General features: G+C 41.2%; 3 protein-coding genes across 3 annotated transcripts; 2 read left to right on the top strand and 1 right to left on the bottom strand.

The window, feature by feature from the left end:
- The first annotated feature begins 1370 nt into the window (after positions 1–1370).
- Positions 1371–3411, top strand: LOC131681986 (COP9 signalosome complex subunit 4). Its single transcript, XM_058963112.1, has 4 exons — positions 1371–1892; positions 2173–2428; positions 2485–3161; positions 3221–3411. The coding sequence occupies exons 1-4, from the start codon at positions 1730–1732 to the stop codon at positions 3352–3354; spliced, it is 1230 nt and encodes a 409-aa protein (XP_058819095.1). The 5' UTR covers positions 1371–1729; the 3' UTR covers positions 3355–3411.
- A 6907-nt stretch (positions 3412–10318) lies between these two features.
- On the bottom strand, positions 10319–25392 carry LOC131681985 (voltage-dependent anion-selective channel-like). Its single transcript, XM_058963110.1, has 5 exons — positions 25233–25392; positions 12146–12465; positions 11837–12064; positions 11203–11411; positions 10319–11136 (listed from the first exon to the last, which is right to left on the bottom strand). The coding sequence occupies exons 2-5, from the start codon at positions 12463–12465 to the stop codon at positions 11045–11047; spliced, it is 849 nt and encodes a 282-aa protein (XP_058819093.1). The 5' UTR covers positions 25233–25392; the 3' UTR covers positions 10319–11044.
- An 8721-nt stretch (positions 25393–34113) lies between these two features.
- Positions 34114–52809, top strand: LOC131681984 (SET domain-containing protein SmydA-8). Its single transcript, XM_058963109.1, has 3 exons — positions 34114–34913; positions 51748–51974; positions 52044–52809. The coding sequence occupies exons 1-3, from the start codon at positions 34234–34236 to the stop codon at positions 52628–52630; spliced, it is 1494 nt and encodes a 497-aa protein (XP_058819092.1). The 5' UTR covers positions 34114–34233; the 3' UTR covers positions 52631–52809.
- The last annotated feature ends 5505 nt before the right edge of the window (positions 52810–58314 follow it).

Raw genomic sequence — 58314 nt, 5'->3', positions numbered from 1 at the left:
TCTGCCAGCATCAATTTCGCTTTGCTCAACTTTTGCTAACTTTCTGCTTGCCACGCTGACCCAGTGAGCAAATTTTCTGGCAGAGACCGCTCTGCTAGATTTCTGTAAGTCTTGGTTTGGCAGCCCTGTCAGATTTCTGCGCGTATCCTGTCGGGTTAGTTGAGCTAGGGCGAACTCGGTTTCGCTCGCGTTTTCTGGCAAATTTTGACAGGAACCGAGCAAAACCCTGGCATAATTTGAACATAAACTGTGCAAAGATCCTGGCAATTCCTACCTGGTAGAATTTAGCACGAATCGAGCAAAACATCTGGCAAAGATGTGGCAGGAAGCGTGCAGATATCTTGGCCGTACATTTCTGGCTGGATTCTGGATAAAAGTGAGCAGCATCGGTTAGTTTAACCGCTTCTGTCAGAAACGGCTGTTGCAATTGAGCGAATTCGTTGCCAGAATTCTCGCACAAATCGCGCAAAATGCTCGCAGAAACTCTGCCAGCATCAATTTCGCTTTGCTCAACTTTTGCTAACTTTCTGCTTGCCACGCTGACCGGGGACCGGGCGGTCAGCAGAAAGCTAGCAAAAGTTGAGCAAAGCGAAATTGATGCTGGCAGAGTTTCTGCGAGCATTTTGCGCGATTTGTGCGAGAATTCTGGCAACAAATTCGCTCAAATGCAACAACCGTTTCTGACAGAAGCGGTTAAACCAACCGATGCTGCTCACTTTTATCCAGAATCCAGCCAGAACTGTACGGCCAAGATCTCTGCACGCTTCCTGCCACATCTTTGTCAGATGTTTTGCTCGATTCGTGCTAAATTCTATCAGGTAGGAATTGCCAGGATCTTTGCACAGTTTATGTCCGAGTGATGCCAGGATTTTGCTCGGTTCCTGTCAAAATTTGCCAGAAAACGCGAGCGAAACCGAGTTCGCCCTCTCAAATAACCCGACAAGATCCCCTCTAAGAACGGTTGGTTTCAAAATCGTCCAATGAAGGACGTTCGTTGGACCAATTTGGACAACGTCCAAATAACCGTTCAACAAACGTCCATAGCTGGACCCGTGTTGAACGATTTTGAAACAATTTTTTGGACGTCTCAGTGGGGATACGCGCAGAAATCTGACAGGGCTGCCAAACCAAGATTTACAGAAATCTAGCAGAGCGGTCTCTGCCAGAAAATAATTATGGGAGCTTCCGTGATGCCAGTTTACATCCATGGTTGCTAGTTCTAATTAGAATCGGTTGTGTCACGAGCTAGAATACTGCCTAGTACCAGCCAGAATTCCGACTGCTGAATTTTACTGGGAATTCGTTTTAAAAACCAAAACACTCAAAAATGCAAATGTTTCCACCTATCTATTAGGCAATCCATTAGGCAATCCATTAGACGTTTGTTTGACAATTCAGCGGTGGGTTCTGTCAACAAGTCTACTCCTGCGAACAGAAAAACTCGTCCGACAAACAACTTTGTTAGTCCGATTCGTTTGATGTTGGATCGAATCAACGATATTGTCGGACGTCGCACCCCTCGGAGTAACGTCAGAATAAGTAAACAAGAAATAATCAGCTGATCAGAAACGTCTCATGGATTGCCTAATTCCTAAGAGATCTATTCAACATCTTGAGAGCACAGTACTTCTTGTTTTGTTTATATTTTAAACAAAAAAAATTGATCCAGAGATCCCGTCGATGTTCTAGATCTGTTGCATCCCCCTAAGGTTTATTCATTTTTAAAGCTATGGCTTTTTCCGCTACAGCACTTCGCAATCAGCTTGCTGCGCTGACAAACTCTTCCGGAATTCATAAAGAACAAGCAGATAAGTACCGAGCATTATTAGATCAAATATTACTCAACACTGGCAATGAACTTGTGGATACTTTGAAATTGTTTATTGAAGCAAGTAAGTCTTGAATGGCATTTTCGTTTTTGACTGCATTACACCGGTGTAGTCGATGCTACAATCATTCAAACTTTGGTATAGTCATGATTATTCTCTCTTAACGCTACACCGGTGCTGCCTATGATCGCAAATCAGTGCCGTAAAAATAGGAAATCCCATAGGAAACGGGACAATTATGCGATCATGGGTAGAGCAGCACAATGTACAAACGAAAAGTCTGAGATTATCAAAATTACGATCCAAATGTCTGGTTTAATATTAAATAAATCCTAAATTTTAGTCGTAAATGAGCATGTCAGTCTTGTCATTTCTCGGCAAATACTGTCTGATGTAAGTTCTCATTTAACGAAACTACCGGATGATATTTCGAAAGCAGTGTCCCATTTCACTTTGGATAAAGTGCAACCACGTGTAATTTCTTTTGAGGAACAAGTTGCCAGTATCCGCCAGCATTTGGCACAAATATACGAACGAACTCAAAATTGGAAGGAAGCTGCAAATGTTCTTGGTGGAATACCGTTAGAAACGGGACAAAAGTAAGAAAATAGTATATTTTGTTTCATTATTCTTATAACTCACATTGCAATTATAGGCCATACTCACTGGATTACAAATTAGAGACTTATTTGAAAATTGCTCGCCTATACTTGGAAGACGAGGACCCAGTTCAAGCTGAGGCGTTTATTAACCGCGCATCTATTCTCCAAGCCGATACAAAGGATGAAAAGTTACAAATATTGTATAAGGTTTGCTACGCACGGGTGCTGGACTACCGTCGTAAGTTTATCGAGGCTGCCCAACGCTACAACGAACTGTCCTACCGCACTATCGTGGAAGAGGGTGAACGCATGACTGCTTTGAAAAAAGCACTCATATGTACCGTTCTGGCTTCGGCTGGCCAACAAAGATCGCGCATGCTAGCTACTCTTTTCAAAGATGAGCGCTGTCAACACCTTCCTGCGTATTCCATTTTGGAGAAAATGTACTTGGACCGTATCATTCGCCGATCAGAACTGCAGGATTTTGAAGCCTTGCTTCAGGCTCACCAGAAGGCAAGCACCATTGATGGATCTACCATCCTCGATCGAGCGGTTTTCGAGCACAATCTATTGTCTGCTAGTAAATTATATAACAACATCACGTTTGATGAACTGGGATCGCTTCTGGAAATTCCGCCTCCTAAAGCGGAACGGATTGCTAGTCAAATGATAACCGAAGGACGTATGAATGGATATATCGATCAAATCGATGGCGTCGTCCACTTTGAGAGTGTGTAAAGATGCACGGTTTCTATGGATCACTTCGTAATGTATTTCATTTCATTTTAGCCCGTGAAATACTTCCTCAGTGGGACAAGCAGATTCAAAGCCTTTGCTATCAGGTGAACGGGTTGATTGAGAAAATCAGTGCTGCCGAACCGGAATGGATAAATAAGGTTATGGATGAAGATATGTGCACTTGAATTCCTACCTCAGAATAATAGTTTTGAATAATTTGAAAATGATTGCTCTCAGCATTAGTCCGGTGGGTCGTTTTACTCATTAGCAATGTGTTGATTAATCTAAAGTCATAGTTCGCTAGTTGGACCTCTTCTGTTGCACTCAAATTGCTGACATCCCCATCTCTATATTTAAATGCAGGATTTGACAGCAAGAAGCGGCGTTTTTCAACCTATTCATTGGTAGACCAGGTCAAAATAATATCAGATTTCGGGAATTGCATTCAATGGCACAATTAAAGTAGTATTAGCAGATGTTTCTTTTAGCGGTCCTCTTACAGTTAGCACAGAAACTATTGCATTGAGCTCCGGTTTTTATAGTAAGGTTTGAAAAGGTTTAAAAGCCTAGCCTGTAATGTATTGGCACTGTGGTATTCACTACCATGCCGAACCACTACAAATTTTCCTTATTGATCAGAGAATGGGCAAAAATCGAAAACGACAAAAGCAGTTTTTTCCATACCGTGTGTTAGATCTTCATAAAAATCAATCAGCAGTACTGTAACAACACTCTACATAAGCTGATTGATTTTTATGAAGATCTAACACACGGTATGGAAAAAACTGATTTTTTCGTTTTCGATTTTTGCCCATTCTCTGTCCAACCTCAACTTAGGGTTTTACGATCTACTCGAATTTCTGCCGATACCGATGCCATTTCCATGAGCAATTTAACTTCTAGTTTTGTCGCGGTTTACTCTTCCGTGGTGGACTTCGACTACTCAATGAGCTAACTAGTAGTTGCCGAGGTCAGTCCGGAGGTTCCAGACGGAGGGTGTCGAGGTCGGTTCGGCGATATCGGATGAAGCACCCAATCCATTGCCCCTTCGACCAGTATATAGGTTGGACGCCGACGCACAGTGGCACGATGTGCACATGGATATGCTCAATTCTAAAACTCCATCTACGATTTGTGTAGGTGTTCGTGCTATGCTATGCTGAATAATGAAGAAACGTGGACAACCGTACCGACCGTTTCGGTTTGATGGGAACATCCCACAACTTTCCCTAAAAATCAAATTTTTATACATTTCATAAAGACGGTTTATTATTAGTACGATTATGCAGAGCATTTGAAATTTTTTTAGGGCTTAAAGATGTGCAAAAACATGCATGCGAACATCTAGAGTGAACAAAAAGATGATGGTACTCAGTATATCGCTAATCTACAATCATATGCACACATAATGCTGACACCTCAAGAAATATTCGATTACAGAAAGCTGGAAAATAAGTTCTCAAAATATGTAATGCTACTCTATGTATGTCGCACAATTCAGAGCACCCACCGGAAAGCTAAGAAGATCCTTTGAGTAAGTGAATTTTAGCATTTATGATATTTGCACTTGTAACATAACAATTCGCTCCCATCCCACTGCTGCATTTTAAGACGGGGGATTGTGGGTCGTGGTTGTGTTGCCATTTACCGATGACAGTACCCTTTGTTGGCTGCATTTTGTACCAATCCTGATTTGAAACGTGTCACGTGGAATAGATGGACAATCTGCCGCCTGTATATCCGATGGGCCAGTTGGGTGGGAAACAATAAAACAATGGTGTTGTGGGGTGTGGGAGGGTCTCCACATTGGAGAAGGGTCGCAACGATCCCCTTCAGCATCATCAAAAGAACAAAGAATGGTAAGGCATAACAACAATATCTATTATACCAAATGATTCTTTTCACATTGAAAAGTGTTTAAATGGCCTCCATGCGCTAATTCGACTTAGTTTAAATTTGGTTTGAAGGGCGGCACGCATTTTTGGTCTAGGGCAGAAATGCCGATCAGATCGGATCTACACCAAAAATGTACTATAAGGAAACTATAAGGATTATGTAGAGCATTTCGACATAGATCTTTCATTAGGGCTTACATCGCAAATGTAAACAAACTGTTTTCGCTATTATGACATTATGCGACAAAAATACTACAAGATTGAGGTAAACATTAGTTAAAATGGTTTTTAGTTCGATTTATAATTAAAGAAAACAAAACGGCGAAACATGCATTTTCTTCGAGACTAAATCTCTTAGGCCCTTCTTCTCATATGGAATATAAAGGCTAAATCTACATTTTTAGACAGAACCGGGGCGTACGGTTATTATTCACAAAATTATTCTTTAAACAGCGATTCTATTATATAAATGATAAGCAATATCTACTATGATCGTGTGTACTCGATAGTTGTTGCACATAAACTAGAATATTTCGATATTTTCATGAAATTTGAAGAAAGGATGCACGCGCCCTTTCATTAACATTGGGGTTCTATACGTCCATTTTCTGAGCCCTATTAAAAAGTATACTGTCAAGCTCGCCTATTTACCCAGCAAGACTAGAGTTACTATACTAAAAGTTATGCGGACACAAAAGCCGGAAAACTGGCAGCTCTTACCCAGTAAAGTTCAGCCGGAACTGAACTGGAATTCTGGCTGGTTCCAGTTCGTATTCCGGCTCCAGTGACACAACCGATTCTTACTAGAATCGGTTGTGTCACTGGAGCCAGAATACGAACTGGAACCAGCCGGAATTCCAGTTCATTACCGGCTGAGCTTAACTGGGTATTTCAGGAAAAAAACACTGGCATCCCATGTAAATGTTCAAGCTATAGCTTATGGCGATTTCGCTTGAACCTGAAACTGAGTCAGGTTCTAACCCCAACCGCTGTCAGTTCATACATTTTGACAGCAGTTGGGGTTAGGAACTGACTCAGTTTCGCCTCAAACGAAAACCACATTAATAATTTCACCACAGAGAACAGACGTCCATCTTCAGCATTCAACTTGTGTAAAATCTCTAACGGTTTCGAAGGTAGTTGGGACACCCAAACTAGGTGCTCTACTGTCGTCATGGTTTTTTTGTGGCTGAGTTCGACTGAATTGATAGCGATTATTCCGCTACCCAGTCAAACTAGTCCGGAACCGGTTCGGACTTCCAGCATGAATTCCAGCTCAAATGCATCAACCGATAGATTCGGAATCGGTTGTTTTCTTTGAGCAAGATTCCATACCAAATCCATTCAGAATTTCGAACCGGTTCCGGAATGGATTTGACGGATAGTGGTGTGGCGGCGCTAGTGTTTATCGTATATTAATTCAAATGTTTACACACGTTTTTTAAATATTTTTGTTCGATTATGGATGTTTGTTCTCTGTGATTTCACTGTCGTAAGTTAGAACTTTACATGCACGAATAAAAAAAACAAATCGAACATCGGATGATATGATTTCATACTAGTGCGAATATCTCTTCATGTTACAGAAAAAAATTTGGTTCTTTTCGTTTTTCTACACGTGATAACACAAGATAAGAGTTTAATCACAGAGAACAGACGTCCATCTTTAGCATTCAACTTGTGTAAAATCTCTAACGGTTTCGAAGGTAGTTGGGATATCCAAACCAGGTGCGCTACTGTCGTCATGTTTTTTGTGGCTGAGTTCGACAGAATTGACAGCGGTTATTCCTCTACCCAGTCAAACTAGTCCGGAGCCGGTTCGGACTTCCAGCATGAATTCCAGCTCAAATGCATCAACCGATAGAGTCGGAATTCCATACTGAATCCATTCAGGATTTCGAATCATTCCGAAATGGATTTGACGGATAGTTGGGATAGGTTGGAGTGGCAGCGCTTGTGTTTATCGTATATTAATTCAAATATTTACACACGTTTTTGAAATATTTTTGTTCGATCATGGATGTCTGTTCTCTGTGATTAAATAGTTATGACCATAATCACAATACCTTTCCGATATACATCCAAAGAGAACAAACAGACGCTGGAGCGCGTCGTGGTGAATTTATTTGAGAACGCCACACATAATTGAAAGCATTGAAAAGGGGCCCTTACATGCGCAATAAAAGTGTCATTACTAAGTAGTATGTAGGAATTGTATAGGGCCCCTTACACGAGGCGCTCGTAATGTCATTACTGAGCATTAATGTCACTTTTAATGATCGTGTAAGGCGAATAATGATGGAATTCCCATACAATTCCAGCAATGACACTACTTAGTAATGACACTTTTATTGCGCGTGTAAAGGGGCCCTTACACGTGCAATAAAAGTGTCATTACTAAGTAATGACATGACTGGAATTATATGGAAATTCCATCATTACTCACCTTACACGATCATTAAAAGTGACATTACTGCTCAGTAATGACATTACTAGCGCCTCGTGTAAGGTGCCCTTAAGGGCCCCTTATGGGAATTCCATCATTACTCGCCTTACACGTTCATTAAAAGTGACATTACTGCTCAGTAATGACATTACTAGCGCCTCGTGTAAGGTGCCCTTAAGGGCCCCTTATGGGAATTCCATCATTACTCGCCTTACACGTTCATTAAAAGTGACATTACTGCTCAGTAATGACATTACTAGCGCCTCGTGTAAGGGGCCCTATACAATTCCAATAATTATACTACTTAGTAATGACACTTTTATTGCGCGTGTTGTCAACATACAATCAAAATACATAATACATACAAGCAGCGTTGCCAACATTTTTTTCAAAAAAACTAGAAACTCTAGACAAAAAACTGGAAAAAACTGGATGCTCGAAAAAAAACCTACTTTACCCTCGTAATGTTTAAGTGAACGATTCAATGAACGTAATTTTAAGTAAACACGTATGTTCCAAACCTTTAATTGAAAATTTGAGTCGGTTTTTTGATATTGTTGTCCAAATAAAAAAAAATATTAAAACATTTGAATTTGAATGTAATTCTAATAGTTACAGTCGAATTTTACTGTTTTGAAGGTTTTCAATCTACACATCCACAAAATTCTAAATTTAAGACCATTTGCTAAACTTGAGGATGCGATTAATCCTTTCTTACGATACTATAGCAACTAGCTGAGAATTCAACAAATGCTCATCAAAATATTTGACACAATGTATTGCCACCTTTATGCTTGAGTAAAATTCATTTGAAATCAAATCAAAATGTACATTCCTGTACCGTTTTACTCACAAGTGGTATAAAAAGAGTTCAGGTCACGGTGGATTAAAATCTTATTCTGCGGCTCTCTGCATCATCCCATCGCTTGCTTGAAAGTTCTGTGAATCAAGTCACAATTTGCGAGAAAGAAATCTAAATAAAAGAATATTTAAAAAAAACTGGATAAAACTGGCTAAAATTTCAAAAAAACTGGAAGATTTTTCCGGTTGTCTGTTTGACTGGATGTTGTAGAAAAACTGGAAGAATCCAGTTTAAACTGGAAGGTTGGCATCGCTGCATACAAGAAAGGATACACTCAAAAAACATCCTGGTAATCAATAACTTTATCACTGCATATACCTATGCCAAACGACCGATATGCTAAATTACTGTTTTCCTTAGCATAAAAATATTTGTACGCAAAGACCTTCAGCAGTAGCACGGCTCAAAATTATGCCGAATTACCTGACTTCTCACACAGTCTTAAATTATGTGTTTCCCTGTAGTTGAAAAAATGACAAATGACGTCCAGTGTGATCACTTCTCAAAATTATGCCAAATGACCGTTATGTCAAATGTCCATTATGCCAAATGACCTTCAGTTTGATCAATTCTCAAAATTATGCCAAATGACCATTATGCCAAATAACCGTTATGCTAAATGACCTTATGCCAAATGACTATGCCAATTAACCCGGACCCAAATAAATCTGTCGGACGTTCTAGGAAACGGGTACAGATTACAACCAATTCTCTGAAACATGATCGCCGTCCACGATAAACAACATTTACTGAAGATCGTCTTATCACCATGCAACTAAAAAATCCATCACTTTCGTCGACTGAAATCAAAACCATCATTGTACGAGATCTGGGTCTGTCAGTGAGTAACCATAGGAATATGACGTTCGAAAAGCGTTTGATCTCCCTTATTGCACAACATAAACCACTTATTTCTAAAAATAATTCCACAGCTAAAATACACTTTGCTAAGTTGGACTGAAATAAGTTTGCAACTTTATGAAGAAATGTTTTTCAGGCGATGGGTCGGACAGTAAATGTTACGAATAATTTCCAGCAAAAAGCCATCATAATCGTCAGTACAAGCACCATAAAATAAGTACAACACGGAGGTAGTTGTATTAGGCATGCTTTTTCATGGCACGGTATGGGGCCAATAGTGATGACAGAATGGATCAGCATTAGCACAAGCAAATATTGTATTGTAGGCCATCTACCGGTCTATGTGGTGAACATTTATGCCTGATAATGACCCTAAACATTCTTCTTGGTTCGTTAAGCAGTAGCTTTTTGATCAGGGGCCCTATTCTCACAGTCACGTCACTTGGTGACTAGAAGGAAATTTTCTTCTAGTCACTAAGTGACGTGACTGTGAGAATAGGGCCCCAGATGGTTAATGTTCATTCATGATCTGCGCATCACCCAGGCTAAGATCTAATAGAAAATCTGTAAAACGACGTGAAAAACAAGTCAAAGCGAAGAAATCTAAGAATCAATGATATCTGGATCTGAAAGAATTTGAATGTTCATGGTTAGAGAGCTGTTAATTCTAACGGAGCAATATTGTAAGCTGGTTGAAAGCGTCGCCCGTTGTCTCGAGACTGTTTTTAAGTAAATATGTTTCCCGACTAAATGCTAAACAGCTATGAACCACTAGTCTTGATCTAGATCAAAATTACCAACAATTTTGAAATATGTGCTAATTGTGTCCAGTTTCGCCTTTTGAATTGAGTCATATCTTTAAGTTTTACGTACTCGACCCGTTTCGTTTCGCGGCGTACAGGCAAAAAGGTATTAATGCTTCAATTGCAGAATTGCTCTCAACCTCATCTACATTCTTTACGAAAAGTCTGTGTTAGTAACGTTTGGCACGTTACTCAGAGATAACTGTACATAGTAGAAAAAACGCATAAAGCTAAATTACAACAAAAATTACAGTAGCAGCAAGCAAATCAAACACAAACAGATTGTTGAGCGTGGAATCAGTTGTTGAACTTTATTTTATTCTTTTCTTTATATCATCCTTCAAAGCTTTGTGTTAGTTGCACAGATTTCCCATTAATTCACAGTGCATATCAAGCTGGCGACCGTGCACTGCACTTATTTGCTTCGCTCTAATCCCACCTTATTACTCAATTGTACACGGCTTATCTTTTGTAGTATTTTCGGCATTGTTTACGTTTTTACTAAAGTTTAACTACTAGTTCGCAGGGTAGCGGTAATTGCTAAGGGGGTCCGCAATATGGGGGGTTATTCCACAAATAAAAAGTGTCGCATTCTTCTAACCGTGTTGATGATGGTGTAGGTATTCGTTTTGTGTCATTATTAAAATATATGTAGGTCCAGCGGTCAACTGTTAAACGCGTGTCAACAGATTTGCTACACTTTTCTCATCGAATTAATAAATGTTAAACATTGATAGTTTACAGATTTTGCCATCTTTATTTGATTTTTTACGATTTTTCCTCTTATATGGTTTCTGGCGGCTTAATAGCTGTGCTTTGGTAGCACACTCCAATAATCGAAGAATATGCCCCGCGAGAGGGATACATTTCCAAGACTAACACTGTCTTTCAACATGTCGCGAATGTTTTTACTATACGTGGTATTCTCTTCTTTGTTAGTTTATGCTTTTAATAGTTATTGGATTTGAATCTGGTTTGTTAAAAAACGAACACGATTTTTACTCCAGCTTAGGCTTCCAGTTCCAGAGCGACACCGATCTTGTGTCCGCCAGTATTGAAGCTCTTGCCGTCGATCATCGTGGACAGTGTCAAAGTGATACCTGCAGCAAATAAAATAATGACGAACATTTCTTCACAGGTATTTATTCAGCTCAAAAATAACTTACCGTCACGCAGCTTCTGCTGATAACCAAGACCAATCTGACTCTGATTGTTGACCTTAGCGCGGACACTTGCGTCCTTGTCCAGATCGTACTTCGCAGCAAGACCGAATCGGGTCGCATTTGAGCCAGTGGCCCACGACAGCTGTACACCGGTCTCCAGGCGATCATTGCATCGCTGGTAGATCAGACCGCCAAATTCACGGCCGTCGTTGCTGAGGATGGAATAATTGAAACAAGATTATAAGGTGATTGTGTTCCCTTTCATCCCATGAGTCAGAATAACACTGCATTGAGCGTCCTTTTTTCTAAAAGTAGGATATGGTATACTCGAGTTTAAATAAAGCAAACGTCCGGATCAAGTGCCCTGTAACCTATCATTTGAGTTATTGTGCTGCTCTAACCGTTGTTCAAATAAGTAGGACGATCAGAAGTACTAATATTAAGTCATGTGAAAAGATAAGCTTTTTAGTTATTTATTACAACTGAAACATTTTAACATTAGTTATCTTATCAAAAAATGCTAATAAATAATAAATTGTTAAGGTCCATTGTTTACCAGAAAAAATCAGCAGTAAATCGTATAACCCATATAATATTTAAAGCATAGATAAACTTTAGATAAAGGAATGCTACTTACACATTCGTGTGCAGAATGAAGTCGCCGGTGGAGTAGCCAAGGGCAAAGTTATTGGCGGTAACCTTGGATTTCTGCGAGTCAAATGCAACCTGGTAGCCGGCAAGCCAGCCCTGGTAACCGAACACACCGGATGCGTTTACCAGCGGACCAGCGAGATCGACGTTCACATCGGCATCAACGCGAACTTTATCGTGCGAGTAGGCAGTCTTGAATCGTCCGGTTTTACTTCTGTAGGACAAAGTGAGAACATTAGCATCCTTGCGTCGAAACTTGTAATTAACGCTATAGCCCAGCTTGACGCTATCGTACCCGGTTTGCGGTGCAAATGAACCATCGAACGACAGTTTCAGTCCATTGACCAGTTGATTTTCAATGGATACCTCCGAGGTAAGCGTGTTGTCAGTATTCCACTTCTCAGAAAAGTTCAAACCGTACTCCTTGACCTTGTATTTGGTCTCAAGAGAACCGAATACTTTGCCATTGTCCTGGTTCGAGTGACCACTGGTATTGAACTCTACTCCAGAGCTGGTCTTGGTCTTAACATCCAACTTCCACAGGCCAAAGTGGTAACCCTTGTTGAAAACATCGCGAGCCTGTTTTCCAAGATCTGAGTATGCTGGTGGAGCCATCTGAGGAAGAAACATATCGTTGAATCCAATAGTTAATCATACTGAAACTGAATCAAACGAATAATAGGAATACCGGCAATATACAATGTCCCTGACAATCACTTGAACGATTTGCTTTACATCAGGTCAAGAATAGTTGCTCGCGGAAACAGTTTATTCTTATCGACAGCAGTCAAGCATAAAATAGTACCTAATAGTAAACAATAAGCATGAGGCCGTTACAATCTAATACTATATCGCCTAGAGAATTACATTTCACTCAATAAAAGTATTGCTTTGTGTTAACAACGCGTCAAATGCATTCCCAAGCCGAATTCTAAAAATACTGGCTTGTGCAGTCAAGATGGTAAACAAATACTAGATTACAACTTAACCAAGAATAGCTTCCTCGTGACGTTGAACTTGGTTTGATGCGCTTTAGTTTGAGCTTTCAAATATATTTTTGCTTTAACACCGGTTCTTCTATTCCTTCGCAAAAATATTCAAATAATGGTGCTTTAGTGCAAAAAAAACTCAATTTTCAGGTTAAAATAATTGGAAGAATGCCAAAAGATTTAACAGTACAACCTTTGAGATTTTTACTTAGCATTCCACATTCGACATCCAAAACTTCTCATCTCTATATGCTTGTTTGACGTAGCGATGCCAGTTTGTATGGTTGTTTTATATTAGCATGACTATTTTCGTATGCTGAGTCTTTTCATACGTGGTTTCACACTCAGTCTGTGTTTGGATTTTTGTTTAATTAGGTTGTTTTATGTTTTGCTCGGATTAAATTAGCATTTCTGCGTTATTTATGATACACGTACATCGTGCAGCAATCGTGGTAGAAACATACACGCGGTGTATGAAGTGTTTAACAATACATTTAGATTTAGCTTACATTTCTAAAACATTTGTATTAAATGTGTAAGATTTTCTTTAGCGTTCCTAAATTAACACACGCGTTGCTGTTGAGTGGTAAACTACAAAAGGGAGTGCTGACAGTGAGCTAGTTTTATTGATATATCAATATCTTGAACGTTTTTCAAAACGTCATATCTGCAATGAGTTACTCTATTTACTTTCTCTTTCGATTTTTACGGTGTCACTATAACACTTCACTTATTTTACAGTACAGATCGAAAGACGGTGGTTTTAACTAGCATATTATGCAAAGAGTTGAGGGATAAATGTTAAAATGACCGAATTATTAACAGAAGAGAAAGTAAGCAAAGAGAGTAACTCATTGCAGATATGACGTTTTGAAAAAACGCTCAAGATATATTCATTCTGATGGCGCTAACGCTAACGCACTGGTGCACACAGAAGGTGTACACATTCAACGGGTCATAACAGTTTGTAAGAATTGTGATTTTCTAGGAAAATTTTGCAAAAATCAACTAGTATACATGAAACAGCCAGTTGTGCCATGTTACCAAAAATTAGCATTTCAAGGACTATTATAACATACGAAGTATCACCGAATCATTATTTCAAACCAGTTTAGGAACCACAACAATAACTTACACAAAAACGGCGTACAGGCAAATCTGAAAGTTATTGCACTGCAGGAATACTTATACGCATAAGATTCAGACGCAGAAGCTGGCACGGACATATCTGATCTATGCTGAAAATGCGGGGATCGAAGCGTATAGTGTGCGCAAAGCAGAGCTGTGCTGATGACCACATCACGGGAGGCTTCAAATGCCAAAAATATAAGAAAGCGTTACATTCACATTTGAAGACGAAAAGAAAAATCTCTCGCGACCTTGAAAATTCAATGACATTGATGTTGAAACAGCATGAATTCCGTTTAAGTAAAGTTTTGGCAAATTGGGTAATCTGTAATCAAAAAACCTATTTTAATCCACCTAGCGGTGCAATTGTGCCTACATTTTATTATTGTACATCACATGACAACTATATACAGGAAAAAAAATCATTATTCGAGATCTAAAATTTTGAAAAAGACAAAACAGCCACGGTAATATTGAACTGAAAAACCTATTTTAATCCACCTAGCGGTGCAATTGTGCCTTTCTCAATCATGAATCACGAGAATGTGTGCGTTGTTTATATTCATTAAAAACTTTTAAATGCATATATTACATTTTATTATTATACAACACATGACAACTATATACAAGAAAATAAATCATTATTCGAGTTCGAAAATTTTGAAAAAGAAAAAACAGCCATGGTAATATTGAACTGAAAAAAGGTGCGAAATCGGCAGTCCCAAAAAGTCGATTTTTATAAAAAAAAATTTTTCGAGATAACATAAAATCTCGACGTTTCATGCATTTTAAAGATGTTTGGCATCAAAAATACGAATTCGTTTTCTGAAATTTAATGGGGTCCCCCCTTTGAAAAAAAATTAGAGTTCCGACTTATATGGGAATTTCATATGTGACCGGACGATTTAGTCTATATTTCCGGACCCATATAAGCGATCCGTACGAAATTTTATAGACATCTGTGGGGATATTATAGCTATCATTTGGGACTAAGTTTGTGAAAATCGGCCCAACCATTTTCGGGAAACTGATGTGAGTTCGTAAATTTTGAAAGATGGCCGCTTTTCCCGGGCGCTTCCGGAACCGTCTATGGTGGTCAATGTAGTCAACGAAAGTTTGGTTGGCCGTCGGTGACCTAGAACAGCAAATTTAAGTTGTTTGAGAGACATTTTAGCGAAATTTTTACCTTTTTTGCTTTCATCGGAGTATCGGTTTGAATCACAATTTGCTATGTGATCGCACGCCACAACCTGTAACTCCGGAACCGGAAGTCGGATCGGGATGAAATTAAATAGCCATTTACGGGGACGTAATACCTTTCATTTGAGACCAAGTTTAGTCGAATCGGTCTAGCCATCTCCGAGAAACCGATGTGACTGTTATTCTGAATTTAGATACTTCCGCCGGGGCTTCCGGAACCGATGATGGTGGCCAATGTGGCCAAATAGACTTTGAATGGATGTTAGTGACCTAATACTACAAATCGAAGCAGTTGTGGTCATATTTTGGAAAATTTTTCACCTTTATACATTCATTGCAGAATTTATTAAAATCGACATTTTGTTCGTACTCATGACCCTGTAATTCCGGAACCGGAAGTCGGATCCATTAGAAATTCAATAGCAGCCTATGGGAACGTTGCACCTTTCATTTGAGACTAAGCTTGTCAAAATCGGTTCAGCCATCTCTGAGAAAAATGAGTGACATTTTTGGTCACATACACACACATACGCACATACACACACACATACATACATACACACACACTATTCCGAGGTAGGTTGGCGCAGCGAATGGCAACCGCGTAAGGGGTAAACCCAGCCACCCCGAAGCAAGACAGAAGAGTGAGTGTATAGGCGTATAAGTGGACTGCCTCATGCCAAGACGGGAGGGTCGTAGCGTAGTATGTTGGAACTAAGCTATCGATGCCTCATGGCGTGGCAGAGGAGTGAAAGGGTGAGCATCCAAGTCAGTCTCACACTGCATGTTAAGGGTGAGCATAAAAGTCAGCCTCACAGGTTGGTAGAGGCTAGCACAAAAGTCAGCCTAGCAAGGAATGAAAAAGGTGAGCACAAAAGTCAGCCTCGCATGGTATGTCAGAAGTGGGGCCTAAGAAAAATGTCCCACATGGGATGCCAGAAGGAGTGACAAAGGTACAATAGAGTGGCACGATTGAGAGTGAATCAGGTGATAGGGTGAGCACCCAAGTCAGCCTCACATGGTATGGGTGGGGCGAGCACAAAAGTAAGCCTAGCAAGGAACGAGTAAGGTGAGCACACAAGTCAGCCTCGCATGGAACGTAAAAGGTGAGCACAAAAGTCAGCCTCATGTGGGAGTGTTTGAGAGTGAATCAAAGTGCGATTGAGAGAGCACCCAAGTAAGCCTCATACAGGATGTATGAACGCGTGAGTGAGAGTGAATGAGTACATTTAGTACAGCCATCCCCCCAGAAGTAATACCGAGAGGTAGTTCCTGGGAGGAATGATGGCGGAGCCCAGTGGAGTTTAGTCGGTATTAATGGCTGGTCACCATTTGAGTCCGACACGCCCCCAGTGCACCCCGTGCGGTAGATTGGACCCTACCAATAGCACGTGTAGGCTAGGACATAAAGGTCTTCTCCATTGCAAAAAAAAACACACACACACAGACATTTGCCGAACTCGACGAACTGAATCGAATGGTATATGTCACTCGGCCCTCCGGGCCTCAGTTAAAAAGTCGGTTTTCAGAGTAATTGCAATACCTTTTTATTGAGAAAGGCAAAAAGGTGCGAAATCGGCAAAGTCCCAAAAAGTCGATCTTTATAAAAAAAAAAATTTCGAGATAACAAAATCTCGACGTTTCATGCATTTTAAAGATGTTTGGCATCAAAAATACGAATTCGATTTCTGAAATTTAATGGGGTCCCCCCTTTGAAAAAAAAAAAATTAGAGTTCCGACTTATATGGGAATTTCATATGTGACCGGACGATTTAGTCTATATTTCCGGACCCATATAAGCGATCCGTACGAAATTTTATAGACATCTGTGGGGATATTATAGCTATCATTTGGGACTAAGTTTGTGAAAATCGGCCCAACCATTTTCGGGAAACTGATGTGAGTTCGTAAATTTTGAAAGATGGCCGCTTTTCCCGGGCACTTCCGGAACCGTCTATGGTGGTCAATGTAGTCAACGAAAGTTTGGTTGGCCGTCGGTGACCTAGAACAGCAAATTTAAGTTGTTTGAGAGACATTTTAGCGAAATTTTTACCTTTTTTGCTTTCATCGGAGTATCGGTTTGCATCACAATTTGCTATGTGATCGCACGCCACAACCCGTAACTCCGGAACCGGAAGTCGGATCGGGATGAAATTAAATAGCCATTTACGGGGACGCAATACCTTTCATTTGAGACCAAGTTTAGTCGAATCGGTCTAGCCATCTCCGAGAAACCGATGTGACTGTTATTCTGAATTTAGATACTTCCGCCGGGGCTTCCGGAACCGATGATGGTGGCCAATGTGGCCAAATAGACTTTGAATGGATGTTAGTGACCTAATACTACAAATCGAAGCAGTTGTGGTCATATTTTGGAAAAAAATTTCACCTTTATACATTCATTGCAGAATTTATTAAAATCGACATTTTGTTCGTACTCATGACCCTGTAATTCCGGAACCGGAGGTCGGATCCATTAGAAATTCAATAGCAGCCTATGGGAACGTTGCACCTTTCATTTGGAACTAAGTTTTTAAAAATCGGTTCATCCATCTCTGAGAAAAGTGAGTGAGATTGTGTTCGCGTACACACACACAGACGCACATACACACACACATACATACACACACAGACATTTGCCGAACTCGACGAACTGAATCGAATGGTATATGTCACTCGGCCCTCCGGGCCTCCGTTAAAAAGTCGGTTTTCAGAGCAATTGCAATACCTTTCTATTGAGAAAGGCAAAACTCATATTTTTTATAATCATAGTCACGTTGGCTATGTTTAGACCAGAGGGATTTCTTTTATTTTATAATTTGTAAAAGTTATGTAACGATTAGTGAAAATTTCCAATATTTACGGTATTTTTTGGCCTATTAGGCCAAGGTAATTCCCATCACCTCCATAGCTTGTAATATCGATGAAAATCCTTGGTTGAAGATGCTGACTGCCAAATAAGTCGCAACATTGACCACCTGCCTGCCAGAATGCAAGTGTTTTAGCGCTAAGGTCCAGATTCCACTATTCAGAGACTCATTGTTGTTTTGGGTGCGAGCTCCTAAGCATCTTTCTAATAAATCATTAGATGATAGACTCTCGTAGATGGGTTTCCATAATTCTACGATGGAAGGAGCGATGGGGATCATGACATGTTCGAGAGATTCTAAAGTTCCTTTTGCTTCGGACTGACGCCACTTGCACCAACTGTCCTCGCCGGATGGACACTTTGAGTGTTGGGGATTTTCGTTCGATGACGAGCAGTGTTCGAGGGAAGCCCTGATTGCATTTCGCATATGTTCTACAGAATTTGAGTTTCTCCGAATCGCCAGCCCATAAAATTTTGTTAGCTCGTCGATCAATTTGTCCGTCAACTTTCCCTTTCCACCGATACCTTTCTTCAGTTTTCGTAAACTCGTTCCCATACGCTTCTCCACATGCCCGATGCATTCTTTCTTCCGTACGATTATCTCGTCCCCAAATGGTTTTGAATCCTTTGAACGTCTTGCTGTCGCCGTCACCCATATATTGTACGTATTTCACACCAAGCTTTTCAAATGATTTTAGGAACATTTTTACGATGGCATCGATTTCCATCTTCCCAGCACTGCCTGAATGATTAATGGTACAATCGTTCTTATGGCCATTCCGCGAATTCTTCGGCGTTCACGTCTATAGATTTTTTTATGATACACGTTTGACAAAAGCTTGACTTTACCACCGTGTCCACGAACTTCCCACTGAAACCCCCAATAAGTGTAGCGACGCCGAATAAGGAAGAGAAGCCTCGCTTCTTCCAGGTACCATCTCCCGAAACAGTCAAATTTTCGGCAACCGTCGGTTCACTTCGTAAGCGCCATTAATTTTAGGATAGCGCGGTACAGATTTTTCTCTACATTTGGCGCAGCGCATGATAAGGATAAATCCCGCCCCACGATTGTCACTTCTAAGAAATTCCACTTTTCCTTGGCACGTTTTGCAAACAACCTTTTCCGAAATAGCACTGAAGACGGAATAAAACTCAAAGAAGCAATAAGAAAAAGCCGCAGAAATCGCTGCTCCTAACAATCGCCTACAGCTTAATTTTCGCGCCAACGCACTTGCAAATTCGGTATCGTACTTCGCCAATAAAGGGCTACTATTTTTTCTCTTTTTAATGCGGCCAGCGACACGAGAATAGCCCTTTGTTTGCCTACCCTTTCTATCCAATTTTAATCGAAAGACTCCGATACAGTGACGTTACCACTTAAAACGACTGAGGTGCGACCTGCACGAAATCCGATTGAATACTGAACTCAGACGAGAACCCCACATGAATGAAAAAAAAACAAGAAATCGTTCACAGACACTCACAAATAAAAAGTCAAGAATGAACCAGTGAATTCTTTAAATGGTTTTTCCATAGACAGGCGCTATCGTGGTGCGCCGCGCTTAGTATCTCAGAAACAGCCGGAGATGGGTACCTTTCGGTTCCCAGAAACATACCAAGGAATATGATTTTCACCAAGTGCTTTCTGTGGTATTCTCAGTTACATATATATTGAAATTAAACAGCAACAAAAAATCGATTTTTTGAAACCGTAAGAGTAGAGGACCCCCTTAACCACTGAGAGCTGACATACAAGTAAAGTTTTCAACTTGTGTAAGAAATTAAACTGTCGCTTTGAAATGACAACAGCAAGTAGCAACTTGCACTAGTCGGCGCATCGATCAGATAGCAATCGCTATACGGGGCTTGTATGCCAACTTGGATACAATGGTGACTCACGCATGCGAACCTGTATGCGATGGTGATTTTCAACGTATTTTTATTTAAATGTTTACACAGGTTTTTCGGGAAACTTTGTTCTAGCTTATATGTCTGTTCTCTGTGGTTTAACTTTGATCCTAACATTCCCGTCGGATAGTTGTCTTTATATTCTTGCTTACTGAGAGTATTCAGGAACAAGTTTTTAATTGGCAAACTATGCTTATATCCAATTGAAAACTCTTTTTTCTGACAGGGTAATGATGGTGAGCAATTCTTAGAAAGAGGTGCATCATGGGGATCAATATTCGGCAAGGGGTACGTTGAACGAAAAAGGTTGAACACCACTGTTCTAGTTCATCGTCTGGCTTCAGGCGCTGATGAGATATCCGCTCCCAGTAATTTGCCTGTTGCTCCAACATCTCGTGACCAATTGTCAAACCTTTCTCTCGCCGACGACGATCGATGCATTCTGGGGCGAAAGGCAGCTATTGTAGAATGCCCCGAATCTTCCGCCAAAGTAGTCAGTGACCGCCAGTCGTAACGATTCAGTGCGTTGGGGAGTGATGAAAGGACTCAAAACGTTGCTACGTTGAAACTTGTTGATCGCAATCTGTTCCTGTGCGTAGAGGTGTGCGCCGTCGATTTCATCTACAAACCGGCGGCGTGCCGACTTGCTTACTATTTTTACCTGCAATCATCGGCGTGGCGCAGCGCACACCTCTACATGTGCGTCGTATTTCTCTGTCGATAGAATTCGTGATTCCAGCCTGAGCCACATCTTCCCTCCGTTTCATCTGTCAGCTCGATCGCCGGCCCGTCTAATATATTTTTATTCGGGGTAATTTCAGCATACCAGGCTTGACATGTGTGAGGTGTAGATTTACCTCAGTTTCGTACCCCTCAGTCTCTTACTCAACAGTGTCCTACACCGCCAATAATGCCTAGTTGTGCTGGCACTGCTGCAACATCCGCCACGATAGTCCTTTGTCAGCGTCATTGTGGATCAGATTCTCGTGGAGGTAAGTCATATACAAAGGAGGTATCTACGTGTCGAGTGATTTCCTAAGTAATAATAATAAATGGCGTCCTGTAAGATATCCGGCTCAAATCGCGACTTTTACAACATGGTACCAGGAGGGAAGTGATGGATTTCTACGATTGCATACCGAAAAATCTGCACTAATCAATATTGTCCGTTGTCGTCTGAATAGCTACAGTAGCGCTACTTTTCGGCAAGTTAATTATGTCTATATTTGAATGACGTTAATATAAAATTGCAAAGACCCTGCCTTTCTTTTACCCATGAACGGTTTTAAACCTGAGCGTTCGCGCGGAAACGTAATCCGGTCCAAATCATCTACCATTTGTTCGACTCGAGCACTCCAAGACACTCACGTCAAGCAGCTCAGAATCATCATAGATTCAGCACCAACGTTCAAACCACATTGACGTATGGAGCGCTCCTCAAGAAGGTCAGAGAGGATCCTAAGTTGAGAGATTTGGGTGGAAACGTGTTAACAGCCGGAAGAACCCAAAAGGGTGAGATGCTCTTCGAATTGAAGGAGGAACCCGCGATTAACAGCTCGACTATGCATGAGATTATGAACAAATGGCGAAGAGGCAGAAGTTAAAGCCTTAAGCCCGAAGACAGTGATTTTGTGCAGCACGGAGAAAAATGACCGGCGAGCGAAAGTGGAAGACGAAAGCATTCAGCAAAGACCTCTTCATTGAGTCACTTCGGCTAGGCCAAGAACGTGGATTCGGCCGTTCCAATAACGAGGTTTGTAACGCGGCTTGACACTACAATTCCGCGAGACCTGGAGCAACGCAATAGATGGCGTCCAGCTTACTGGTGGAACGAGACGCTCAGTACACTATGCGTTGCTTATCTTGGAACCAGAAGGCGGGCTCAGAGAGCATATCGGGGCCAGATAGAGAGGAGCACAAGGCAGCGTTTCGGGTACCTAGGGCCGCTTTAAAACGGAAGGTCAAGCCTGGCAAATCAGATTACCACAAGGAGCTGTGCCGAAAAGTAGACACCGATCCCAGGGGGAACCGTACCTAACCGTGATAGTGAAAATGAAGGGCCGGACAACACCAGCCGAAATGTCCCTGGGTAAGTTGAAGACAATCGTCGAGGGTCTCTACCCGAAGTACGATACAACCACCTGGCCACTGACACCGTACGGCGAAGAAGAAGGAGCAACCAAAGACGATCGGTAAGTGACCAACGATCAGCTCGTAGAAGCATCGAAGCGACTGAAAACTCCCGGTCCGTATGGAATACTAAACGTGGTGCTGAAAGCTGCGATTCTGGCATAACCCGAACATATTCAGGATGGTACTGCAGAAGTGTCTGAATGAAGGTAATATCACCGAAAAGTAGATGGTACAGAAACTGGTGTTGCTGCCAAAAGCCGGAGAAGTTACCGGGCGATCCGGCTTCGTATAGGCCTATATCTTTACTGGATACAAACTCTTGGTAAGAATAAGAAAAAAGAATAGTTCGGATTCCACAAAGGAGCATTACAGTTTTCTTTGATCACTTCCGCTATTGTAGATCTGGCGTCCTAATTTCTGAAATAGTGACGTTGCAACTTCATAGTCCTGTCACGATGTCAATGAGTATTTGTTCGAAGTTCTGTTTTGATGCTATCGCATAATTAAGTCCATGGTTTAGTAATTTTGATTGTCCCTCAGCAAGTTCTGAGAAAAACGATTGACAACAAAGTTTTAGAGAATCTGTAATGTTGGATGAGGGTTTGGTTCTACAAAACATTACTTGCATGCAAAAAACAACAGCTTCACTTGTCTAGGTACCTACTGATCCCCATTTTACCTGTTTTCTGTACAAAAACGCTGCAGAAATGGGATATTCTTAGAATGGTATGAACACTGAAGAAGACTATACTGCCCATAAACGCATAAGAGTCCCATGTGGATTTTTGTCGAAAATGAGTTATCCGTTGGATTGTATTCTGTATCACCACTTAATCACACTGCACAAATAAGATTACCGGGTTTGTTCAGAAAATATAAAAAAAAAAAATACCGAAACATGGTTGTCCCATCCATTTGGCTCAATGGATGGGACAATCTTGAACAGCGTTTTTCTCGGCTTGCTGTTTTTCAACATGGGACTCTTATGCTGTTATGGGCAGTATACGTCGTAGTCGAAATACTAGATGATCGTATATCTCAGCGAATAAACACCGTAGTTAACTCAAATACTGTGATCGTGTGATTCCTGACTAATATCTGATCATTGTTCGGGGTATTGGACAAATATCAATACAATTTTTCATCCTGCATGTTACTCACTCTATGGGATCCCACAAATTAATCAGTCGATTTGTGCGCTGTCAGTAATAGGGGAAGATGGGGTAAAACGCACCCCGAGGCAAAATGCACCCCTTGCTTATATCGAAAACAGCTGAAAACACTGTCAAAATTTGATAACCGTACATCAATAGCAGCTCGAGAAATAAATAAAAAACTATAACGTTCTCTTCTCATGTAATTATTGTGGCTCGTGCAACAAGGATTTTCCGCTCTTATAAAGACTGTTCAACTATTATATTTGAGCATTCCAGTTCTATTTATACCGTTGTGCAATATTCTGTCGCACTATATATGAAAAATCTACTAAATAATTCACTTTTTGCTAAATTTATATCTCTGCTCCGTCGGGGGCAAAATGCCCTCTTCTCTGATTTTGCTGAATTTTAATCGAAAGCAGAAAAATCGTTCGGAAAACCTACCATTTGCATAACCTAAGGCTATTTAATGGCACACTTTTGTGAAATCTCGTCAGAAAACAAAACTACTTGCTTGTTCGCCGAGCATTATGCTCCGTTGTTGCGGTGCATTCTACCCCATTGTCGTAGTGCATTATGCCCCGTTGTTGTGGTGCATTTTGTCCCCGCACAGGTGCGTTTTGCCCCGATTATTTTTCAAAAGGTGATTTTTAATGATTTTGAATTGAATTATTTTCATGCTTTCGAATATTTTTCAAAGCGTTATGATTTTGATTACAGAGGAAAATGTTGGCTAACGAATATCATTAAATTCTCCCAATTAATGTTCTATAGCTTAGTTATGATCATATTTCCTTAGGGGGTGCGTTTTACCCCATCTTCCCCTACCACTCGAACGCAGTAAGTCCAGCCAAATCGTTTTTGCGACTGGAGTCGGATACCAACAAGAGCCAGCAAAAATTCCGGTCATTTTTCAGCAGAACTTTACTGCTGGAAAATGGTAGAACATAAGTTCTACCAATAAACGTCTGATCAGTAAATTAAAATTGGCCAATGTGCGTCACCTCACGCTTCGCGAAAGTCATGTGTTAAAGTGACTAAAAAAGCATATCTCGCACTCATGGCTGCTGATGACGTAACTTCTCACGCAATTTCGGATCTACGAACACTACCAAACTCATACCACACGATAGTCACATTGCCGTCAAGTTGGTTGATAACGAGCTCTCAAATGCCGGCAAATCGATCATTCACCTAACAATTTCACAAGATTTTGGATATGTTCATCATTCAGGTATGATACAGGTAGATATATAGCTATTTAGTTAATTGCCTAGTCAAATTGCATAAGATCTTCCTATCTATAGAAATCATAAAAATAATTCACCTGATATATGTGCTGCCAGGTAGGAGTCTCCTAAGGAGACTAGTTCGTTTAACACGATACTAAAAATTGAGCCGCATGGCAGTGAGAACCGGTAAATAGCAGTGAAGATGAAACATTCCCGTTATTAGATAATATTCTGCAAGGAAAAACTTTTTGATCTATTCCTTCTTTCCTTTGCCATATGACGGGATGGTGGGTTAGAATTCGTGTGCAATTAGGTTCGCAGCCATATTGATTTTTTTCTCGCAAAAAATTTGTATCTAGTTCTTCGTTGTCACTTATGCGGAAGTTACGGTTAAACCGAGGTAGCACACAAACCAATTACTTTAGTAGTATGAACTTTTAAGCGTATATTTGGGATTTTCCGCAAATAACTAGTATCGTAACCCGGCTTTAATATTATTTTGCTGATCAAAGAATGTATTATTGATCGGTTATGTAACCTAGTTTCAAAGACGCATTTCTTTTTACTGGAAAATATTCCGCAAGAAAAAAAACCTTCGATCAATTCCTTTTACATACCTACTTTTTATGAATGAATCCTGTTCATAAAATGGCAGAAAAATACTAAAGAGTTGAATGAAGAATTAAAGAAAACGAATATTTTCTGAAATCCAACTAGAATCGATTGCACTTTTCCTGTTACTTCGACACATTTACTAGTTACTTACTTTTAGAAAACTTTTTGGTGTTATAAAACGTTTAAAAGGAACACTATTATTATTTTTCACTGGATTAGCAGAAATATCACACTGCAAACGAAATACTCCAGCAAGAACTTCGACGGAACTTTCAAGACTGCGAGCTGCGAGAGAAAGCGAGATGAAGATTACTCGGAGGTGAATTCAGTCGAAAGTTTGCCAAATGTCACGAATACTCACACATGCGCACCTATGAAGTGGTGAATAAACGTCCCAGTTGAGTTTAGCAGGAAAATGAGTCAGAATGCTGGCTAGTTCTAGCTCGCATGTTGGTTCCGCAGTAACACAACCGACGGTTGTGTTACTGAAGCCAGACTACCCACTGAGACGTCCAAAAAATTGTTTCAAAATCGTTCAACATGGGTCCAACGATGGACGTTCGTTGAACGGTTATTTGGACGATGCCCAAATTGGTCCAACGAACGTCCTTCATTGGACGATTTTGAAACCAACCGTTCTTAGAGGGTACCAGCTAGAACCAGCCAGAATTCCGGCTCATTTCCGGATAAATGTTACTGTGGTACAGAGGATCAATTAAATCGGTCAAACCCAATAAAATATGCTACGATTTCGGTATCACATACAACCAGAGTCGCAAAATGTTTTTTTCATTTGCCAAAATCAGGCGAAACTGACGAAAGAACGAAGCTTCTTTCCATACCACTAGTACTTTGCGAAATCGAAAATGAGACAACGGGCTGGGACAAAGCAAGCATGTAGCAGAGGGTTTTCATTGTTCCCTCCGCACGCTCGTTTTCGCTTTGAGATTCAGAAAGATATTAGGTTTGTTCCAGTACACGGAAGTCACTCCCTGTTGCTCCGGAGCAAAAAATACTTGCTCCTTTTCACTCCGATTTGCTACCAGAAGATGAAAAAGAAAAGAAGATAATACAGGAACGATTTTCTCCCTGTTTGCTCCGGAGTACTTCCAGTTTCTCCTGGTACTGGAACAAACCTATTGGTAACTTCGATATTGAGCTTACTGCTGGGGAAACGAAAGTACACTAGTAATGATATTTATTTGTCGATGCTCGATTCTGTAGATTTGCGAGCTAATGATGGTATTGTAAGACGGAAGCCTGATCGGTGCGCATATTTCTCATTTTAACTATGTTCTATTTGCATTATTAAATACACATTGCATTATTTTCATTTAATGAATTAAATTCGCAAATTACTGAGCATGCATCAAAACGAAATTGAAATTTCGGATTGTCATAGGAAAACAAAATTCGCTGCTGCTGCTACTCGTTTTCGTAGAATCGAGAGAGGAGGGGCATCGCCTTTATTGTTTTATTTTTTCATGCATTTAGCGACGAAAGAGGCAAGGAAAGGACGAAGATGAATTCTCCGAATTTCGTCGTTCATTGAATAGGTATGAGAATTTTAGATTGCATACAACTAACCGGCTCTAATTAGAATCGGTTCCCACTGAGAAGCCCAAAAAATTGTTTCAAAACCTTTTAAAGGACGACTCAGACGATACATCAGCTTCCGTCAACGTCAACGGAACGTCACCGTTTCGTCAGGATAAGTTACATTCAGTTAAATGGAGGCATTCACACACAACATCAACGGCATGGAACGTTTTGACGTACGGCACGTGTGAAAGGGCGCAAGAGAAAAGTGTTCAACTTATCCTGACGGAACGGTGACGTTCCGTTGACGTTGACGGAAGCTGATGTATCGTCTGAGTCGCGCTTAATACTTTTCTCTTGTGCCGTACGTCAAAACGTTCCGTGCCGTTGATGTTGTCTGTGAATGCCTCCATTTAACTACACGTAACTTACATCAAATACAAATTTATTAATATATAAATATTTATATTAACATATTTGTATTTGCTTATATTGACATTCCGTTCACGTTGACGGAAGCTGCCATACCGTCTGAATCGTCCTTAACACGGCTGCCCTCTAAGAACCCACTGAGACGTCCAAAAAATTGTTTCAAAATCGTTCAACACGGGTCCAATATAGACACTCATAGTAATAGACCAGCGAAGGTACTTTTATCGAGCCAAACGAACTGTCAAAATCCGGAGCCAAACGAGCATGACATAATTCAATGCAAACAAGCAGAACAAGTATTGCGATTTTAGTTAAAAAAATATATTTTGTTATTCACAGTAGGCTTCACTTTTCGTGTTCGTATTAGTATTTCACATTGTTATTTAGAAAGATATTTATTGTGTTCAATATAACTACACAAAAAGCATTTTACTTATGCTCTTTTTCATCAACTTTGTGTTTCTGAAGAAATTGGATTTGTTTCTTTCTTTTCTCAATTTCTTGTTGCTCAGTACCAAACATATAACTTCTCTTTTGATTCATATATTGAGCCACTTGAAAAATTATTTTGATAAAAACAGATGATCGAATACAGTCGAGCACGTTCGAGCTTGCACATTTTTGGGTGATGCCAGTTTAACATGCTTGTTTTTCTAGTTGCCAGTTTTGCGATTTTTATATCCGCGAGTCTATTACTATGAGTGTTTATAGGGTCCAGCGATGGACGTTTGTTGAACGGTTATTTGGACGTTGTCCAAATTGGTCCAACGAACGTCCCTCATTGGACGATTTTGAAACCTACCGTTCTTAGAGGGAACGGTTGGTTTCAAAATCGTCCAATGAAGCCCAGTAAAGTTCAACCGGAAATGAGCCGGAATTCCGGCTGGTTCCAGTCCGTACACCGGCTCCAGTGACACAACCGATTCTAGTTAGAATCGGTTGTGTCACTGGAGCCGGAATACTAACTGGAACCAACCGGAATTCCGGCTCATTTCCAGCTGAACTTTACTGGGAGGACGTTCGTTGGACCAATTTGGACAACGTCCAAATAACAGTTCAACGAACGTCCATCGTTGGACCCGTGTTGAACGATTTTGAAACAGTTTTCTGGACGTCTCAGTGGGTGTAATCAGAAAACGCCCACTGAGAAATCGTTCAACACATTCCCAGTAAAGTTCAGCCGGAAATAAACTAGAATTCTGGCTGGTTCCAGTTCGTATTCCGGCAACAACAAACGTCCTTCATTGCACACTGAAAAAATGAATTTGAAATGTCTTCAAAATGAAGACAAATCTTCAAATCTGGCATCTCTGGTAGGGGTATAACCGATGTCAATTATTTCTAACCCACTGAGACGTCCAAAAAATTGTTTCAAAATCGTTCAATACGGGTCCAACGATGGACGTTCGTTGAACGGTTATTTGGACATTGTCCAAATTGGTCCAACGAACGTCCTTCATTGGACGATTTTGAAACCAACCGTTCTTAGAGGGAACTCAGCCAGTAAAAAACATGACGACAGTAGCACATCTGGTGGAGATATCCCAACTACCTTCGAAAACGTTAGGGATTTTTACACGAGTTGAATGCAGAAGATGGACGTCTGTTCCCTGTGATAACTACATAATTCCGAAGAATTAGGAAGTAAATTCACACATTATTATCTTTTGACAAGCGATCCACGTACCCTAATCAATGACACGGTTCGTATAATGCCCTGTGGCATCCTCCCTGCCCAAATATTGAAATAAATAAATATGTATTAAATGCATATAACTAATCTAATGGATATACCTCAGATAGTGAAAATAAAAAGTAATGAATCACTATAGAAAAAATTTAATAACAATTTGAAAGTTACAATATAGTCAGAGCGATCTCACCGATAATTGCAGATACATCACACTACGTTGTGTTCCTGTCGGCGTAGGTTGTGGATCGCCTCTGATGATGATGATGAAGACAACGCAATACAGTCCAAAGTCGGCAAAGTGTCGGTTTTGCAGCTGGAACTTGCTGGCGTTACTCTACTAACCGCGATGTATATTGCAGCCACAGCTGGGGTCTGTCGGTGACGTTCATTTTGCTAACGAACTCCAAAAACGTATCAATATTGACTTTTTGGGAATAAATTGTAAAGCATCTACTCAATGGATTTCGCAACTTTTTTATTTTGAAGATACATGTTTTGTTTTTTCAAATTTACTTTTGAAGACGAAAAGAAAAATCTCTCGCGACCTTGAAGCACAGAGAACAGACGTCCATCTTCAGCATTCAACTTGTGTAAAATCTCTAACGGTTTCGAAGGTAGTTTGGATATCTAAACCAGGTGCGCTACTGTCGTCATGATTTTTTGTGGCTGAGTGCGACAGAATTGACAGCGGTTATTCCTATACCCAGTCAAACTAGTCCGGAACCGATTCGGACTTCCAGCATGAATTCCAGCTCAAATGCGTCAACCGATAGAGTCGGAATCGGTTGTTTTCTTTGAGCTAGATTTCATGCAGAATCCATCCAGGATTTCGAACCGGTTCCGGAATCGATTTGACGGATAGTTGGGATAGGTTGCTGTGGCGGCGCTAGTGTTTTTAGTATATTAATTCAAATGTTTACACACGTTTTTTAAATATTTTTGTTCGATCATGGATGTCTGTTCTCTGTGCTTGAAGCTTCATTGATGACATTGATGTTGAAACTGCATGGGTCTCGCTTAAGTAAAGTTGTGGCGAATTGGGTAATCTGTAATCAGAAAACTCATATGTTTTTAATCACAGTCACATTGGCTATGTTTAGACGAGAGGGATTTATATTATTTCATTTTTTTAATTTCTACAGTTCTACAGATTTTGAGTTTCTCCGAATCTCCAGCCCATAAAATTTTGTTAGCTGGCCGATTGATTTGTCCGTCAACTTTCCCACCGATACCTTTGTTTTCTTTCTTCAGTTTTCGTAATCTCGTTCCCATAAGCTTCTCAACATGTTCGACCCATTCTTTCTTCCGTACGATAATCTCATAAAAAAACAAGAAACCATTCACAGACGCTCACATATACATACATAAACCGTCAAGAATGGACCGGTGATTTCTTTGGACAATTTTTCCATCGTGGTGCGCCGCGCTTCGTATTTCAGAAACGGCCGGATATGGATACCTTTCGGTTCCCAGAAACATGCTAAGGAATATGATTTTCACCAAATAATTTCTATGGCGTAGATACGTATAGATTTAAATTAAACAAACAAAAAAATCGATTTTTTGAAACCATGAGATTAGAAGATCCCCTTAATCCTATTTTCCCACTTTTGGAAATTAATATTGCATAATGCCAGGCGTTTGGCTCCCTACCCTCTAAGAACGGTTGGTTTCAAAATCGTCCAATGAAGGACGTTCGTTGGACCAATTTGGACAACGTCCAAATAACCGTTCAACGAACGCCCATCGTTGGACCCGTGTTGAACGATTTTGAAACAATTTTTTGGACGTCTCAGTGGGTAGCCAAAAGACCACAGTTTTGGAGAAAATTTAGAATAGGACGTAAGTAACAATGAGAGATTCTCTTTGGGACATTACTCTTTTGATTATTACTCGGTTATTTCAACATTTAGTACTCAACTCCTTGCATAATATTGTATTTTAAGCCACAGATATCTGTGTTTAAACCATCGGTTTTCGATATTTACTGCTACTGCAAAATTAGTGCAAAGTTATGTAATAATAATCGAAAGAGAAAGTAAACACAGAGTGGTTCTCAATGTCACTTATGTATATTCTAAATTTCATCCAGAGTTCGTTTTCGCTTTCTCGTCAGCAAACCACACCTGCATTTGCTTCCTGGGACATCACTCGAGAGTCGAAACAAGTTAGTTGGCTTAGACGTTCACTTGTGTCGTGTGAACTGTTTGGAACTTTTTGTGCATAACTAGTGCTAATTTAGGTACTAGTTTAGATACATCGTCTAACTAGACACACAGTTGGTGCTAGTTACTGACGAGACGAGTTTTAAATACAAAAAAAACTAAATTTAACCCTAGAGCATTGCACTTGCGTTTTCCACCCTAGAACGTGGTACTGTGGTACAAATGTACCCCACGTATTTGATCGCAATTTTTGCAGGTAAAAATGCAAACAAAAGAAATGTGCAATACATCATTTCCTTCGTTTTTTAATTGCGAAAACAGCTGTGTGAGTGAAAGTACGGAATTTATTGAATCAATGATACATAAATTGGATTGAACAAAAAAAAATTTAAAAAATCGTGGCTTTGACTTTTTTTACAAAATTTACTATAACTTTTCGAATTTTCAACCGATTTTAAAAAATCAAATGATTTTCAAAGTTGAAAGACTGGTCTAGAAACGGTAAAAATTGGAATTTCGAAATTTTTGAAAAAATGCAATTATTTGAAAAAGTGGAAGTTTAAAAATCGGGTTTTGGAAAATACCACGAAATGGGGTGGAAATTGAAATGAAAAAAATATTTCTGATCAGTAATACATTGGTAACACGTAACGTTACTGTTACAGCAGTTAAATTATACGTGCAAGTCATTATTTTGAAAAACTATCAAAAATAAACCATAAACCAATAAAAACCAGCAAAAATGAGAACGATTTTTTTCTACTTCAAAGTTAAATTAAAATACTTAAATAAATGATTAAAAATGATTTTATGATACTAATTGTTACTTACGTAGTAAAACAACCAGTATTTAAACTGGTATTGTCACGAATCACATTTCTACTGACAGCACGAAACCTGACGAAACACTAACGGCAACCGTACACTGGGTGCAAATGTGTGGTTTTCTACGCCATGAGGAATCAATCAGTGCGCCGATTACACGTCTTACCTCTTCAGCGTCAAGGATCCAAAAGCCGCGAATAATGGCGGTTTGCTGCTTTCTCGGCGGATGTCGCTGAGTGTCGACTCAATTATGTCGACGCCAAACAGTGTACATGCGGCTTAATAATTGGGTTGCTGCTACACTATCTTATGCGGAAATTAGACACCACACAAAATGTATCCCACGCCAATTTTGACACCTGCTTCCACGAAGGCTATAAGCAAGCTGGCTATACCACCTTTTCCTACTCTTACTAGGAAGTCTAAATTGAATTATGATTAGGGTCTCAGGTCAGTAAATTCCGAATTTTCGTCTTCACACGGCTGCAAAGAAGACGTGGGGTACATTTGTACCCCAGTGCAACGTTCTAGGGTTAAGTTTGGTTTTGTGCCCTTAATGCGCAAATTGGTTTAATCCTATTTTCTCCCTTCTGGGATTTAATATTGCATAATGCCAGGCGTTTGGCTTCCTAGCCAAAAGACAAGAGCTCGTTTTCGCTTTCTCGTCGGCAAACCAGAGCTTCTGCATTTGCTTCCCGGGACTTAACTCGGGACAAGTCAGTTGGCTTAGACGTTTACATGGGTTTTGTGAACTGTTTGGAATTTTTTGTGCCTAACTAGTGCTAATTTGGGTGCTAGTTTAGCTACATCGTCTAACTAGACTCCCAGTTGGTGCTAGGTACTGACGAGAAGAATTCGAAACACAAAAAAAAACTTAAGTCATGTTAGGTTTTATGCCATTAATGCGCAAATTCCTTTAATCCAATTTTCCGCCTTTTGGGAATTATCATATTGCAGAAGAGTTAATTGCACCACTAGGTTGATTGAATCAATTTAATATTAGCGTGGCAGTTTTCCTGCACGTGGTGCAAATAGTAGGGGAAATCGAGGAGAGTTGAAACAGAGGAGAGTTCAAACAGTTTGCGAAAAGGTACGAAAAGATTATGAGTTTTACGCGCATTTGAGGATTGTTTCTGAAGTATATCTAAAAACGGGCTTGGCTTGTCCCATATAACAATAACAACATTTCATGTAGACCATCACATGTCAGATGAAAAATGAAAATAAAAGAAATTTAATTGAGAATAAATGAATAAAATTGCTTATAGGCTATCTTTTCTTGAAATTAGAATGGATCTTAGTACTCAAATTTGTAATAAAAACGAAAAATCGGAGTGGGCGTGCGAGTGGCATTCCCTCGCGAACGGGCGTCCTTGCGCTCATAGACCTTCTTGGAATTTTTATGCACTCGGTTCTGTAAAATTGGTTTCTGAGATTTATCCATGGAGCAGTTATCGATCGCTTTGCATTAAAATACTCTATTTTCTGATATGAAACGCGGGACACTCCCCGCAAATTCGTATTATTTTAGTCAATAAGCTATAATATAGTTTACATGTCTGTTAAAAAAATATATTGTATCACACTGCATTGTTTTTTAAACGAAAAAAAATCTTTTTTTGGCTATCTAGAAAGTCGGTCTCCCTTAATATGAAAACCAACCTGTTGTATAGTAACGGAACGAATCGAGAGCTGAGCAAGATTTAATTTCAACACATACTTGAAATCTTCTAGAATCCTAAGAATTTCTAGTAACATCTTTTAGTGCCATCCGTAATAATAAATCTTGGAATTCCTAGGGATATCCCGAAGACATATCCATATTCATCTTCGGATTTGCGAGATAATTTGTAGATCGGGTAAATGAGCTTAGTTTCTTATATCCAATTACACAATTGTTAGTTTTAAATGGACTTCAACGAACGTACCGTTGTACTGCTATTAAAAATAATTTGTGTTTCAACGACGACAGTTTTGTAAACTGGCTGTCGTGGGATTATAGAAAGAATTGATTGCAAATTTTTCATGAAATTATTATTAAATATCTGAAAGTTTATAAAAACACCTATATTTTGAACGTGTTTGTTACTATGTAAGGGGAAACTAAGTATAGAATCACAACCCTACTAATAAGGCTGTTTTATTTTCACAAATTTCCTTTTAGGATAATAAGACGGAAACGTATGCTTATGAAGTTTGGTTTTCGAAATTTCGTGCATTTTGATAAACGCTGTTGCATCCGAGTGTTCAAGACTTTCCCTTTGCACTTTTTCAAAGTAGTTTTAAGCTGACATGAGATTCGGATCGAATTTAAAAATAGGCGCAATCGGCGAAACGATCATGCTGGTGTTTTACAGCTCTCAGTAAAGTTCGAGAACGGATAGAGCGAACATCGCGTCGAATATATAAATTCTCAAAGATATCTGCAGAAATCAGTTCTTTTCTAGGCAAATTGAAAGTGTCGTGCGGAAAGTTAGGTGAAAGGCGAAGCAGTTATCATGAGCGAAGCATTTAAAATTTTGGAAAATCCAGAATTGGGTCGATATGCTGCTGCAGACCGGAAACTTAAGGCGGGTGATATTCTTTTTGAGGAAACACCTTTCGCGATAGGACCAAAATTAGATAGCCCACCGGTCTGCTTGGAATGTTACTGTCCAGTCGATGGAAGTGCCAGTGGTCAAAAGTGTACTAAGTGTGGTTGGCCTCTATGTGAAGAATGTGGAGCCAAAGGAAATAGCATTATATATCATAGAAAAGAATGTGCACTCTTTGTGAAAAATGCGGTCAAATTTCAAAGTGTCGATGATTCGACCGCCAGTTGTGCCCAGCTGGATTGCATAACTCCTCTGCGTGTATTATTGGAGAAAGAGGATCAACCGGAACGATGGAATGCCGAAATTAGCACTATGGAGTATCATCACGAAGCGCGAAAAGCAACTGCTGTTTGGAATGCCGATCATCACAACGTTGTTGGGTATCTGCGTGGGCCATGCGGTTTAAAGAACCATTTTTCCGAAGATTTAATTCAACAGGTGATCGGAATCCTCCAAGTAAATGCGTTTGAAGCGCGTACCTGTAACGGGTATGCGGTCCGTGGTCTGTACCCGAAATTGGCCATAATGGCGCACTCGTGCGTGCCAAATGTCGTACATTCTATTCATCCCAGCAAAGACTACAAGTAAGTGTCAACAGCTATTCAAAGAAAACTACAGTCGAATTAAAAGCCAGTTGATAAATATGAGAATACTTTGGAATTTTTCAATTTTAAAGTATTCTAATGGGGTTTTCGATTGATTGACACCAGTGTAGTGTAGTGCACTGGAACTGCACCATTTTTGCACTTTCTAGCAGAAGTGCAAAAAACAGTGCACTCCACTACACCGGTGTCAATCAATCGAAAATCCCATAAGGAAAAGCTAGTAGGCAATTTTTATACAGTTCATAGGTATCCAGCATAAAACAATTGATCATCGAACGCTTATCAGTCCTTCTGTCAGAACGAGGACTGCTTCAAAAGTATGAACCAGTCAAAACTGACCTCTATTACAGTCCGTAAAAAGCTGAATACACGGATTTTCGCTATTTAGATCTCGTTAGCTGTTGTGCTTGTTTGTTGTGAATATATTACTAACTGGTCCATGATCTAACTAAAAAGTATCTGTCTGAATGTCACAATCTCATCACAAATTAATTTTTACAATCAAACAGACGATAGTTTATGGTGTGAGTAGACACCGTAGTAGTCCCTTTTGCCTGTTTTGGGCATAGACCACTGTCCGTCAGCTGGGCCAAAGCACCTAAACAGTCCACCCAGTAAATTTGCGCTGTGGTGAAAACAAATTGAATTTTTGTTATAGGATTATTTGTTGGCGGAACTTATGCAATACACCCATACAATACACTGCATTACCATAGCGACCAGGCGTATGATCTAGAACAATTTGTGAAACTTGATGTGGATAATGTCATGAACAAAATTGACGTGACTACGGGCTGGCGCTTGATGGGTGAACAACCCAATAGGTAACACGGTTTGCTGATGAGTTATTTTTACAACATTAATGTCAGCAAATTGAGAAAATATTTGTGCGGCAAGCGTTTTTGAAATGGTTTGCAATGAAAAATCGTTTTTGATCCACCAAGCAATACGGTGAGATATTTCTTATAACAATTAATGTATTCATAGTTCGCAATCTTTACTCACTGTACACCTCGCAGAAAAAAGATTTGTAGGTTCAATAAAATTATGCATTAAATTCAATAAATTAAATTATTGGTCGGGAGACAATAAAATTATTTATTGAATTCAATAAAATTTATTTATTGTTTCAATAAAACAAAATTATTGTTTCGTTTTTCAATAATTATTTTATTGAAATTAAAAGAAAATTATTGATACTAAAAATGTATTTATTGAAAGTAAAAATTTGTTGTTGTTCTAATAAAAAAATATTTTCAAACCAATAAGTTTGTTTGTTAAAGTGATAAACAATAAATGATTGGATTCAATAACACATATTTTTGGTTTAAATATGCTATTTTTTTCTGCGTGACTAAAAAGTATATTAAACTAGTATTTTTACATTTCTTAGAAAAGAAATGTACAGAACTCGCTCAATCTTTCGAGACTTTCCGAGGCCCGGAGGGCCGAATCTTATATACCAATCGACTCAGCTCGACGATTTAAGACAATGTATGTGTGTGTCTGTGTGTGTATATGTAACGGACAAACTGTCATTCGTGTTTCTCAGCAATGGCTGAACCGATCTTATCAAAACCAATTTTAAATGAAAGGCCCATCACCCAGACAGAATGCTATTAAATGGTTTTTGATTCTGATGCTTAGTTTCCAAGATATATTAATGTTTTAAGGTGCAAAAATCGCGTCTTTGCAGTTTTTTTAAATTTTCTCTCCCGAAATTGACGACGTAACTTTCGAACGAACTATAGATTGTTGAGATCGGACTATTATTAAAAGAGCGCCAAAACGGATAATTTTAGGTCAATAGTATCTTCGGAGAATTTAAAGCATACAATATGCCCTTTCTATTGTGATTTTACTGATTAATCTCCTTAAGAGTGAGATATTTTCATAAATTTTCTTGGAAGTGATTGTATTGAGATGATGCGTTCAATATAGTAATAATCCATTTAAATGAGCCAAATATTACTTCGATAAAACGAATTTCGTATTTCATTTTTCTATCTATCAACCGCTAGAATAAGAACCGAACTATTCCAAGTTGTCTAGATGGAACTTGATCACTTATCGGTGGAAGAATTTTCATTTGCGCGAACCTTCTGACATAACCATCAGATCGATCTGAAACATATCTCGGAAAATGGACAGCGAAATGAATAACTCCAAGCAGTGGTGTAGCCAAGAGGATGCTTTGGGATTTAACAACCCCCCCCCCCCTCACAAAAAATTGGATTGAAGTTAAAAATTTATTGATGCTGACTGATTTCATTCAATATTACAATGATAATTATCTGATCAGTACATTGATAACCTATTGTTTGAAACATCATGAGGACCTTTGAAAAATTGTGTGAATGCGATCCTGATATGTAACTAATGTAACTAATCTAATAACAATGATACCTTCGTAAATATCAATATCAAATACTTGCCTAAAACATTCCAATAGAAACTCACTCCAGAGTTCTGAAATCAATCATAATCATAATTACCTATCATATTGAGTTCAGTTTTGAAGGGGTGTACTGTAATACGGATTAGGTTCTTTTATAATAGGAAGCGAAACTGAAATTGCTTTAATGTCTATAAAACTTAGAACTGCTCACCGAAAAATTGCATAACTTCCAAGATTTGCTGAAAATGATTTTATTTTAGGAATGCGTCGAGTTGAGACGAAAATGTTAGAGAATTCATAACGAGAAAACCACCTTCCAAAAGTAGGGGAATTTATGAAAAATTGCGTTTTCCGTTCGACTCTAGTAGGTCCTGATCGATTTTTGTTAACATTTGATTTTTGTAGTATAACCAATTATATGAATAGGTAAAATAAATGTTCGAAAATAGTAATTTAAGGTCAAGATCACATCTTTTTGAAACCGCCAATTTCGCAGGTTTAGTATCTTCGATGAATTTTACAAACGTTAAACAGCACATCATTTGATAAAATAATTTTGGCGTTATATCCTCCAAGAAGTATTTATGGCGAATTTACTCTTCGAACAAATTTAGTTCCTGACTTAATGTCTTCAGCAAAATTTTGGGTAGTGCTATTACAAACCACTTTTTCACCTTTATACATTCATTGCAGAATTTATTAAAATCGACATTTTCTGCGTGTTCGTACTCATCACCCTGTAATTCCGGAACCGGAAGTCGGATCCATTAGAAATTCAATAGCAGCCTATGGGAACGTTGCACCTTTCATTTGAGACTAAGTTTGTCAAAATCGGTTCAGCCATCTCTGAGAAAAATGAGTGACATTTTTGGTCACATACACACACATACGCACATACACACATACATACATACACACATACATACACACACAGACATTTGCCGAACTCGACGAACTGAATCGAATGGTATATGTCACTCGGCCCTCCGGGCCTCCGTTAAAAAGTCGGTTTTCAGAGCAATTGCAATACCTTTCTATTGAGAAAGGCAAAAATCATTTTTTTTTTAATTTTTAGCATAGTTTGTCCTAAAAGATTGTTCTTGAAATAAATTATGAATTCTTAGTTGACAACTAGGTACATACAATTTTATTTGCGAAATTAATGATGCGGATTGTACACGTTGAGAAATAATATCGTTGTCATAGTAAAGCATGACAAATTAACGGCGTTCTTTGAGTGTTTTTGTATTAATGAACATGCAACGTGCTTTATACGATGGAAGAGGAAATGTCGTTTATTTTAGTTTACGAAGTGAGCTTAATTGGACACGATTAAGGGGTTGCGTAAAACCACAGACTAACAGACATAACAGTATGAAGGAATTCCCTCAAAAATTATCGATCCGACAATTTTCCCAGAACACTAGCTCCACCTTTTATTCACGGTCCCAAACACTCATTTACTGGTGGGTTACCCTTCAGGTTTGGGAACAATTTTTCACTAGTGGTCTATTCCCCATATGCTTGTTCATATGTCAGTGACGCCATAATTTCAAATGTGGCCACAGTCCCAACTACAAATATATTTAAAATGACCGTTAAAGCAGGCGAAGCTTTGTTTTTGAGTGTTATGCCTGTTATGTGTGTATGTATTTCTGGGTTTGAAAAGCCTGCTTTCATATTATTTTCTATGCCAAATGTCTTAGATAAGAATAAAACAACAGATCTTGCAAAAAGAAAATGTTTCGACAAAAGTTGTCTCTATTCGGACCTACCGAAGCATTTCGCCCTTTTAGGTGGATAGATGCGAATTATCGGTCAAAGGTCCTAATTGTTAGTTTGAAACCACAGTTACATTTTAGTGCCATAAATGTTCATTTGCATTACTCCATGGCAGTGCTATGTGACGATTTGCAAAACTCTACGTTTTTTCCATCCTTTTACAATATAGGGGTAATTCGAACCTCTCTTCGGGGCAATTCAGACCGTCACCTTTTTGATTCTTTTTACAATGGAATTATAAAATATTTATTGCGCACTTCCCACCAACCTGGACTCCGCACTTTCAAAGTGCGAGTGATCAAACTGCTACTGAAAACTGCGAGCTGTCAAAACACATATATTTTAAGTGATAGAGATGGTACTTTTATAGACAGACCAGTCTAACTAACCAGTCTATGAGAAGAATTTAATAGGAGAATAGTAAGTACGCAGTGCGGTTAGAATCCAGTTTTTAGTGCCACAAGCAATATTTCAGAAACTTGTTAAGAAGCAAAAAAATAAATTGCGTGGCAAAAACTTAATCTAGTTAGTCACAGCAATCGATTGGCGCATCATGTATTTTCTTTGCTGTGGCGTGTGCAATCGTCTGCGTAGCCGCTGAACGGTGGTTGAGAGAATAGGGGGTCCGAATAGCCCTGTACGCTCATTTCGCACAAAAGTGGTGAGCGTCTTGAAATTGTTTGTGTTTTCACCTAAATAAAAAATATTCCATAAAATAGGACTTTCAAGCTTTCTAAAACACTTACATGTTATTTTTTCACTTTTATTTGTTGCTTTAATCACGGTTTTACCATTGTAATGATTTTTGTTTCGAGAATAGCAAAAAATTAAACGAAACATGTTGTATCTCCTTTCTAAAAAAACTGAGGAATGAGATTCAGCTACCAAAATGATATTTTAGAATAGCGGTTCCATCTTTCACGAATATGTACGACAGTCAGAAAGTCTTACGATTTTCTGAGAAATCGCGTATTACCCCCACGGTCTTATAGCCCCGGGTCCCCTACAAAAAATGAAAGCTGCATTTCCAAACTCCCATCTCAATTCAAATTTTTTTCTTGTTCCATTTTTTGAACATTACATCAGATTTCGACGCTTCATGACCTTGTTTTTGATTGCGCTCAAATTTTGCATGATGATGTTTTTTGCGGTGTGTCCGGTTTGAAAGAGTCCGAAAAAATCGCAAAAGCGCCAAAAAAGCTGAAACACGGCAATCGAACGGGTTGGAATAAAAAAGCATGATGACGACTCAATAGTACAATTTGATATATATTTTATTTCCGTTAGATGCGAAAATAGTGGTGGCAATCTAGTGGATGAAGATTAATCAAAGTGGTATATAATCGTGTTTTTTCCTATTTTCTTGCAATATACTCGCCCTATTCTAATGAAACGAGTACCCGTCGTCTTTCGCTTCCCCTGGACGGAAATTACTGGTTTTGACCTTAGGTTTGACCTAATTCTAGGAAAATCTGCAGAATTTTTCTTAGTCTTGGTCTTTCATAGTTCTATAAAAAAAATTAGAAGTCTGCAATCTCAGGCGATGATTTCTGTCATTTCGAGAAACGTTGGAGCGAGCGAACGTATTCCAACTGCCGGGTTTGAAACTCTTGTGATAATCGTTGTATATAACTCCAACGAGATATTTATCTAATTTGACGCTCCAGTATGCTCATTTTCAGAACTATCTGGAGCGTTATTCTGGTGAGAAAATGGACAGGTGTCAATGGCTGCGGTTCATGAGCATCAATGGAGGTTAGTGTCATGAGCTTGAGCATGAGCTTGTGCGACCACCCCTGGCTGCTACTACGTTATCGATCGGGACTAGCTGAAGTTGCACAGGGAATCAGTAGATAATTATGCTTGGGATTAGCGAAACATCTTTCAATGTGCAACTCTTGGTAACCCTAAAGTGTTTCTGATCAATACCGGCGCCGGCCAGGCCCGAACGTAGATCGCGGAAGGAAAGGGAAGAAATTGTTAGTCCGATACTTGCTTTTGCTAGAGGCCGTATATACTACTGCGCACTCCACAAGTATCACGGGAGGAGGATATTTTTGTTAGTAGAGTATAGAAGTTGGATATACTTCTTCTTTACCGACGCCAGAGAGCTGATTTCCTACCTGGACTAGATATCGATCCACCAATTTCATGGACCAGGGACCAACGGCTTTACTTCCCTTCCGAAGGAAGACGTGACCACAGATTTTTTCACCTCAGAAAAATATCAACGACCTCGGCTGGAATTAAACCCAGGCCAATAGGAATGAGTGGCGGTCACGCTTACCACTCAACCACCGGCGCCGTTCATCAATGGAGGTTAGTGTCATTAGCCAAAACTTTATCTTAGTTGAAACGTGGTTGAGAAAGGACAATTCTTCGTATGTGAAGTTTTGATCGCCTGCGTTTTTCCCTTGATGTTGATACACGGAATCCCAGAGTCAATCGTGTTATGGTTACTGAATTGGTATCAAGTTTCATTTTATACTCTTATCTGGCATGAAGTTGACGTTCTGTTTGATGTGGTATGCGGAGTTTTCTGAGGCGGTAGAGTTCGTGGAGGCAAATTTAACACCGGTGCGATATTTGAGAATATCTTGGCTGGAAGTCCGTTGCAACTGGAGAACCTTGTGGAAGATGCCAATATTGTGGCTGAGATCTTTCTTCCAGATAAACTGATTTTATTGATAAACGGGCGAATAGGGTCGTGTACCGATTGCACACCACCACACCTTGTGCTCGGCGCCCTCTGCTCATCGGACCAGCATAATCATCGGTAACTAGAAACGACGGATGTGACTGGACGCGACCTCCTACAATCCAACCCCGCTTCGAAATACTGCTAGCAGTTTGCAATAATGATACATGATATGATCACGAAGCAGTACGTAAAAGGTTATAATTGAGTGACGCTGTAGTAATAGAGGATGCTTTGTGTCGTAGTGTAGATCAGATTCCTCAATCTTCCCGCCAACCTAAGAAGTCCCCTTCCGTCCAATAATTCGGTTGGAACAATTTACTTCGACGTTTAACATCTCTGTCTTGCTGCAAATACTGCAGTTCATCCTGATGGTATAGCTAATGAACGCACAAAATTCTATGGCTGTTAGTGTTACTGTTTTCCTTGAGTGTTGACAGCAGAAGCGTAGCACGTGGATTGGAAGTAATTTCTGGAGAATCTTTTTTGTCGTACTTGCCATTCATCAGGCCGTTTAGATTCTCTGCAAAATTTTCACGGGTGTCCCTTTTCAATCTTTCCTAACTCTTTCCTTCCCAGTATCAGGGGCTTTGACTTTAGGTATGGTATTGTTTCGTTCTCTCTAGATAACGATCAAAGCAGTACTTGGCTGAAACAGAAATTGGAGGTGATAAGTGGGAGGGGCTTCCGTATTATTGTCGAATTATATAACCTTTACCAGAAGAAGATACAAGACAAATTCGGACCTAGTAAAGGTTTTTGAGCTATAAAACTGAAACTTGTTAACCGCAGCTGCCAAATCTTGTGCCTCGGATAAGGGAGTCTTTGAAGCAAAGCCGCTTTCAGATGAAGAAAAGTTGGGTGCACCTTTAAATGTTAAAAAAGACAACAGCAAAGCCAAGAAAATGACAAATCAAGATTCGCAATCGGCTCGACGTTCATAAAGGGTAAAAACACTTCCAGTGCGCTATCAATAATCAACGGGAGAAGATAATATGTACTACATGGACATCCCTATTTGTGTAACTTTTATCTATAGGACTTAATGATAGTTTTTAATAAAGAAGAACAGCTCTCGTGTGTTCGTCTAACAGTACAGTTCATAGTCGATATCCTGTTAAGTGCCTATTAAAATACATATCGGTCGTGTCCTGTATGCAACCCTTTATTTTGTTTTACTAATTGCCAATCCAAATTTCTGTGATTTTACAACGAGATTACGAATCGACAATCTTTGATATTGCAGAAATTCAAAATAGTTAAGAAAATGTTCATAAACCTTAGAGATAATCGTTTTTTATTTTAAATAATTAATTTAAATTTTATCATATAAGATACATATAGATTAGGGTATTTTATCACCTCATTTCTGATATTTGAGAAAACATTAACAAGATAATTTTGGATGAACTTGTGCTTTGTGCCCATTTTTTATTGTAAATAATAGTCTTACTATTAAAGTAGAAGCACGCCTTGTAAATATGGTCCAGGCTCATAGTTTCAAAGTGCTTGTTTACGCCGGGATCTGGCCGATACTCAAGCCCGGGAAACAGTGAAACACAGGGCGGACGAACAGCACCAGAAGAACAAACTTGGCTGGCCCCGCACAGGCCAGCAGAAGGGCGTTCTTTTCCACCTGCTTTGGACAACTTTCAGTCCACACAACACTGAAAGTCTCTTATAACATAACATTTATTTACACTATTTACATATGTTACATTCAAATTTCACTGCTTCTAATATTTGTAAGTCCCGGTCTGTGGGGAAGCGGTGTGCAACGTATGCACGGCGAGCGCGACGCACAGTCAGTTGTACTGGACTGTCTTGATCGGCGATAAACTTAGTACTGCCTGGTACCGCTCCCACAGGCATGGTAAATTATCAAGATCGCCCCGAATGTGTGCGATCATCTTCAATCTACGGCGACGAATTTGCGTGGAAATCACCGGACTGCAAAAAGTATGGTTGCTCATCTCCAGTGATAATTGGCAGCAATCAGCTGGGTAACGATGATGTTAGTTTGCCTTCGGTTTGCGTGTGCGCCTGCTGATCGAAATTGAAGAATAATGTTATCTGTTCCCCGGGGTTGAAAATATATGATTTGGCACACTATCTGCGGGTGTCGATTTGGGGGATCAAAATAATTATTTGGTACGATGTTCACTTCGGCGTGAACATTCTCCCCGCCTTGAATTATGAAGAAAATTCAACAAGTTGTCGCTTAGGCCACCGAGATGGGCCGAACCAATCGTGAACCGGAGATGGGTATACTAGGTGGACTCGTCGACGGCGATCGCGCAAAAATTACTGTGCGGTCCAGTCTACTACCGGAGTGGTGATCCCGTGACGTCATAAACGTTCGTGGTGATGGTTAGTGATTTTATACCGATATTCTGTCGGGATGATGCTCATAGACGGTGTAGTCCGATATTCTGTCGGATTGGTGATTCGAGCTTCGTTGATACGGCGATGTGTGCATGAGTGATAAAACGGTCCGAAATTCTGTCCGGATGGATGTGCGTACAGACCATAGTGCGGTTAACGATCACGATGAAAAACTGAAAGAATAGAAAATCTGTACGCAAACATCGTTGCTGCTGAGCGAAAAAATTGTACTTAACTGTAGTCAAGTCACAGCCGGGGGGTTCGGAGAACCCACCGGCGAGGCTTGTGCTCTTTACAGATGCTTCAGGAACTGCTCGATTCCCCCGAGCTTGGGCCAGGATCTCGTCTGGCGACTCTATACCCTGAGTGAGGGCCGGGATCTCGTCCGGCGGGTGTGTTTGCTGCTATGGCTTCGTTGATGGTGGTGACAAAACCGCTTCGTCGTAACTTACTGTGTGTAGTGATGCGATGTGATCAACTTTGCGGTGCAATCCGTACATCCGTGGACGGATTACACGCAAAAAGATGGATTCCTCCGGTCCAACCACAAGGAGTGCGTTGAGGAACAGAATCCCGCGGAAAGTTGATCCAGGATGGGGTGAGCTGACGGATGACGTGGTAAATTTGGCGAATGTCACTTTCCGGTTGCATGATTTCTGGCGAATACGCGATTATAAATCCACCAAATCGCCCTTTGGTGGGACCAGAAAACACCAACGGTAAAATATGAAGCACTTGATTGCTTCCCAGGTCGGAAAGTGACTCGACATCCGTGTGTAGTTGTGTGTGTGTGAATCGTCCTTCGGTCGTCATTGACGGGAAAAGTGAAGCCAATTGCTTCCAGGAAGAACGATCCGTGCGTGTATGTGGGTTGACGTTGTGCGCATTTTGGCCACCATAGATCCTTAACGAGCCTAGTGTGCGCGTACGGGGTACGAAACAGCTCTGATGCAGGTAGAGCAAATCCAGTGCAGGCTTATGTAGGTAAGACACGATCACGCGCCGTTTCGATTGTCTGTTGGCGACACATACGATGAACGGCGTTCTGTGCTGCATTAGATGAAGCGGCCGTCGGTTGCCGCGTTTTGATGACGTGGGTTCGTTGGTTTGTGCATCTGATGCCACAAGATGTCTGGTTTCTCGTGTGAATCGGGCTGGTAGTCTGCGTCATAGGGTGTTTACTAACATGTGATGACGGTAAATGGCTCACAACGGTGCTCATCCCGAAGAATCGCAGCGAAAGCGGGACGTGTTGTGGCCACGAATCGGTCCTGCTTGGACCTACTGTTACAGCGCGGTCGGTGTGTAACATTCGCGAATTGGGTTTGTTCTTCAACGGCAAGAAAAAAGACTACCAGACGCACCGATCTATTCACACACTTGAATGGAACTGCACTCACCCATTTCCGTCGATGATGTGATGGAAAACGCGTCCCACAGCTGGCAGATTTCTTGCATAGCTCTCCAGCTGGCCGCCGATTCTCCAAATCAGCAGCGAAAGTGATCTCGATCCGCGTCTTCGTAGTGTTGGAAAATGGGTGCAGTCTCCATTTCATTTTCTCCCACAGACCGGGTCGATCGCGATGACGCTCGCGAAAACAAAAGCGCGATCGTTGCGCGCGTTTTGCAGCGGACCGCTTGGCTTGCGGTAAATGAAGCGCCATCCTACGGACTTGAGGGTCTATCCGGCTCGAAGGACCATGTTTACGCCGGGATCTGGCCGATACTCAAGCCCGGGAAACAGTGAAACACAACACACAACCGGACGAACAGCACCCAAACAGGAAAACTAAACAAACTGGGCTGGCTCCGCACAGGCCAGCAAAAGAGCAAATCCAGTGCAGGCTTATGTAGGTAAGACACGATCACGCGCCGTTTCGATTGTCTGTTGGCGACACATACGATGAACGGCGTTCTGTGCTGCATTAGATGAAGCGGCCGTCGGTTGCCGCGTTTTGATGACGTGGGTTCGTTGGTTTGTGCATCTGATGCCACAAGATGTCTGGTTTCTCGTGTGAATCGGGCTGGTAGTCTGCGTCATAGGGTGTTTACTAACATGTGATGACGGTAAATGGCTCACAACGGTGCTCATCCCGAAGAATCGCAGCGAAAGCGGGACGTGTTGTGGCCACGAATCGGTCCTGCTTGGACCTACTGTTACAGCGCGGTCGGTGTGTAACATTCGCGAATTGGGTTTGTTCTTCAACGGCAAGAAAAAAGACTACCAGACGCACCGATCTATTCACACACTTGAATGGAACTGCACTCACCCGTTTTCCATCACATCATCGACGGAAATGGGTGAGTGCAGTTCCATTCAAGTGTGTGAATAGATCGGTGCGTCTGGTAGTCTTTTTTCTTGCCGTTGAAGAACAAACCCAATTCGCGAATGTTACACACCGACCGCGCTGTAACAGTAGGTCCAAGCAGGACCGATTCGTGGCCACAACACGTCCCGCTTTCGCTGCGATTCTTCGGGATGAGCACCGTTGTGAGCCATTTACCGTCATCACATGTTAGTAAACACCCTATGACGCAGACTACCAGCCCGATTCACACGAGAAACCAGACATCTTGTGGCATCAGATGCACAAACCAACGAACCCACGTCATCAAAACGCGGCAACCGACGGCCGCTTCATCTAATGCAGCACAGAACGCCGTTCATCGTATGTGTCGCCAACAGACAATCGAAACGGCGCGTGATCGTGTCTTACCTACATAAGCCTGCACTGGATTTGCTCTACCTGCATCAGAGCTGTTTCGATTGTCTGTTGGCGACACATACGATGAACGGCGTTCTGTGCTGCATTAGATGAAGCGGCCGTCGGTTGCCGCGTTTTGATGACGTGGGTTCGTTGGTTTGTGCATCTGATGCCACAAGATGTCTGGTTTCTCGTGTGAATCGGGCTGGTAGTCTGCGTCATAGGGTGTTTACTAACATGTGATGACGGTAAATGGCTCACAACGGTGCTCATCCCGAAGAATCGCAGCGAAAGCGGTTCACGCCGAAGTGAACATCGTACCAAATAATTATTTTGATCCCCCAAATCGACACCCGCAGATAGTGTGCCAAATCATATATTTTCAACCCCGGGGAACAGATAACATTATTCTTCAATTTCGATCAGCAGGCGCACACGCAAACCGAAGGCAAACTAACATCATCGTTACCCAGCTGATTGCTGCCAATTATCACTGGAGATGAGCAACCATACTTTTTGCAGTCCGGTGATTTCCACGCAAATTCGTCGCCGTAGATTGAAGATGATCGCACACATTCGGGGCGATCTTGATAATTTACCATGCCTGTGGGAGCGGTACCAGGCAGTACTAAGTTTATCGCCGATCAACACAGTCCAGCACAACTGAATGTGCGTCGCGCTCGCCGTGCATACGTTGCACACCGCTTCCCCACAGACCGGGAATTAGAAATAGTTTCGAAGCAGTGAAATTTGAATATAACAATGTTGTAAATAGTGTAAATAAATGTTGTTATGATTACAGTAGGACTTTCTGGTGTTGTGTGGACTGGAAAGGTCCGAAGAAGGCGGAAAAGAACGCCCTTTTGCCGGCCTGTGCGGGGCCAGCCAAGCTTGTTTCTTTCCGGGTGCGGTTCTTTCGCGTTGTGTTTCACTGTTTCCCGGGCTTGAGTATCGGTCAGATCCCGGCGTAAACATGGTCCTTCGAACCGGATTGACTCTCAAGTCCGCAGGATGGCGCTCCATTTACCGCAAGCCAAGCGGTCCGCTGCAAAACGCGCGCAACGATCGTGCTTTTGTTTTCGCGAGCGCCATCGCGATCTACCCGGTCTGTGGGAGAAAATGCAATGGAGACTGCACCCATTTTCCAATACTGCGAAGACGCGGATCGAGATTACTTTCGCTGCTGATTTGGAGAATCGGCGGCCAGCTGGACAGCTATGCAACAAATCTGCCAGCTGTAGGACGCGTTTTCCATCGCATCATCGACGGAAATGGGTGAGTGCAGTTCCATTCAAGTGTGTGAATAAATCGGTGCGTCTGGTAGTCTTTTTTCTTGCCGTTGACGAAGAAACACAATTCGCGAAAGTTACACACCGACCGCGCTGTAACAGTAGGTCCAAGCAGGACCGATTCGTGGCCACAACACGTCCCGCTTTCGCTGCGATTCTTCGGGACGAGCACCGTTGTGAGCCATTTACGTCATCACATATTAGTGAGCACCCTACGACGAAGACTACCAGCCCGATTCACAGTCGAAACCAGCCATATTGTGGCATCAGATGCCAAATCCCACGTCATCAATTCGCGGCAAACCGACGGCCGCTTCATCTAGTGCAGCACAGAACGCCGTTCTTCGTATGTGTCGCCAACAAGCAATCGAAACGGCGCGTGATCGTGTTTTCCCTACATAAGCCTGCACTAGATTTGCTCTACCGGCATTAGAGCTGTATCGTACCCCGTACACGCACACTAGGCACATTAAGGATCTCTGGTGGCCAAAATGCGCACAACGTCAAACCACATATACGTTCGATTCGTTCTTCCTGGAAGCAATTGGCTTCACTTTTCCCGTCAAAGACGACCGAAGGACGATTCTTAAACACACACAACTACACACGGATGTCGAGTCACTTTCCGACCTGGGAAGCAACCAAGTGCTTCATATTTCACCGTTGGTGTTTTCTGGTCCCACCAAAGGGCGATTTGGTGGATTTATGATCGCGTATTCGCCAGAAATCATGCAACCGGAAAGTGACATTCGCCAAATTTACCCCGTCATCCGTCAGCTCACCCGATACTGGATCAACTTTCCGTGGGATTCTGTTCCTCAATGCACTCCTTGTGGTTGGACCGGAGGAATCCATCCTTTTGCGTGTAATCCGTCCACGGATGTACGGATTGCACCACAAAGTTGATCACATCGCATCACTACACGCAGTAAGATACGACGAAGCGGTTTTGTCATCACCATCAACGAAGCCATAGCAGCAAACACACCCGCCGGACGAGATCCCGGCCCTCACTCAGGGTATAGAGTCGCCAGACGAGATCCTGGCCCAAGCTCGGGGGAATCGAGCAGTTCCTGAAGCATCTGTAAAGAGCACAAGCCTCGCCGGGCGGGTTCTCGGAACCCCCCGGCTGTGACTTGACAATAGTTAAGTACAAAGTTTATCGCCGATCAAGACAGTCCAGTACAACTGACTGTGCGTCGCGCTCGCCGTGCATACGTTGCACACCGCTTCCCCACAGACCGGGAATTAGAAATTAATTTGAAGCAGTGGAATTAAATATAACAATTATGTAAATAGTGTAAATAAATGTTATGTTGTAAGCGACTTTCTGGTGTTGTGTGGACTGGAAAGGTCCGAAGAAGGCGGAAAAGAACGCCCTTTTGCTGGCCTGTGCGGGGCCAGCCCAGTTTGTTTAGTTTTCCTGTTTGGGTGCTGTTCGTCCGCCCTGTGTTTCACTGTTTCCCGGGCTTGAGTATCGGCCAGATCCCGGCGTAAACAGTGCTTGCATATTGTAGAACACTAAACACAATGATACTTTTCTCGAATTGGAAAAATAATCTTGGAGATTCCGATGTAAATTTACGGCACATGTTACAAGCAAGCAACTGTATTCTGTGAATTTTATTTCATTTCGGTTATGTCTAAGACATCATTCACCCATCTTTTGTTATGGCTTACTCATCAATAGATAGATACAAAATCAATACAATACATAAAAAAGGAGGAATACTAAGGCTCAAGTTACCTCAAGGCTTGGTAGTGTGCGTGAGAAAAATTGTGTTCAGCTTTGCCACCAGAATATCCATTTAAACCTTTCCAAAACCCTAAAAGAAGAATATCAGTCGATTTATTAGATCATCACGATTCAATTCATGCAAAATACTTGCTGGAAAAACTATCGGCTTAGCTGAATGGTGCTTTTGAAAAAGTGGCTGTGGTTTTTTCTTTGCGCAGTTGTGTTGCGTACCCCAGTACGGTGTGGTAGTGTGACAAAAAATCACAGCCACTTTTTCAAATAGGGTTTCCACCCCTCCGGGTTTGACCCGGAGACTCCGGTTTTCGGGAGCGATCTCTGGGTCTCCAGGTTTTACACCAATTTCTCCGGGTTTGGTGGGAAGAAGCATAGGTTGAATTTTTTTTTGGAATTAATTGATTCTTTACAAAATATTTAAAAAGTCTAAGTTAACTATTACTCTGGTTCAGATTCATTTCGTTTCAAGGTGGCGAAGATGAGTTCACCAAATATTAATACTTTCTTTCACAAAGCAATGAAAATGAAAAACAAATAAAATTACTACAAATTAACCTTCCGGTAGTCGCCCTCTGAAAATCTAGCGAAATCGTCTTAGGGTACCAGCGGCTGCTCGTTCGGTAGGCCATATGCGTGACTTCCGGAGGGTTAAGGAAAGTAATATTTCGTCATGTGCTACAATTGAAATGTTGCATTCCACTAAGTCGTTCAATATGGTGTAAAAGTTTTTTTGCTGCAATTTTACCAAATCATTTCACTCATAGTGGTGCTTATCACCAGCTGCACTAAGGTCTAGCAGATTTGTTCTAATCCAACTGACTAGGTCAACATCAAACGAGTTCTTCCGGTGTTGTTGCTACTCCGGCAGCGATCCATAACTGGGCTAGGGAGGTGAGTTTTGCCCCATTGTTGCGAAATGAAAATTTTTTGGTGATGAATAACCGACACCACATAGTGTGATGTCGCAGCTCTGCCTCCTTTGCTCTCCTTTTCCTGTTAGTTGTGGAGGAGAGCAATGCTCGTTCAACTTATCCTCTACAGTGAGAGTAGCTGGTGCTTTTGTATTCTTGGCACTTAGTCGGGAAGTGAAATACTACACCAGATTAAACCGATAAAACAGTTCTCAGACGTGAAAAATTTACAGTTTAACTGTAACGTAGTAGTAAAGCGATTAAAGTGCTCTTAAATGCCGAGCAATCGCTTTGATTCCAATTTCCGTCTAGTTCCACTCAAAATCCACCACCCCCTAGGTCAGTGAAAATCTCCGGGTCAAAGCCTCTCCAGAGGTGGCAACCCTTCAAAAACACCATTTAGCGAAACCGATAGTTTTTCCAGCAGCTATTTTGTATGATTTGAAACGTTGTGATCTAATAAATCGGCTGATATTCTTCTTTTAGAGTTTTGAAAAGGTTTAAATGGATAATCCGGTGGCAAAGCTGAACACAATTTTTCCTATCCATACTACCCAGCGTTCAAATCTAACACATGCTCAAAAAAGGTAACTTGAGCCTTAAAATACTGTTTGGAACTGTATTTCACTCACTATCTCCGTACAAAATCAACGAGAATGCTAAATTTCTGCTGCTGTTTCATGTATTCACGATTAAAAAGTAGGGTGTTCTTTGCATTGCAAATGCTGATATAGGTTTTTTACGCAATATTAGAGCAAATATATAATGCATTAATTTTTTTAATATATGGAATTTAAAAAAAAGTTGTTTATTTAAAGTATGACAGTCCGGCGTTACACGATAAACTTTTCTTAAGTAAAATTTATGTTTGAATATATTTTTTTTGTTACAGGCTGGTGGCAAGAGCAGCTATAGATGTTGCTGAAGGCGGAATGCTGTTCACTACTTACACATACACGTTGAACGGAACCGCTATGAGGCAGAGTGCTCTGAAAGCGGGAAAATACTTTACCTGTCGTTGCGCACGCTGTCTGGATCCTACGGAATTAGGGACACATTTTAGTTCCTTGAAATGCCAGAAATGTGACAACGGTCTAATAGAATCGAGCAATCCATTGGGTAAGGACTACTATTGCTAGTGACGAAAATAAATTTTAAAGTTAACGAAGCATGACATTTACATTTTAGACGACAATGCCGATTGGAAATGTACTCACTGTGAATTCAAGACACGAGGAGCGGCAGTTTTAAAAGCTTCTCAAGTAATGCAAACCGAGTTGGACGAACTTGCTTATATGGAATATGGACCCGAGCGATTAGAAAACTTTGAGCGAGTGTACAAGAAATACAAAAGTGTTCTTCATCCTCTGCACTTCATCAATACCTCCATCCGAGACAGTTTGATTGAATTATATGGTAGAATACAAGGCTACGAAATGCAAGATCTTCCAGATATTTTACTAGAGCGGAAAGTTGAGTTGTGCCAAGATGTTCTGAAAGTGCTGAATGTTTTCGAACCAGGAAAGTCTCGTGCTAGGGCAATGGTTTTGTACGAACTGCATGCTCCGTTGATATTGCTTGCTCAGTCGGCCTTTAGCCGAGGGACTCTGGAAGGTGCATCATTGAAAGAAAAGCTAACAGAAGCAGCTGATATACTGAAGGAAAGCGCCGAGATACTGGAATGGGAAGATGCTTCGACGCCAGAAGGTATTTTAGCTAACGTTGCTAAACAATCAATCGTGCAACTGGAACAAAGCATTCAATCTTTGGATTAAGTATGTTGAATTATACAATCGCTGTGATCTAAAGCTGTTTTATGTAGTTGTTGTAACTGTATCAGAAACACATAGTTTACACTTTTAAAGTGAAAATTGCGAGCAAACAGTAAATCAGTAATTCTTTGTTTGTTCTAATAACCTTGTTTCATATGAATTGATTGGTAACATCAAAATAAATATGCAAATAAAAAAACAAAACAGATGAGCATTGGTTTAACTGAAAAGTCTCGAATAGTAGCCATATTAAAAACGAAAAAAGCCATGTAATAGAAACTACCCCGACATCTGGAAGTTGCCTAAGCGTGCACGAATTTACAAGCCATTCATCTTTGCTAGCATAGACCATTTGAATTACCATTGAAAACAACGAAAGGGAATTGTTTGTTCATTTGCCTTTACGGAAGCCAAATTGTGTATCAGACCAAAAGCCATGTGCTTCGACCCAATTATTAAGGCGGAACAGGATCCTTATCTTGAACAATCTCCGAATACGCAACAGTATTCCCATCGGTCGATACGAGTTGTGATCGGTTGCTGATTTTGGCATGACGATGACCTTAACTTACCTTCAATCATGAGGTAATGTAACCCTCAAGGGACAAGCACCTCGTCAGAAAGTCAGACACATTCTTCAACCAATAGAATTTGATTCTGTCTGTCCCGTGGCAATATTGGTGCATGCCAAGAGAGCAAATAAGAACTCCATCGTCGAAAACGGTGATTTGTTCGTGGTGTCGCGGCGCGTTAGATTTTCTGTACCGGGGCAGAATGCGAACGGGTCTTCTCGGCGATTCTCCCACGCTCCTGTTGCTAGTTTCGGTTACGCCTACGTCGGTCTGTACCCCAAAAACACTCATCGATGTTTCTTTCGTTAACCCTTCGACGAATCTGCGTGTGCTTTTTAGCTTTCATCAACCTTTTCATTTGCATTTCTAACGTGCGCATATCCGAAAATTTTCGAGCAATCCGACATTCAAAAAGTCCTTATACGCATAGGATATTTACTTCTGAGCACTCTTTGTCCCAGCACGGAATGAAAGACTGCCCACGGTTGTTTGCGTCTAGCTCGAATCGCGATGTCGAGAATCAAACCAGCCAAAAACCTATACTCTTCTTCCGGAGGAAACTCTTGTTTTGATGCGATATGTTTAGATTTTTCCGATCGTTTTTAAGCATTAGTGATCGAAATCATGATATGCAGATGATCTCCACCATTGGGACGGGAATTACCTTTCACATGCAATCCAATTGTAGTAATGTCAAGCACAGAGATAATTCTCACGCATTTTCGCGTGCTTGTAGGACAAGAATATGAGTCATTTCACTAAATCAAGGATTAATGTAGATCTATTATACAGCCAAGATAATGGATCAATGCAGATCTATTGTCATCATGAAGACAACCCCATGTCGTACCGTGGGAGCTGAAGTTTCCTAGATCTACCCGTGGTAAAACCCCTGCAAAAACAAAAGATAATCCCCTTGTAGGTCATCAGAATTAGGCTCATCAGTAAGCAAGTTAGCGTAAAGATTTTCTGAAAGGACAGTTTGCGGAGTACTCTTCAATATTTCTGCGAAACGGCGCTTGGGTGTTTCTTAAGCTTCTCCCCGCATAGCTTGTACGCAGTATATGATGCCATGAGGACTCTCTTTACAGCAAATACAATTCTCTGTAACCTTATTGCAGCGATCTTCCTCCGTTTAACTTGATTACTTGCAGGTGATGCATTTCATGAAGCGCGGCTCAATATAGCAGATAGGTAGACGACGTCTTCCGATCATGATGTGGCTAGGTAGAGCTGATCCTGTAAAGGTTACGCAAAGCGAGTCCTACTTAATGCACATTCTACCATTCTTTATTCCGACTGAATATAATTGTTGCAATCGAACAACTCAACTTGCTGAAGTAGGGAGTTCTAAAAATTTCCAACCCCATCCCACAGTAGGCCCTCGCAAGTGAGACATGTTTCGTAAACTACTGTATTTAGCTCCACATCACGAACTGGAAGGTTTTTTTATATTAAGGTTTAAAAAGTTTCAAAAGGCTGGCCTGTAGTGTATTGACACTGTGTGGGACTCACGACTCACGTTCGTGCCTAACCACTAAAAGCACTTTTTATTTTTTTACGCCCTTCCCCACGGAACTACGTCTAGCTATTACATCGTGGCTCGTTGTGCTTTCATCGCACCTCTTTTTTCTGCTCTATCTCGAAGGCTCGGTTCATGGAATGGCTCGACCTACGAGCTTTGATTTATCTCTCGACTCTTCTCTTGCTTCTTGTCTCCATCTATTACGTCGCCGTTTAATTCTCGTCCCCCTGAGCCGTTTAGGAGCCGAATCCTTGAGCCATTTAGCCCATGTTTTTGTGAATCATTCTGCTCCCGATCTTATCACGATCTAGTTGGATAGTCCCCGTCGGCGAACTCACCCTACTCCGACCGATAATTCCCCGACAGAGAAATTTCCCCCGGCGCCGGTACCCGCTTTATTGAGCCATTTTGCTTACAGCTTTATCCAGACCTTTTCGGATATTATCCTACTCCAACTGAGAGTTCCCCGGCAACGAAATTTCTATCGATACCGGTGTTTGCTTCGTGAGCCAATTGGCTCCCATTTTCGTTCCGATTCTTTCGGGTAGTTCACGGTGGCGACTCTACCCTCCCGATGCCAAAGATTGTTTTTGTGAGTCGTTTAGCTCACCGCTTCATCCCGATCTACTCGATCTAGTTCCCGGCGGTGGACCTAGCCTACACAACCGGCCAGCCACTAGGTCCATTCAGCGATTCCGGGTAGAGAGTAGCTTCCGCTTCACTGGAGCTCTAGCAACCCACTTCTAGCTATTCGATGCGGTCTACTCGGTTCAATCCCCAATGGTGGATCTAGTCTACTCGCAAGCCGACCAGTAGGGTGTCGAGGTCGGTCCGGCGATTCAGGTGAATCTGACGTCAGGTTCGCTGGCGCCCCAGCGACCCGAACCAAGTGTTACGTCGCGTACTACTCAACTGATCCCCGGCGGTGGACTCAGTCTACACCATCGGAGAGCTCTCCGGCGGCGGCATTTCTCCCGAAACCCGATTTGGGGTTTAACGGCGATGTTCTGCCAATGGCGCTAATTTGTTGGTCCCGTCGCCACTTTCTCTGCTGCTCAGAGACTGCTCGTCGTGGCACATCTCTTCGACGTTATCGTCCACTGTCACACCAGACATACCTCTTCGGACTTCTTCGAACCTAGGGCATTCGAAGACCACGTGTTCCGGTGTCTCTTGCACGTTAACACACTACGGGCAAAGGGGTGACGAAGCGTGTCCAAACCACTGCTGGTACTTCCGGAAGCAACAACTGGACAGAAACTGCGTCAAATAGAAGTTCACCTCTAAAGTATGGAGAGGTGAACTTCCATTTGACGGTGGATCCACCTTCCTTTCTCCGCATTGTCCCACTCTTGCTACCCTTTAGCCAACGAGTCCGCTCGGACCATACTTCTTACATCACGTACATTTCTCCGCTGGCAGCATTCCACGTCTTCAGCCAGTGATGCAGTTGGGAATCATCCCGGTAATTACGCATACCGCCTCCGATGATATCGTTCTGTCCGCACTCGCGACACGATCAGCCATTAGGCGAAACGTGCTTGTCAATTTCGTCCGGTTCTTCTTTGAGTTCAGCGCAGCAGCTCAGGCCGGTACGCCATACCTCAGTATTGAGGATGAGACATCCGCCAGGAGACGTCTCGTGCTGCCTTTTGCTACCAGCACTAGTGGGTCTTGTGGTCATTTTTTCGAACAACTTCCGGATGCAGGACGGCATTTCAATCGGTCGATACGAGTTGTGGTTGGAGGCTGGTTTTTGGATGGCGATAACATTCACTTTCCTCCGGTCAAGATGGACAATATTACTCTCAAGAAACTTATTAAATAACTTCAACAAGCGTATCTTGGCAGAGTCTGGCAGGTTCTTCAACAAGTTGGATTTGATTCTGTCTGGCCCGTGGGCTGTATTGTTAAATCACAAGAGAGCAAGTGAGAGCTCCACCATCGAAAAAGGTGTTTCGTTCGCACTATCGTGAGGGGACGCGACGCGGTGGATTTTCTGTTCCGGGGCGAAGTCTTGGCAAACACTCTTGGCGAAATGGAATATCCAACGGTTTGAATATTCCACGCTCTCATTAGTACTGCTTCGGTTTCACATGCGTCGAGCTGTGCCCAAAAGAGTGCCCATCGATGTTTCTCTCATTAGTCAGTCGACGAACCAGCGGAGTTACTGGCCTCCGTGTCTTAACTTACAACAAACTTTTCACTCGCGTGTCTAACATCGTATACTGAGATATACGATTACTAACGGGTAGCCCATCTTCCCGGAAGAAGTAATACGCGGCTGTCTGCTCTGTGTATACGTCTGAGCATCTCTTTGTCGCGCCATGGATTGAGAGCTACGCGTTTAGTCTGAGCTTGAATCGTGGTGTCGACAACCAAGCCAGCCAGGAACCTGTACTCTTTCTCTGGAGGAAGCTCTTGTGTGGACTTTGCCGGGTATCGCGGACGTGTAGCTCTTCCAATCAACATCACGTGTGAGGCCATACGTAACATTGACTGTATTCGATAGCCCTGAGCCTTTAGCAATAGTAATTACGATTGGCGGACGGTCGCTGGCGTGGGGATCTCCTTCCGCATGCAATCTAACCGCAGCGATGTCGAACAGAGGAACAAGTCCAAGGCGCTCGAGCACCCTGGGGGAGACGGTGTTCCTGTCCAGAGATGGGAATTATCATTCAATCGCATGATTCTTGGCGAATCCGTTCATTGCTTTGACAGCAGCCAGTCGTTCATTCACGATCCGACTAAAACTCTCCAAATAACACAACTGAACGTAGGTAGAGATGAACTTCCGAAAAAGTGAACCAGGTAAAAGAATGACACGTACTATGTTGAATGAAGAAGATTGTGGTTCTTTATTCGCGGATTGAATCGGAAGATTGAATTGTAAACATTCACAAGTGAATCAACTTTTAGTTCACAAATGAATGTGAGATTGTATTCTTCAGTTGGGTTAGGTCAACTTTATACTGCAAATGCACACTATAATCAATATTGGGAAGTATATAGCACTAGAATCCACTTGAAATTTAAATTGTTATATGCACGGAATCGTTTTATAAAGTAATTTATAAAAGTTTTATAAAGTGAGGTAGATCGATTATCGTCATGAAGGCAACCCCATGCCGTACCGTGGGAGTTAAAATCACCTAAAACCAGCCTCAGTACGGGTAGGAGTTCCGCAATATTTCAAAGCCGTCGGTGGTCCACTGACGCTCTAGAGGGGAATTTTTAATTCTAGTTTCGCAAGCGACAACTTCAATACCTGGTGTTGATTGCAAGAATAGCACTTTTTGATCCCATAAAGTACTCCTTTGTCAGTTTTCTTGATCCAAGCGAATAATATTAAGATCGTGAAAGTCGAAGTGTATTTCTGAAGTAACCAATGTTTTGCATAATGCATGTAAATGCATCACATTTCAAATTATTTATGAACATTTTAAAAGAATCGATTTGCTTCTGTAATTCCACTGGAAAACAATTATCAGATTCGTGGCCTCGTTCTATGAATTAGCCGTCGAATGAAACAATCGCTGATAGGAGGGGCCATTTTGCAGTTAACTGTATCAAGAGGGTTTTACTGCGTG

Source organism: Topomyia yanbarensis, chromosome 2 (genome assembly GCF_030247195.1).
Source record: "Topomyia yanbarensis strain Yona2022 chromosome 2, ASM3024719v1, whole genome shotgun sequence".
Classification (NCBI taxonomy): domain Eukaryota; kingdom Metazoa; phylum Arthropoda; class Insecta; order Diptera; family Culicidae; genus Topomyia; species Topomyia yanbarensis.
Note: the sequence above shows the minus strand (reverse complement) of the source record. Positions and strands in the feature narration are given on the sequence as shown.

Excerpts from the sequence above, each read along its gene's own strand:
- LOC131681986 (XM_058963112.1), top strand. The coding sequence starts at position 1,730 with ATGGCTTTTTCCGCTACAGCACTTCGCAATCAGCTTGCTGCGCTGACA. Across the intron at positions 1,893-2,172 it reads GAAATTGTTTATTGAAGCAA|TCGTAAATGAGCATGTCAGT; the intron begins GTAAGTCTTGAA and ends CCTAAATTTTAG. Across the intron at positions 2,429-2,484 it reads CCGTTAGAAACGGGACAAAA|GCCATACTCACTGGATTACA; the intron begins GTAAGAAAATAG and ends TTGCAATTATAG.
- LOC131681984 (XM_058963109.1), top strand. The coding sequence starts at position 34,234 with ATGAGCGAAGCATTTAAAATTTTGGAAAATCCAGAATTGGGTCGATAT. Across the intron at positions 34,914-51,747 it reads CATCCCAGCAAAGACTACAA|GCTGGTGGCAAGAGCAGCTA; the intron begins GTAAGTGTCAAC and ends TTTTTGTTACAG. Across the intron at positions 51,975-52,043 it reads AGAATCGAGCAATCCATTGG|ACGACAATGCCGATTGGAAA; the intron begins GTAAGGACTACT and ends TTTACATTTTAG.
- LOC131681985 (XM_058963110.1), bottom strand. The coding sequence starts at position 12,465 with ATGGCTCCACCAGCATACTCAGATCTTGGAAAACAGGCTCGCGATGTT. Across the intron at positions 12,065-12,145 it reads TCATTTGCACCGCAAACCGG|AAGTAAAACCGGACGATTCA; the intron begins GTACGATAGCGT and ends TTTGTCCTACAG. Across the intron at positions 11,137-11,202 it reads TCAGCAGAAGCTGCGTGACG|GTATCACTTTGACACTGTCC; the intron begins GTAAGTTATTTT and ends TATTTGCTGCAG.